Source organism: Streptopelia decaocto (genome assembly GCF_964273445.1).
Source record: "Streptopelia decaocto genome assembly, chromosome: 2".
Lineage (NCBI taxonomy): Eukaryota > Metazoa > Chordata > Aves > Columbiformes > Columbidae > Streptopelia > Streptopelia decaocto.
In genome coordinates this window covers 24,640,773-24,712,861 of record NC_138655.1, presented here as the reverse complement: position 1 = coordinate 24,712,861, position 72,089 = coordinate 24,640,773, and positions in this window count along the sequence as shown.

Below are 72,089 nucleotides of genomic sequence, written 5' to 3'. Positions count from 1 at the left end.
AGATGGGAAGTACAGGGCTGGTGTCTGGAGTAACAGTCCTGTCAGGGTGTGTTTCCCAGAACAAAGATCTGACAAGGCTACGATGGGGCTTTCCAACCCAGGAAACTAGGCAGGGCTTGTGTGAGGGCTGCACTGTGGGGGCATTCTCCTCCTGCACCCCTACACACACACATGTGGCCCCAGGGAGACTGAAGCAGGTGTGAAGGGGCAGGGGAGCATTCACTCTGGGACCAGCTCTAATCTGTAAGAAGGAAAGTTCAGTATTTGGGACCAGCTCTAGACTAGTGTAGCCACAACAGGCAAAACTTGCCTTGATGTTTTCACACTTTTTTCCCTCGGGCCTTCATGGTCCTGAAGCAGCAATGAAAATTGATGGGGATGGAGAAGGAAACAGCCCCACGACCTCATGAGGGAAAACGGCACATTGGTATCAGTCTCTGGGCTTCACAGTTTTGCTCTGCACTGCATAGCAGACAACCTGCAGTTTCTGCACCTGGGGAGTCCTCTCGCTTGAAAGCAGAGCAGCACTGAGGTCCCTCCGAGTGCAGTGGGAGAGCTCTCCTTCAGCAGCAATCTGCCCTGCCTGTGCCAGAAGGACCAGGGGCAGCTGTGCTGGTGGCCCGAGGCACGAGAGGTCAGAGGGATGCACAGTCATCATTGTGCAGAGAGAGAGGTCTTGGTTGGTGGGGCAGAGCTCAGGCTCATTCACCACTTACTGCCTCTTGACAAGTTCCTCAGCTCAGCAGTGCCCCCGCAGCATCCTGTCTGCACATTTCTAGTGCCCAGCTAATGTGAAGTAATTCAAGTGGTTTCTGCTCACACTCAGAGAGCTCTTGTAAGCAGTCACCTCTCCTTCCCTTTGCCCTGGGTTAGCATCACATCTGTCAGCAGTTCCTGCCATTCAGCTGATGCGTGGTGACTCACTAATCTCTGACTCTTGGGTGACTCCAGCAGTTTCAGTGCAAGGACATTCATTCTGCTCCAGGATCCCTGTGGCAGAGCGGTGGGAGGGGGCAGCAAGTCAGACCTTAAATACAAGCACTTCCATTAACTTATACCTAAAGATACGAATATGCATTTATTTGTATGCTGTATTTATACATTGTGCATATGTTTATATATGCTTACATATAAACACACACACTGTGTATAGATATGTATGTCTGTGTGTGTGTGTGTATGTATGTGTGTATGCTTATGTATAAATATATATGTACACCCGAACAGCACATGAACTAGGGGTTCGCATTCAGAGTATTTGGATTCAGAGCATTCATGCTGGGGTTTGAGTTAGACGGAGACTTACAGTTCCTGACTAACCCTTTGCCACAGGAATGAGAGTGGTATTTGGCTAGAACTACTAGGGTTAAATAAGCTGACAGCTCCTCTGAGAAAATCTCAGGCTCAAGAAAGTCAAAAGGGGGTGGAGGTATAGAGGGGAAGATATATGAATGATTAAAGTATCTAAAAGGAAATCAGTAATTTTTAAACGCCAGAGCTGGAAGCAATTAGCAGTTGGCTGGCAACTCACAAGAATCAATAAAAGAAGGATGTGATTTCTAATAATTCAAAAATAAAATCTGCTGATAAGTTAAGAAGGACCTATAAGGGGAAAAAAGGTGAATAGGAAATGAAATCTGTTAACAATTATTGTCAGTGCCAACACTGCCTTGGAAGAGTCACGTTTGTTCTACCACCTCCACCCAGCCAATTATAACAATATGTATTCATCAGGCTCCCATGACATGAGCACCCACCAATCCCACTAGTGCTAAGGAGCTGCTGGCATTTGTTTTTATTTTAATTTATCACTCAGCTGTTTCGAATCACATAAAGCTAAAACTTGGCTTACAAGTTGTCAGTTCCAATGCTAATCTTTTGTGCTTACTGCATGTGTGCGTGTGTGTGTGATATGTGTATTTTCTGAATTATAAAACTGCCATGGAAATTTCCCAGTCTGGGTATGAAATCTCCTCTCTGGCTCTTGCTATAAAGATTGGTCATATTAAAGTTACTGACATATGTTTACATCCCAAACAGGAGCCTACCAGATGATGCAAACTAGCGAGATCTTGTTCATCATCCCTTTACGCAAGTTTAACAAGCGAACCCAGAATCGTAGATCAGATTGTATGTCTGTCGGGTCATCCTATGCAAAGTGATGATAATCACTTGATTTTCTTAATTTCTCTAACCAGGTGATAAACTGCACAGGCGTGTGATCAATCACAATTTTTTTTCACCTTTTGAACTCTTCACTTGTCCTTTGCCCACTAATGCATTTCTGCTGGGACCGCTTCTGTCATTACAAACTTATGAGCAGTGCTCAAACAGACAATGCTCAAAAAAACCCTTGTCACAGATGGTTTCCTTCTTTCTGTTGTAAACATGGAGTTTCCCTTTTTATCCTCCTCCTTCAGATTACACTAGTCCAGAACGAGACCAGCAACAGGTACAGGATGTTGTAGCTGGGGGTCTGTCTCATCAGCCAGAGCTGGACATGCCCATTTGAGGTCCTTGGTTTGGGGTTACAGTTATTCTGGTTGCAGTTATACTAAAGCAACAGACATGAATCTTGCTCCTGCAAGTTTCTAGCAAGCAAGAAACTCAGGCCAGCATCAGAAATTTATTTTAGGATGGCTGGAAAAACTATTTTTTAATTTCAAGGCCACTGTATAGTTCTTAAAGGCTTCTGGAATTCCTGGACATAAAGGATATCAATAAAAATGTATAAATGGTAAATATCTTTCTCCAGGACATGGTAGAAACAAGATATATGGTGTCTTGCTCTGGTATAAATATCATGTTAAAAAAAAATCACTCATGTCTTCAGTACTTCAGAAGAATTTTGCTGGTTTTGGCCCCAATCCTGTAATATGCTCTGTATGGGCAAGAAGTCCTTCCTCATGGACTAAATGAAAGATTGAGGCTGTATTTGGACTGCAGAGTTGAAAGCATTCAACTGCTTCTCAGCACTGATGAGTTGCTTTTCATTTACATCTAACCTAACTGAGCAAGTTCCCCTGTAACTGATGTACTGGGAACCTGCATCCTCTTTGGTCTAAGATACAAACGTCCCTCACTGGGGTCCCACAGCTTGGGGCAGAACCAGGGATGAACTGTGAATCCCCGGTTTCATTCTTCCAGTGTCATACCCTGAATCATTTGCAACCTGCCCAACTTGAGGCTCTTTATCTCTTGATAGTGATATGACAAGGGAATCACTGCAATAACATGAACTTGCAACAAATAATTGTATGCTCTGCTAGGAGGATAAGGAGTAATAACAGTACTCTGGGTGCCAGGGGCGTTGCAAGTGGTGGGTATGGATTAGGTCCTGACCCCAGCTGGAGACATGTCTGAAAAGGCAACTTGTGCACAGTTCACATGCTCTTGAAGCAACTGCACATAAATCGCTGCTGTACAAGTGCTCAGAAGACTTTCCATGATCTGAACCTACACTACGGTGCAGCAGACCCAATTTTTTTCACATCCTCGGGTGTACAGACATTCTGCCCATCTCATGTCCAGCTGAATTCGATTTCTTAAATAAGCTGATAAAACCAAGCATTTATTCTCATAGAACCAAGGTATTTATTTTGGGGAATCAGTCTATACTGATCTTGCACAGCAAAATCATGCAAAGGCTTTGGAAAGGTTTTTGAAAGAGCCACAGACCAATTTTTCCCTCAGTAGCCCAACAAACAAAAAAACCTAAAGTAAATCACACCAAAGATTTATCTGCCTCGTTTTCCTCCACACTCCTAAACAGTCTATGGAGTTAGATTCAAGAGTTTATTCTGGCATGTGGCTTCTCCTTTGAACCCTGGGCTGCAGTTTTCTGTCTCCCTCAGCTGTTACCACAGTTAAACCAGATCTTTCATGATGAATGGCTTCAGCCTTATCAGTCATTGTCACACACTGACATCCTTGTCCTTCTGTTCTCCACTCTCAAGCCATTTTCCTACAAATATCCTGGAGGATGGTGGTTGCACCTTGCATTCATCCAGTTCATTTTCCCATGTGCCTTCTGTCTGAATGGTGGCAATTTATTCCCACAGATTCTGGGCTCAGAGGGGTATGCCACAGGCAGTCCTAGCAGGATAAGGCTGATTCTACCAAACTCTTGTCATACAAGAGAGCAACATTTTTGTAAGTTGACCTCTTACTCATGAGAGTTTATACATGCAGGCTCCCAGGCAGAACAGTACCAATTCTCATTGCACTTCAGGAAAATTTGCACGAGGCTGCAGAGTTACATTATTTTCCTACCTACTTATAGACTGGAGCAGATTAAGGGGAATACATGCATCGACCTATAAAGGTTTTGTTTAGCTCTGATTTATTAGAGGTCACACAGCATGAAATGATTAAAAAAATAGCTCATGTCTGATAAGTGTATTTGGATTCTTGGAGGTACATTAACCTAGCTGGATAGACATAATTTCTTTGGATTTCAGGAATGCATTTAGCACTGTACCACACATCGGTGCAATCTCAGCAAGTCAGAAAACATTAGAGGGATGGGAAGCCAGGAACTGTCAAAGGGAACAGTTCATCAGAGGGTCGAGGCACCAAGAACCTGTAGAATACAAGCAAAAGTGTGAGTTATTTACACATTTCATTTCTTTAAACTATGCAAATGTTCAAAACCCACCTATTGCTCAAGATTGGAAAGTAAGCTTTGCAAACTTGGAACAAGAAGAGATTTTGTGTATGTTTGCATTGTACGGGATAATGTGCTGCCTGATCCCCAGGTAAGTAACTTGTGTCACCTGAGCTTGTCAGAGCATCAGGGGGACTGCAGAGGCTTCTGGCTTCCCCCCATGCTCCTCCTGCCAGCACTGGGGCAAGCAAGGAGCTGCGATACACCAGCTGAGTGGTGTCTCTCTCCCACGCTTCAGAGGGGAAGTATCAGATTGCCAGGCACAGTTTGGGCAACACTCCACTCCTGGGATAGTGCAGCCACATACTGTCCTTATTTGGGCTGGATTGCAGGGTTTTGAGCCAGTCCTTGGACTTTTTTGCCTTTTAACAAGTTCATTTTGACAAGATACTTTTTTTTCCCCTGTAAGGAAAAACCCCACAAATATTTTTAGAGCTGGTCAAATTATTTGTTATGAACAGATTGTCCAATGAATTTTGGTCTTTTTCTGAACATGAGTCATTCACAAACTTATTTCAGTGGATGTATTTGTTATTCATAAATACTGAAGGAATAGTTTATGCAAGGGAACCTCAGTCTCTAGGTTATTCCAGAACTGCTTGGTTTTTTATTAGTGTCTGCATTTCCTGGTCCCAGATTGTTTATCTAGGCTATTAAGCACCATATCTTCACTGTAAATAGTAATAAAGGACTTTAAAAATGTGAACAGCAGTTAACACAGTTTGTAGAAACAGAAAATCAAAATGAACAACTATTTGCAGTAAAAGCATGTTAACATTTGACTTCAGATGTTTTTTGCAGATGCGGCTGTGGTCATTGAAACCATTGCAAACACAGAGCAATATCATTCAAGTCATCATATCAGGAAAAAATGACCAGTATATCCAGGCACAAAAAGATTGGGTCACATATGAAGCAAAAGACCGGCATACCCAAAGTTTCTCCAGGACAGGGGAGCTGAACTCCGTCATTATACATGGTCTCTCTCTAAGTATCTTTGTTCAGGTTAAAGTTTTCTAGATTAGCAGAGTTTACTTCTTTCTTCTAGCTAGACAGCTTAGTCTGAACCAGTTGGCACTTGCTTCTTGCATAGGTTAATAGATCGGATCATCAGTTAGGGTTAGGGTATGATTTACATTCTGAACATCTAGGTCTGGTAAACCAAGTTAGCTGCTGGACCATGGCAAGTTCTCAAACTTAGGATGAAGATGAGGCAACTAGTGATATCAATACAGAGATTGCGAGCAGCCCTGATGAGAATAATTTGACAATACGAGTGGATGAAAAGCTGGACATGAGCTGGCAATGTGTACTTTGAGACCAGAAAGCCAACCGTATCCTAGGCTGCATCAAAAGGAGCATGATCAGCAGGTCGAGAGAGGTGATTCTGTCCCTCTACTCTACTCTGGTGAGAACCCACCTGGAGTCCTGTGTCCAGCTCTGGAGCCCTCAGTACAAGAAAGACATGGACCAGTTGGAGAGGGTCCAGAAAAGATCACAAAAACTATCAGAGCAACGGAACAGCTCTGCTGTGAGGACAGGGTGAGAGAGTTGGGGCTGTTCAGCGTGGAGAAAAGAAGGTTCTGGGAAGACTTTATTGTGACCTTTCAGTACTTAGAGGGAGATTATAAGAAAGATGAGGACAAACTTTTTAGCAGGGCCTGTTTTGATAGGACAAAGGGTTTCAAACTAAAAGAGGGGAGATTCAGACTAAATGTAAGAGGCCAATTTTTATGATGAGGGTGGTGAGACACTGGTACAGGTTGCCCAGAGAGGTGGTAGATGTGCCATCCCTGGAGACATTGAAGGCCAGACTGGACAGGGCTCTGAGCAACCTGATCTAGTTGAAGACGTCCCTGCTAATTGCAGGGAGGTTGGACTAGATGACCTTCAAAGGTGTCTTCCAACCCAAAACATTCTATGACTCTATGACTCTATGATTCTATCATTCTATGATTCTATCATTCTACGATTCTATGATTCTATGATTCTACGTCAGCAGGGCCAAATGCATGTATTTTTACAAAGTGTTGGTGGGTTATAGTTAGAGCTACTATTTGGGGCACTGGCAGCCATGGACGCCAATTTTATGTGCCAGAGCCTACATATACATGTGAAATACAGCAGTGACCCTATCTCTGTAGCCCATACTGCTGAAAACGCCTGTCCCCACCCTCAGCACATGTCAGTGATCCCAACCTACCTCTGTCAACAGAGACCTGGTAGAGACTAGGGCCTTTTGCAGCAAATACGTCTTTGGTACCTGGTGTCTCAGATTGTATTTTGATTCCTAAAACTGACCTTAACCATCCCAGCAAGCCCTACAAACCCAGTGAACCGCACTGACCACGTTAGACTCTGGGTCTGGCATGAAGTTTGTGAACACCATACAATTAGAAATTATTTCAGCTTTTCAGATCCTCCTTTCATAAAGCCTGCACACAAACTACTGCATTACCCACTTCCAGTTAACAAGTCATTCACAGTACCCCCTTTTGAAACTCACTTCATTGTACCTCAGTGGAGTAGGAGAGATCCGTCTACATATATAGCCATACTGACAGTATCCTCCAGCAACACTTCAGTACCAATACTGGCAAAATGATTTCAAGTTATTATCTTTGAAAGCTACCCTCAAGCATGAACAAGGCATAGCTTCTAAGTGCTGATTAAGTTACCTCCTGTGTTTACTCTTCCCAACTGTTTTTCTTTGCTTGTTTATAACCATATATTCTATATAGTTTAAAAATCTGAAAGAAAAAGAATCCCTTAAAAACCTAAAAACTTCCCAAAAAAGATACCTGAAACCATATATTCTATACAGTTTAAAAAAAAAAAAAAAAAAAGAAAGAAAAAAAGAGACTAGATCTACATGTTTGTTTGTTTATTTGCTTTTTTAATCCTAAAGAATTGTATAATAATTTATGGCTTGAATTCCATTGATTAAACCTGACTTACTACAATAATTTATACATGGTCTGTTAATTCTTTCCAAGGAGTTATGTGCAGAGGATTTCAGCTAGAATGCAGTTGGTTTGGGTGTTCTCACCTCTTGTGCCTATATTCAACCAGGCCTAATATTTCCCTCTCATGATTAAATACAATTTTCTTAGTAGCTTACAGAAGGCAAAGGCTAAAGAGAGGTAGAAGGGGTGTGACTTCATAATTTGGAGAAACAGCCAGGAAACAAGATTTGATGAAGAAAAATACATTGGCGATTGGTTTAATCTTTAGGCCACCTAGTAGGCATCAGAAACTGAAAGCGTTAATCAACGTGCCCTGAATTTTCCAATTAGAGAATGATCGTGTATGAATTATGATCAAACTTCAAGAGCATTATAACATTATTGATGCCCTCCTAATAGTGCCCTTAAGGCACACGGTCTTGCCCTAATCAATTCAAGGAAACATAGTGAGAAACCAAGCTGAAAGACTTTAGAAATATGGATGGTTGGTAAAAGAGCTCACCAAAATTCTTCATTATGTCAATTCTCCTCCTATTCAGAGTCTGCCAAATCACTTCTCACCTCCTCTGGGACCTGGGAGTCAGCACTGCAACTACTGGAAAAGGCAGTTTGTTGCAACATTTGGGCCCATATGAAGCTTTGCATTCCAGAAAACCTTAAATTTCCTCCTTTTGCAAGACTTATTGCCATATTGTTCAGCCCAGATGACTGATAACATTCAACATTACTCTTAATTCCAGGTCATTACTTGTTTTCTATTTCCTTGTTTTCCTCCTCCACGCTGAGGCCTGCAGCAGGCTACCTGTGACAGCTCCTGGAAGCGAGCCCTTGTTCACTAAATGTGTTATGTTCTTTTTCAGACAAATTATTCCTAGCACGTATCGTCTCCTATCACTGTGAAACAGCTTTTTGCTAGAAACCGTGCAGTAAAGCAGACCTGTAGTGTTTCAGCTTACATGTTGGCATTTAATCATGTATCAGATACAAATGCCATGTACCACATCAGCTAATGTTTCATCCTGCCAGAAATACACTGCCCGACATCTCTTAACCAAGCTCATAGATACTCAATATTTACCATTTTGTGTCTCACTTTAACAGGTACCAGTAACAGTCAGATCTTCAGTACTCCTTTGGCAATGTCATTTGTGTATATCGTAAGTGGGCAGATGCCAGAACAAAGATAGGTGTACAAGTCAAATTACCTGACATACCCACAGCTTCTGACATGCTTATCTTATGACATATTTGTAGGTCTGAAATTCTGCTGAACCCACCGCTACACCAAATAAATCTTCAGCGCTGCTAGCAATATCATTACTATGGCACACAGATCTTGCTTAATATGTCTAGAAATTTCTGTCTGACTGCTTTAAGGAAGGGTTTGGATGTTTTCCAGGTGACCTGTGTACATGCATATAAATGTATATGTCTCTTTGAAGAGTACCTTAGACCGTGAAGCTGACCAGAGAATCTGTGAAAATGTTAAATTTATTAAGAGTGGGTTGACTGCTCTCTTTAGCTATGGGAGACTTTTATGAATGATTCTTCAAATCTCACTGCTGGTTGGATTCCAGATATTATATGTAACTATGTATGGTTATAATAATACAGGATTTGCTGTAGGAGATATCAGGGGGGTTGCATATGATTGCACACACATGTGTCAAGTCTGCAGTGGTATGGAGGGCTACAGTCAGGTCTGAACTAGATCTCAGCCACATTAGCTGTAAACCTGCCACTTCACAGATTGAAGGCAAAATGCAGCAGACTGGGAGATAGTTTTCAGTGCTTGTGTCATACGTCCTTGATGCTTTTGTCCTTTCAATAATCTTAATGTACTTTAAAGTACTGAAATGTACTAAATCTCTTCAGAGATTTTATTTCAGGGTTTTATAAGCAGACTAGCGTCAGTAGTCCCAGAGTATATCCCTCTGAAAGCAACGTGCAGAAGTCTTCCCAAGAATACAACCATTGTGCAACAGTCCGGAAGGGAAGCAAGGTACCAGGTTAAATGCGCCAGGTCATGTTAAAGCCTAAAGATTGTCATATACACCTGTGAATTCTGGAGACCTAAGTAGAAAGTACCAGAATCTCCTCTGCCCAAGATGTTGCTGCTAACACCTGATTGTGCAAAGTCACATAACCACAAAGGTTAAGAAAAAAAATCCTAATATTTTCTAATTTTTGTTATATACATGAACATCTAATGCCTGGGTGTACTGTGGCAGGGCTTGAATCAGAACTGTATATTTATAATTTTTATTTATTAAAGCAAGATGCTATAATAAAAATACATTTCTTGGTCATGAAGTACTTTATTTTATTTAAGGATTACAGGGGTTCTTTTAGCTTATATTCCAACTAACTATAATATTTAGGCATTTCTCATTTCTTCCTATCTACTTGTCTTAATAAAATTGTGAAATAATTGCAGTAATTTCTCAAAGAAACACTTGAAAATCATTGTATCACCAAGCAGAAGTTAAAAACATTTTGGTATTGTGAGGTAGTGAAATGGTCTAGTGAAGTCTTGTGAAAGGTTAGTTTTAAATCCCAGAATAATGGGCAATGACTACCTAATTAACTGGAGCAGAATAGAAAGAATGCAACAACAACTTTAATTGTTTAAGTTATTAGAAAGTCAAAATGCAAAAATAAATAAATAAAATCTGATTTTAGATTTTTTTCCACTAGGAAATGAAACAAAATTTATCTTTGCTGTCAATAAAGAGACAATCTGAGGATCATTCTGCACCTAGTTATACTAGGTGCCTCACTTGTGTTAGTTCTGATCTTCAAAATAGTAATGACAAGAGGCAAAAGACTGCTTCTGTTTCATGTTATGGGAAAAATTCCAAATTCAAGATTCAGAAGATTTTGTTGCCTAACACCCTGATTCATACAACAGAAAACCTCCAACAGATGCTCTTGGTGAATGCTCTGCAATTCCTCCTAGTCCTGATTTGAAGTATGCCTAGCTTGCAAGCTTTGAGTGCCGTACACAAATTTCTGAAGAGCTGAATATGGAAAGATACTCTACAGCTTAAACAAAAAAGTTTAATTAATTGTGCTCACATAGTGTAAATCTTAGGTAACAGCTTCACCAGCCTTTTCAAATAATTTAAGAAGACAAATAAGAGGAAAAAAAAATGTCAGAAAGATTTTAACGAACATTTTTCTTATGAAATTACTAAATATATGTTATCTTACTGCATAGTTTGGAGCTTTCTGACTTCAAAGACAGTGTGTTTTTTGCGTTTTCTCTTGAGAAGCTGCTGCTGTCTCATACCCATCACGCAAAGTGGAGCTGTTCATACTTTGCTTCAGACTCCTTTTTTTATTATTATTTTTCCACCTTTTTTTTTCCCCCTGTAGTTTTTGGGCACCCTGAATACACCATCTGCAGAAAGCAAAGTGAGCAAATTTTTGGTTCTTCTTTTCCTGACTTGAATTCCCTGGACCTAATGTTTCTAGTGGAAAAATGAAAAGTCAAAAGCATACACTTTTTCTTACACAAGATTTTACTTTAAGCGGGGAGTGAACCAGGGTTAACCTTTGCACTGGAGTTTTGTTTGCACTTTCTGGGGAGAGGATGATATATCAGCAGTGTGTCTCCAGAAAGGTGCCAATGGAGAGATGGAGAGCCTCCATCTCTTGGACTGGAGTGAGCATGTCAGAACAATGACAGTGTGTGGTCTGTGGTCTCCCTCCTACTGGCAAGTACTAGGAAGACTGGGCTGAGCTCAAATGCCTTTTAAATAAGCTGTCACATAACTTGAAGGGACTTCATGTACACTGGAGGACAGGACTGGCATTCCAGAAGAACTGGAGATTTAGTCTGAAAAAAAGCAGGATGGTATCAAACATGTAGTATTTTAAGACACTTTAAACAGGTAATATCATAAGATGCTCTCATGATGTAAGACTAACGAACTGCTAAAATACCTCTGCGGAACAACTTGTTTGACACTTCTTCTGTAGAAAAGGTCCTCTGGCTGCAGTGGATCACAGGCTCCTTGCCAGGACATCATTCACTGAACGTGTGCGTCGAGTTCTGACGATCCAGTGCTGCACCCAGACGTACAAATAGTGACCACCGGTATCACACTGCCTTTACCATACTTACTACCAGACCAAGTCCTCTTTCTGCTCCTCTCAATTTTGGCAAAGCCTCTGCTGGATTGCTGCTTCAAGGTAGATGTGAATCAACCAGAAACTCTTCCTCCAGATAATGATCAGATCTGGAAAACAGGACAGGAAAGATTCAGTAAGTTGGAGGAAAACTTGAGACTAAAATATAATAGCAACTATCAAAGATAAAAAAGGCTTCTGCTGACTACACGAGAATCATTTCTTCTTTCTGTCTGTTCTGTTGTGGTTGGGACAAGAAGTAATGGGATTAAATTGTGGCAAGAAAAGTTTTGGTTAGAGAGAAGAACAAAATGTTTCTGTCAGCAAGGCAGTGAAGCCCTGTAACAGATTTCTTGGGACTGCTACAGAATGTCCCTTGCTGGGGGAGATTTAAAGATATGCCAAACCAACATCTACCAGGATGACAAAGGTATGTAGTTCTTCCTGTGTTGGAGCTTTGGACTGGAGTACATCCCCTCTGGAATACTTTTCCAGGCATCTGAGTCTATCCAGGAGGACAGAAACCTCCATGTGCATACATATTTGTATGGGCTTTCCATCTGTTTCCTGTGGGAACTGTGACACTGACAGAGACCACATCTCTGTGCACTGCATAGGACACTCATACCGGTCAGACTGGCCTCGGCCCCTCTAGCCCTTCTCCCAGACCTGTGTCTCAGTATTGCTCTACACAAACACCTCCACTGTGGCATTTCCATTGGAAGCAGAGAGCCCCAGGGCTGAACACACAGCAGAAGAAGCCAAGGAGTTGCCCTCACTTGCTCCCTCTCTGCAGCAGATGGACAATCCCTCTCCTGACCAACAGCATGGCCCTGGTATGCAAGATGGTACATGACACGACCCAGCCTCCCCTTCAAGAAGGATGCGGTCTGAGCCTTGGCTTCCTCCTCCTGCAGACAAAATTAAACCTTGGGCTCCCACCTGTTGGATGCACTCTCTAAATTGTGTCCTAGATCACCAGTCCATTTTTGCACTTGGTGAGTTGAATGGAATCAGATATGGACTATGACATTGGTTATTACATATTAATACATTAATATGCATTAACACCACATATGAGATCTGAAAGTGACTTTCTTTCTTAGAATACTCTTCTATCAAGTAAACCTGTATCACTTCCCACCTGCATGAAAATAAATCTTCAAAAGGTTTCCCAAGTTCCCTTTCTATCCCTAAATTAAGCACACTGTGGCAAGGGGTAGAGGTCTGGCTTTGGTGCCTGCAGTTTCTCTTCTCCCCAGGCAGCCTGGGTTCTGCATGACCTAGCCTTGAAGATTTGTGGGCAAGCAGCTTATATGTCTAAATAATGTATGGATCAGTGAACAGGGCCTTTCATGTAGAGTCTGTGTTGCAGGTAACAGTAGCAGTCTAACGCAGGCATTCAGGAATTCTGGGTTTGCTCATGTCTGCTGCTTTGCTTCTTGCCTTTATGTAATTGTGTGGGATTTTCCTTGGCAGAGAGAGCTGTGTTAGAGATGATGTATTAACAATGATGCAACTTCTTCAGTCATCTGAAAAAAATCCCTGCAATTCTTGCCCTTATCTAGTATAGCACATGGTACACTTCAGCGAGGAGCTCCTGGAAGAGGAGCTGGGAGTGTTTGTAGCTGGGTGATGATGTGTTTCCAAGGGCAAGTGTCCGAGGTTAGGTGTTCTTCCTCCCCCCAACTGCACAGAGCTGTGCCAAAGATGCCCCTTAATTCTGGCCTCAGGTCAAGATGCCACTTAAATACATGCCTCAGTGTAATAAAATAATTGGATTTTGTCCCAAATCTGGATGGGATTGTCATTCAATGGTAAAAACGTGGTCATTATATCAAGTAAATTTATCTGGGAAGAAAGTTTATTTGGGAAGATTGTCCAGTCCTTGCATATGTCCACATATTTTACTGTGGACATATTTCCTGGACCCAACAGTTTCTTCAGTCAAGCTCCACTTCACTTCAGAAGTTAGTAACTATTAAAACCATCTACCTTACCCCAGCCTTTTTCACGAAGCAATGAATTCCCAGGGCTATTTCTTCTCTCACTTTCTGTTCTGACAACATGATTTATGCCGATATTTTTACAATAAATAAGGCAAGGGTCCAAATCCCATCCACTACTCCAAACATTAAGTGGTGCGAGTACAGGGGGAAATTAACTAATGAGATGAGTAAACACACCCCAGTGATGATACTCATGATGTTTTTGCAAAGACAAAACATGACTCTTGAGAGAACAACTGCATATCTGAGGTTAAAGAGTATTGATTTAAAAGACTCTTTTGAAACCAGGCAATGCTTACTGAAAATATGGGATGTGATTCTGTAACAAAGGTGATACAGGATCATATTCTTCAAGTCCAAGAAAAGTAGAGATGACAAAAATATGTATATTTTTAGAATAATCAACGGTCTTCATTCTTCTCTGTAACTATGATCATTTAAATAAATCGGGTAAATTAGAAATGCTTTATTTGTACTGTTAAATACTGGAAAGTGAGACACAGAAGAGAATGCAAGGGCAGAATAATAGAAAACCTTTTGGAAATCTACATGCGAACACATGTAAGGTTTTTGCTGACTTCAGGTCAGCTGGTCAAAATCAGCCTTGCTATAAGGAAGCACAGAAGGAGAAGGGCATGTGTTTGTGAGTATATAATATGATCACCAACATTTTTTCATCTGAGAAATATGAAACTGAAACAAATGACAACCTCCTGACAACAGATTCCTCATATCATATTTGCAGCATTATCAATGAAGAGGGGTTAAGAATGTTAATACATAACAGAAAGGACAAAGTAGGTAGTGAAACTTGTTTAGTGTACCAATCAGGAGCAAACGTAATAGTTGGCTTAGTTTTAAACCCAGACATTCAGAAACATGAATCATGACAATTTTACCAATGAACATAAAATACCCTTTCATGGTAAATGAAAATATTAATAACACCTGAATGCAGTAACACAGTCTATCCTCTTGATTCATAAGTTTTACCATATAATTTGAACTTGCCTCTGGATGTACAAAGGCAGTGTCATTGAGCTGGCCAGGGTGGGAGCAACAAGGGGCAGAGCCTCAGGGTTACAGGAGAGAAATGTACTTCCAGGGGGCTACAGGTTATTCCAGTGAAAGAGTCTGAGGATCATCTCCTAAATATTACACTGCATTTAAAACACAGATAGATCTTCCACCAGTATGCTTTGCACAAGCTCCTCACTGGTTCTGAAATGATTTATGGGTATGGGTTAATGATAATATCTTCTCCAAAGATGGCAGGAACCAGTGGATAAATTTCAGTGGATCCACTCACCTCTGGTTCAGTTTTGCTGTCTGGACCAAAGGCTCCTGTATCCCAGGAGATCCTGCTGCCTTTACAGTCACGTCTGTTTTCATCTCTTCCTTGAAGGGCAAAGTCTGCTCCAGGACTGATTTAGGCTTTTGGTGGCTCAGAGATAACAAAGGGTGGTCTGGTCAAATGCCTCCACCTGAGAGTTTAAGAGACTGGAGGAATCACTGTTAAAAGGATGTTGTGTCTGGTTGGTTTAAGAGATGCTCAGAGAAGGTATAGAAAGGCTAGACTCCAAATACCTAGACAAAGACCAATGACTTGCATGCTCCCTCCTTTTGTTGACTTGTGTGTGTGGCAGGTGTACTTCCCTCCTTTTCCCCTCTCCCTTGAAAACACCAGAAACTTCTAGACCGAAGGACCACTAGGGTCATGTATATGCCCCTTGGTCAACAGACATGGCCCTTGACCAATGAAAAGACTCAGCTAAGAGAAGCTTCTAGACCACTGATCATAGATGACTGCAGCTCAGATTCAGCTAAGGTATAGGACCCCGCTGGAGACCCCAATGGAGCTGGTGTCCTCGCAGCAGCAGGTCTGCAGTCAAAGACCCTCCTGCTTAGATCCAGACACTTGTCTAAGGAAACTTCCTCAAGGACTGAGAGCCTTGCCTATTGGTGAGTGATTATATCTTTTGGCTTACCCTTCAGAGTCCTTATTTTCTGTGAGTGAGGGAATGCACATTTTGAATCACCATTCTAAAGTTTTGGGTCTCCCCTCAGTCAGAATTGACTGTGTAGTATTTGAATACCCAACTGCTATCCAAATCTGTCTTTTATACTGTTGTCAAGAGTGCTGAATGATTTCAGATAAACCCTATTTCTAGTTAGTTCTCTGCTAGACAATTCTGGCTAGAATAAAGGATGTTTTGAACTTATCACCTGCCTAAATTTACTGTGACAGTGTGTACGAGCTGTAGCATTGAACACAGATAGAAAACAGTAGCTTCCACAGCCTTTTGTAGGGTAGGTCTGTATAACACAGATGCCATACCTGGGACATCAATGGGCTGTAGACTAACACACTTCTCTGCACCTACCAGCACATCTGGAATGTATAAAGTTCTGTGGTTTGTGGCAGCTCTTTAAAACATACCTCTTAAATTAGAAAAAGTAAAAAATTAGTAACAATTTATTGCATGTAAGGTTTAAAGAGGATGGCATTACTGACTTAACCCAAAGACTTTTCACAGTAAAATGGCAAAGCATTTTGCAACATTTCATTGTACTCATTGTTCTGTCTTCTGTATTCTTTTTTTTTTAAGTAAACGAACCAATTCAAGCTCTTGTAATGTATTTATTGTGATTGATAATCAATACAAGATGACATTTTCAATGAGGTAACAGCACTTTCCATCTGGTGGGAGGAGAGAAAATACATTGTTTGACTAAAATATATCTTGTAGTACCTCCCGTAGACATGTACCCAGTAAAACAGGAGAAAACACTTCCTAATGGAAATAAGAGCAGAATTCTGGGTAGAAGTGATTTCAAGTGCACACACCTCCAGCAAACATGTTCCTGATTTATAGAATATAGACCACATTTATTAATATTGGCAAGTGCAATAAATTGTGAGGGATTTCATGCCGATTTGTTAAATGTAACATATTTAAAATAGTGCTTAATGATACTTTTATTTGTGCAAGGCTGAGTGAAATGGAGATCTGGTTCTCTTTTGGGCTGTGGCAGTCACAGCAAGAGTCAGAGGCAGGCATGCAAATCAACAGCAAAGAAACCACCGATGGGGTACTTTCCTGCCTGAAGATGAGAATCTGTTCATGCTTATAAGAGTCAAATTAAAGTAATTAAAGCACATTGAAGCCTGGCCACAAGCACAGCTGCACCATGAGTGTATTTTTGGGTTCTTGTTTACAGTTCAGAAATTATCCGGTGATATGCGGGAGGTCTTACTGTAATCTGAGCTCGAGGTTCCTTGGTCTGAGCCAGACTGGGCAGCATCAAAACTAAAGAGAAAAAACTAATGAGTTTTTGTTTTGTTTTGTTTTGTTTTTGTTTCATTTGGAAAGCTGTGGAGATACTGGTGTTGTGGAAGGAGTGCTGCTTTTCAGTATTTAGGATCCAGATATTAAGGAGAAGTTGTTAGGAATGTTTAATTTTTTTATTTATTTTTTAGTTTAAGAGATATTCAAGCAGCAGTTTGACTGTATTGGGGTAAATCCAGTGCTGGGTGGAGAGGAAATTCCAGTGTTTTGGTGTCAATATGAATGGAAACCAAAGTAGATCAGACCTAGGTTACGGGAAACGTTTTGCAATGACCACAACCAGAAGACCATGCTTTGTTTTCATGTCAAGTACTGTTGCAGACTATGTCTTGATGGCATTTCCAAGCAGGACTGACAGTGGTGGACTTCTGCCAACACAGCAGTTAGAAATGACCCCTTGGTTCAATGATAAAACTGTGAAGCTGCAGTCACATCCTGTTGCCATGGAACCAGGTTTGTCCTTCTTATTTGAACACAGCTGTAGCTAGTATCTATAATGCAAATTAAATGCTATTTAGGAGGCTGGAGATCTGATTAGTGTTGAGCATTGAGATTTATTGTTTCCAGATTGGTGGAGACTTTTCTTTTATAGTTTTAACAATTTAGTGTAATTGAGAGAAAACATCAAGTGGAGAGTTTAGTGTTTAAAAATGTTGGAATGGAACAAGTAACGAAAGTCAGATTTACTTGGGCAAGCCTGACTTTGCAAGTTCCCCTCCTTTTCAGCTGTTTTTGCAGGGTGACTGTGACAGCTCACATTTTCTTCAGGGTATTTCAGGGTGCAGCTCTTTGCAGCACGACTCATGAACAGGAACACATGGGTCTGGCTCTTGAGCCACTGACCCAGACCTGGGCTGTCCTGGTGTCAGGCCCGCCTTCAGAACTCTCCTCTCATCCAGCTGTGGGCAAGCCATGAGAGGTAGGAATCATCTCACCCACTTTTACTCATCTAGAAGGTAGCCACAGGTACCTTCTCAACTGGAATACAGTTTAGGGTCCAGTCTCAACTGGACACTAAAAAGAGACAGGTACCTCCATGGAGAGACTTGTGCTATCCTCAAGTAGCAGTCTGAGACAGGTGCCATTAAACACTCTTGGGACATCTGTCAAATGAGCCAAGTCTGGCTTGCACTAGATTTTACTCTTTGACATAGTAAAAGACCAAGCCTGAAAGTCTTGATTTTCCCATATGAAACAAGAAGACAAATTGCCTCCTACACAAGTTAATCCACTCTTCAATACAAAGTATCTTGCTTTTAATTTTGCAGCATTTGTCCCAAAGGGCTATCATAGCTTGGACCTCTGGGCAAGATAAGCAAGTGTGAATGCAGATAGTGAGAAGAAAATTATTTGCTGAAAGTAAATTGCTTGGGTGAAAGGCACAGAAAATCAGGTGGCAGCTGCCGAATCTGTGTTGAGAACGCAAAGGCTTTGCTGAGGAGCTGGAAAAAAATCCTGCCGCACTCGTGGTCACCGCATGGTGTTTAGGCGATGGACTGAGCCACATTCCCCCAACACACACTGAGGGTGCTAGTAGGAACAGTGGGAGATGGGCTCTAGTGTGGATGTCCGGATGATTCAGAGAGAGATCCTGCTGAGTGTTTTTCCAGCACTCAAACCCTCTGTGCATCAGCTGAGGGTAACATGTCCTGAGGAGGTAGAAGCCAGCAAACAGACATGCAAGGAAGAAAAGCTATTATATATTCCAAAACAAACAATAAACAGAGCTTCCTACTGCAGCCAGAAAGGATAAGTGAATAATAGCGGATTCCCTTCTTCCTGTGATCTGTGTTTGGTTATTTGGATAAGATGAAAAAGAGATGAAAATATTAAAGAAGGCCAGTTTGGATGAAAATAAATCTGCAAATCTACTTCCTCTGGATACACTGGAGATGAAATATAGTTGCAAAATGTGTATTTTTGTGATTCATTCCTTGCCCTCCTTGAAAATAATTTAGAAAGAAAATGTGTTGTAATTTCTAAAGCAGAAGACACAAGTGAAAGATGTTTATAAAATATTACCGTGTTGATTTTTTCCACAGCAACTTTGGGCTGCAGCGGTCAACGATATTCTATAAATATTTGTTTGTCGGTTTAACATCTTTGGCTAATTTGCAGCCTTGTCTGATAGGAGAGAATGAGGAGTCTCAGAAGGTTCTCTGGCACCATTTTCTGAGGGAATAAAACCCTTTGTTCTGTCAGGGATTATTCATTAGCAGATTTGAATGGCTGACTGGTGTTTACTGGCTAAAGACTTGAGAAGATGTTATTGTGGGGCTGGGGTCTTGAGTGAGAGTGCAGAAGAACTTGGGCAGAGATGAGGTGGCCTAGAGTTGGGCACAGGCCTTCATGATACTGTGTCTTGGTTTGCATGTGCGTAGCTGTGACCAGCTTTGCCAAAATATTTGCTCATGGGTATACCAGAGGTAACACACCCACACTGTGCAAGCCAAATGCCACCGAGTTGCTGCCTCCATCCCTCATGGCTGAGGTGCAGCTGTGATGATTTGACTATTTGCTCTTTTCCAGGGTAAATTGCCATCTTCTAAAGTAACACGCATCTGCCCATTTCTGCTTTGGGTGACTGAGACTTCAAAACGAAGCACAGAGCACACAGCCTGGCACAAAGTACTCTATATGAGTACCTACATGTGGGAGCACACACATGCACATCCTCAACAACTGTTCCCTGCATGTACATGCAGAGAAACCCTTTGGCATGAGTGTTTGTGAAAGCAAACAAAAAGGCTAAATCACACTTAAGCAAAGTGCCTTTAAGTGCGGTGACAGAACTGGAAGGGACCTTATTGTGTTACTAAGTTGAGCCTCCTCAAGGTCACTGGCAGCTACTTGTTATAATTCCTTTCTTAGCTTATGAAGATCAGTTTTGAAAGGCTACATTTGTAATCCTCCACTATGCCTGCTAGAAGTGCTTTCTAGATCCTCTTCTGTTCGTACCACTTGCAATGGTCACAAATTCTCTCCAGGATTTTTCGAGTTCTGCTGAGCAGTTATTTGAAAGATAGTTACTTTAAATATGTTTTTTTACTTCATTGGATTATATTTCCTCCTGTTCTTCATGCAAGACTCCCCACTGATTTTGGCTTTGCTACTGTTGTGAAGGCAACAGTATTGAGTATTTTAGGCTAGAAATAATCTTTCCACTTTTTAGTAATTCCTTTCCACTGCAGAAGAGATGGCTCCTGTTGTTGTATTGGCTAGCAGCCATGCCAGCTGTATTTTCCTCTGGAACCAAAACCACAGAAAAGCTCCTACCTCTGCAAATAAACTTTCTCTACTTGTTTGCTAGCAGGGGAGATGTTTTTCACCATCAGAAATTGAAATGATTGCTTAAAATGGCTGTGATGCAAGTAGTGAGGATGGCTCTCAGGAAGGTCTGGAGTGAGGCTGGGGATGGTAAAGTCCTTTTGGGCCTGCTGCTTGGAAGGGGCTGCATCCCTTGTACCATCTCACATTCCTGTAAACCTAGAAACAATGCTTCTTAAATAGTACTATTGCTGCAAACTGAATTTAGCTTAAACTCGTACGCAGATTTCATTAGTTGGTCTATCTAAGATGATCTGTTGGTAAATATTTCACGAACTAGATCATAGTGGAAAGAAAACTAAAGGCTTATTTGACTGTATAAAGCTGCCTAATTTTCCATCATTTAATGAGTATCTTCTTTATCTCACAACTCATGTTATTCATCAAGAAATTCATGACATTATTTACTGGAAAGTAATGGCACCATTTACCAGAAAGCTAGTTTAATCTGCTACTCATTGTTTTCATCCGTTATTTAAAATTGAGCTTTCATCTTTAGCATTGTGCCTTTCATGAAGCCTTGCCAGAGGAACGAGAAATCTATCTGATCAGACAGCTGTGAGGCATCTGACATAAGGAAAGGGTGGTGGTATCATCACCATCACATTCAGTGATAAATGAGCCCTTTTCACAAAACCGCAGAGCTAGTACTGTTTGCATGAAGCCAACAGCTTACAAATGAATGAGGGAGGCTGGTGTCCTGGCTTGGAGTTCATTTAGGAAACAGTTTACTGTGTATCAGAAAAGGGTGATAGGATGACATTCACAGACAGTGCAATAAACTCACACAAATTTGAAATTTGTCCTGGAGGGCTTGGATGTGATTGCAGGTAGGTACTGCCTTGGAGAATCTGGGCATTTGGGGAAATATCCACCTCCCTGGATGAGCCCAAGTCAATGGACCAAACTTTCCACTGCCCTTCTGTGAAGCAAAGGGGAGCAGAGAAAGTAGGAGAAACTACCAAATCAGCAGGGCAGCAGCTTACATATTCATCCAAATAAGCAGGGCTGTTAGCTTGTTGGCCCTATTGCCTGAATGATTACACACAGTGGAGGAGGGTGAGAAGGCAGGTTTTACTTTCTGTCTCTACTACAGGTAAATTCATGAACAAAAGTTGCTGTGTGGCACAACGTAACCCTGAGCCTTGACTGATAAATTGCCCCAGAAGCAAAGCCTGAGCAGGAGGAGAAAAGGTAATGCTGCAAAAGGGTCAATCCCAGCCCCGCTGAAGTCAGGGAAAGGCTTGGGGTTTCCAGGCTGTGGATCCACCTCTGGGTCAGCAAATGTTCCTTAAATTATACAACAACCTTGGCAGCTGCCTTATTAGCCCTGTTAAGAGAAAACTTCATGGCTTTTACATTTTCTGTTGTTTTAGCTCTTGTCTGAGCTAAACTAAATTTCAAGCCATTTTTATTTCAGGCAAGAGTTTCAATATTTCTGCAAATGGAGGAGTGTACTTGTTCCAGCCATTGGGAAAACAAAAGCTTGGGTTTAGCAGCAACTGCAAAAAAAATCCAAAACTCAAAAGGTAAAAAAAAAAATAGCAGTAAATGTCAATTGAGGCATTAATACTTTGAAAGGTATTCATATATAAACTCAGGATTTGGCATGTCACCTGTCCTATAGACAGATGCCACATCTACTCAGATGCAGTAAGCATACAAAATACCCGGGTCATTCATTGCCTGTTTTATATTGGAGAAAAGATCTCAAGATTATATTGCTGATGCAAATCAGAAAATACTAGTTTAATATCAGGTACAATCATTTTAATATAGTTGTAACCTGTAGAGCCACATCCAGCTGTGAGGTAAGGAGAGGTTGTGGCAGCTGCATGGTCACTGCCCACTTACACCCCACAGAACGTGTATTGCAACAAGCAGGCACTTCCAGGCTGGGGAGGAATAATCTTATTTAGCCCTTTCCAAGCTGATGTTATAGATAATTTCCCTGTAATTAGAAACAGAATCAGTCCTATACCCAAACTGTGTATTTCAGCTGACCCCAAGAGTTTATGAAGACACCTGCTGTCTCAGCTGTAAAAGTCTTCTAGTATTTCTTTCTGGATAAACAATAGCAATTAAATATTTAGAATGGTACAAAGTCACATTTTTTCAGAAATTGTATGCATTTATTATTAATATTTCAATTTTTGTTACAAGCCCAAGTAAATATTTAATTAGATCATAAGTGCACACCTCAGAACTTGATATTTTAGTTTTCATTGGGAAACACAAAATCATTATTTTTACAACTGACCAGAGAGATATAGTATGATTATTACTGTTCAGGGAGTGTTTTTTGTAATGTAGATTTCCATACTGAAATCACCGTAGCTATTTTTTGGATGCATTTTCAGCCTTTTAATTGAAGCAGAGGTGGATTCTGGTTAGCTTTGTGTGGTATAAAGCACTTGTAATATAAACAATATGCACACACAACATATCATAGAATGTGTGAAAATTTCGGAGGACTTTTAATATTTTGAACTAGGTTGACCATGTGAACTGCATGCATGACTAAGGGCTGTTTGTGCTTCGCACTCCACATACTGCAAGAACCTTTAATTAAAATATTTGCTTCATCTATTCCAGTTTGTACTCTCAAATTTTATGTGCAAATACAATCCAATTAAACAGTTCCCAATAAAAGAATAAGTCAACATGGCATATACATTCATCAGGGCATATATTTTAAAATAACATAAGCCTCTTAAAAAGTGTTGTTTTCATTAAACAGTCATCCTTTCTGGATTTGGACTCGTTCACTGGGTGGTTAATGCTTTAGTGCCTTTCTCTATGTAGAAATATAATATTGTCTACAGATATATTAACAAATATTGCTCTACTGTGTCATAATTTTCCAGGTCATCAGGACAATTTTCCTATCCTGTGGGTGACAGAACACTACTGCTACTGCATCAGTGTGGGATGCCAGTCGACAGAGACTCTGTAAGTTATCTCTGGAGACAGAGGCAATCAGGGCCAATTCAGACTGCCTTGATAAGACTCTGACTCACCCTCTGCATAGCTTACTTTGAATAACCTTAGACCCAGGAAATAAAAGACAAATCCACAAAGGTAAAAGACATCTCTCCGTGAGGAAAAGATCTTGTTCAATCCAAACACATTGCATCTTATGGTGGCAAATGACTTAACCGATGCAGCAAACAAAAAAAATCAATAAAGTTCAATAAAGATCAAAGATCAACAGATCCTAAAGATCAAAGAAAAAAATCCCGAAAACATCTAAAGTAAAAGCCAAGTCCTTGTTCACTTTGAGAATTCTGCCAGTTTTGAATACAACCACCAGCACCGAGTTTGGGACTAGAAAGTGGCAATACTTTGACATTTTTTATCAGGTACTCAAGTACAGGAGGCCAGTGGTGTGATTTGCCTCTCTGAAATATGAGGCTATTTACCTAGGGCAGGTATTACACCTTTTGCTGTGGCTGGTGATGCCGGCAAGCAAGTATTTTTCAACCCAAAATCTACATGTGAGTGAAAGCAGTGACTGCCAGGAAGAACTGGGATGGTTCCGGCTGCATGTGTGCCTGAGCCTTCAGAGATGCCTTCTCTGGAGCTTTCAGTCCAACCAGCTGCTTGCTTGAGTACGGCTACTTGAAAGCAATTCACATTAATTCTGTTTGAGAAGCATGCATTATCCCTGGTGCTAGGCAGAATAACATGTTCCTTACAGTCCTCCAGGACATGGATCCAAGTGGAAATTGGCTCGACATTCCTTCAGATCACATAATGAATAATGTTTTGAAATTGTATCTAAAACCAAGCAAAACTACTCTGAGGGTGGGAGTACTTACAGACTCATACTATAATATATTAATTACATTCATTTGTCATCACTTGAACCTAAATACCCTTGGACATCATTAAAGTGCCAGAATCCCATTCCCCTCCCACAGCCGAATGTCCAGAAATAATCTGTTTAAAAGAAAATGAAGTGGGAGACTTTTGGAGTCCCACAAGATCCTGGGGCAATAAAGACAAAGAGGGGGAGACTGCAGTAGGACTTGGATGCAAGAAACGGCTGCAATACTGCAGAAGTAGGAGCAGCAAAGTTAGTGCTTAGATGCACTGTTAGTGCCTTCAGGAAAGCAGTGGCAGTCAGTGCCATGGGACCATCAGTGCTGAACTTTTGCCTGGCACCATTCACGGGACAACAGGTTCTTGCAATGCTAAAACTGCTGCACAGAGCACACACACAAGATTCCTCATCAGCTTTTATTCAAGTCATTTATCCACAGATGCACTGTCTATGTCAATTCTTTCTCAGATCCAGGTATTTTCCAGTTTTGGCCCTGCACAAGTGTCCAATACTGGGCTAAATTTTGTATGTAGCACTGGGGAACCTACCCTGCCGCTGCCCTTTAGCGTGTGGAGAAATGCCCACCAGACACATCAAGGGATGAAATGTGGGCAAACTACTGCTTTGCCACTTAGCAAGTAAGCCCTTTCCACAGATTTATTTGGAAACTCTCTGCCCGTGTTGGTGTGAAAGGGTTGTGGGTACAAACAAAGGATCTGGCTGTGTGCATGTACATTTGTTTTTCTCTCCTCACTCCTGTCCCTGGCGCTGAAACCCAGCACACTGCTGGCAGAACCCCGCACAGGCTGGTTTGGGTGGGAGGTTGCCTCATTCTCAGTGACATCGCCCTCCTCTTGCAGACCACCTTGCTCTCCAACACCTCCAAAAAGATTCCCGGGGCAGATCCCTTCTCATGCCTCTATGACTGCAGCCTGGCAAATTCATGTTCATCCCTAAGTCCAAGGGTGTAACACCTGCCAAATCTTCTAAGCAGTATTTGTGTCTTTAACATTGGTCTCAGGCACACAGATAGAGCTGGAAGAACAAAACTCCTGCAGTCCTGTGGGTTTTCTGTAGGAGTTCAGCAAGGCTTTGCAGAAAGGACAGCTCTGATAAGGACCTTTGCACACTGCTGTCTCTTGCACACATTTGAACGTGCTGTACGGACATGAGTCTCAGGCTTACAGAGAAGCACCTTCCCAGCTTTTTTGTACCTGTCCCTCTTTGTTCAGTCAAGTATTCAGCAAGAGTCTTGCATAAATAGATCTGTTCACCATCATGTTGTTTAGCTCGTATTTTACTTATTCTATATTCATGTTGCATCATCTTAATTGTTCTATAATATTGTAAAAATTGGCCAGTATAATCAGCAATACTGGATTGCATTAAGCAAAGTCTTTTTGAAACATATTGAAATATTAGTTCCATATGATAAAATCCATAAAATCCAATCTAGATGCCAATGAGATTAGGAAAATGGGCTCTTTTCCACTTTACCTAAATACTGGAAAGAAATACAAGTTATTAGCTTTATATCAAACTAATGATCCCTTGAGTCTCTGGTGAAGGATTTAGAAAGTGGGTAAAAATGAATAAGTAGTATATAAGATACACAGTCTCACCTCCCACCCTCACACACTCCTGATTACACAAACATACTCTCTGAAGAGCACTGAAACCTTCTGAGGTCAAGGCACAGAAAGATGCCATGGAACACACTGGGTGCATTAACAGCGCATCTGTTCATCACAGTCCCTGCAAAGTTTGCACTGGCATCCCCAGCCTGGAGTGCTCACAGCTTCAGGAGCTTCTCAGCTACACATTTTCTGAAATTCCAAATATTCACCAAGGAGAGGGGTTGGAGGCAATGCATAGGGGAAGAGTGGAAAGAAAAAAACCCCTTATTCCTAATGCAACTGTTCCTGGTGAGATGAAATGCACCCAGCCAAAACAGACCTAGAAGGCACAGGTATTGTGTGACACTCTCATTGCTCCTGATTCTCCCATAGGGATAGGAGAAGAACAGATTAATGCCTCCCACACATCCAGACCAAGCAGCAGATCTGGCTGGAAGGATTAAAAAGCATATGAGATACAGTGACAAGCACCCTGCTCATTGACACATTCCTGTACCTCCCAAGGTGGCATAATGAACCCTACTAACCAGACTTCTTAATTTCTCTCACTCCTGGGCAAACACTTCTCTTAGCCATTACATAAGTACACAATAAGATTAATAATTGAGGACTTCTTTTATGAATTATGATTGCTGAGCATTTCAGCTCTGGAACCCAAGGACCTTTCTGCATCTCCCCTCTGAAGGAGACAAAACTGATATTTTTCCAAAAAATGTTGAAGCTGGCTTGTCCAACAAGAGAATTCCACTATTGGTTTTGTTGAAAAAGTGAGATATTAATAGGTTTGGGTTTATAAATATAGAACTGTACAAGCAGCTTCCTCCTAGTGAAAGAGTGGGACTGAGAAAATTCAGCCGGCGAACAAAAGTTTTAAAAGGGAAGGTGGGCTAAAATTTTGACTACTTGCAACACAGATTTGTTGAGAAATGTAAATTTCAGGAAACCAATTTTTAAAATGAATTTTTTTTTTCACTTCATTCAAAATAAATTATGCAGAAGAGAAATTGATCCCAGCACCATCTCTCCAAGCTGTCTTGGCTCTCCCACAATGACAGGAGAAAAAGCTATTTTTGTCCTCAGTCTGCAGAAATGAGTCAGTGCATTCAAGGAATAGCTCTGATGAGGAAGCCTGGACCAGTTTTATGCTGTTACTTCTGAAGACAGAAGTGATCATTACTCAGAAATCACTGTTATTCAGATATTGAGTAACTGAGATTATGGGTTCATCTTGAAAGAAAATTCAGTTAGGAGGAATTAAATGCCACTTTTTCCATTCTGTGCCATTTAGAGCAAATTGTGCAGTGTAAATGTTCCATCTTCGAGGGATTCTCAGGTTCTAGAATGCATTCAGGACCAGCTTCAATATTGACTCATAGGCTGATTTTTAAGAAGTGTAAATACATATCAAATAGATGTCAAGCCCCTCCATTTTAGCAAACATAATTTCCTTTTAGATGAGAAATATACTTAGTGTTGCTAGCCCAGCTGTGCTCTCAGAATAGAATATGAGCTGCATATAGATAATTCCATGAAAACACTAGTGGAAATTCAAATACTTATCTAATCTTTACGTCTGGTAACCTACACTACATTACTGATTGTTGGTACCAGTGAAGCATAGTATGGCTTTTACTTCCAAAGGAAATTAAGCCAAGAAAAAGAGTGCCATTTAGTTCAGAGGAAAGATGTTCATACATTTTTATACTTTAAATTACTCCATTTGAGAGCTTGGAAAATTAAAAGGGCACTCAGCCAAAAATAGCTCAGTGTAATTCTACTGAATGCAGGCTAAATAAGGATCAGCCTTATCTAACTTCTCAGAGGTACATTAACCAGAGACACTGTATAGAGTTCCAAAACTATCATATACCTAAAAGGGATTAGGGGATAACTGAAGTGAAGAAAACCAATTTATTCATAATGTGAAATGAGAGGTCATAGAAACTAGAGCAAGATAGTTCCAAGAGAGAGAGCAAGAGTAAAACAAGAGCAGAGTCCATTTGTTTAAAGAGGGATGAAATAGCTTTATGTTGAATCACTGGACAAAATGCTCTGGTTTAAGCTGAAACTATTTCCAGGTGTATAATTTACATAGGGAAAGGAAATTCTAATAATTTGGTTTTAGTAAGGGGGGGAAAACAAACAAACCAACCCACAAACCACCAAAAACCACCTCTAATCTATTTCCTTACAGCTAATAACCTGCCAAGAGGGGCAGCCAGACATTAGAGGTTTGTGTGTGTGTTCTCCCAGAGCAAGGATGGAGAATTCATCTGGGACTGGAGCCCAGCAGTTTGCCCCCCCACTTGCCCATTTCATTCCCACCCCGGTGCCTCTGAATTGTTCTCCTTCCTTTTACCTGCAATCTCAGCCCCTGTATGAGCTGATTGTTTGCCATCACTTGCCATAGGCTTCATAACTTTACTGATTCTTTATTAGAGTTTCCTCTTCCAGACAGATGACAACAAGGTATTTTGCTGAGCCATGTACAATTCAGCTTTTGCATGCTTGAGATTTTCCACAAAAAACAGCAGTTTACTTAATGCTTTTGTGTCTACTGATTCAAGGTTCAATTTCCACTTGGAGAAAATGGTTACTTTGATATTGACAATGACAACATACTACTGTTCTTATCTTTTTTCTGTGAAAGCCATTCTTGCCCCCAAAGGAGCAAGATTTCACTTACGTGGGCTTTTAGGCTGACCCATCCCCAGAAGAGAAAATGATCTGGTTTAACTCATAAAGAAATAATTAGGGAGGCATTTGCTTAGTTCCAACAAAATAGGGAAGCAAGGGAAGTGCAACAAGCATCACATTTCTTAATGCATATACACCACACTGCTAAGGGTTTTTTTTGTGAAAGGTCAAATATCAAAAGGTAAAAGGATATTCTGTGGCCAAAAATGTTTATTTTACAGACAAAAAGGGTAAAAATGAAGATTCAGAAACACTTTTAAGAGGCATTACTCTACAAAATATGACTCCCAAGTATTGATGATGGTTTATGTAGAAACAGTACAAAATCAGTAGGTTTATCTCTTCAACCCTTTCTCCAGTGTTTTCCCCCATCCCTCTACCACTGTGTGTTCACTAAGTGCTCAGAAAATTTACAAAATGGCAGTTCTGTAAACTCAAAAAAATTGAAAATGGTTCCTACATTTTTCTCATGTATCAAGAAAATAAATCACATGTTTTCTAGTGATCAGAAATACAGCAAGAGTTGCACACATAACAGGGATTTTATTTAGAAAAAAAAAAAAAAAGTTTTTTAAGCAGACACACTTTTGTTATTTAGTCTGATCCATGTATGCATGTCTGAGTATTTCAAAGTATCATTTCAGAAAGTAACAAAACTCTGGATACAAAAAAGTGTATCCGTTATTAAGAGGCTTTTAAAAAAAGACTTGAAGAGTAGAAAGCTCCATCATGTGCCTAGGTCCTCTTTAAAAAAAAAGGTCACTTTTTAACTGTTCAATGTGTTTAGACTCAGTTTCCAGCAAATGGATTGTTTGGTATGAAAAATCACATTGGCACTGGGCAGTTACAAAACGTGTAGATTCTATGATTAATCATGCCATGATCACATTTCATCTTCTATCTACAGCTTATATGCAGTCATTTACCATTTACCTGATCCTTATTTTTTTTTTCACTGTATCAGTGAAATATAATTGGTTATTCTTTAACATCAGGTAGCATAAAATACAAACTATAAAGAGGAACAAGTTTTTCTCCTTGGAAAGAATGTGAGATCTTCTCTTCTGAACAGAATAGGAGGTTTGCCACTCATTTCAATGAGGCAAGATTTAAATACAAGGTTTTTTATACATAAGCCAGAAGAGCAAGACTGGGCTGCAGAGGAGAGCTCTATGAGTAAGGCTGGGCAAACATTTGCTGGGATCAAACCGTTACAGAATTTTGCAAACTGTAGCAAACTGCATAACTGTGTATTGCTTCTTATTGAAAGCCTTGGTGATCTTTGTTAACAGGATGCAACTGAGTCACAGCAGTTGTCCTGGTTTTGTTAAAAACAAGTTTATCTTTTAGTGAATTTGCCTGTCAGCTAAAGCCTTCATGTTAGCTGCGTTTTCCCGGAGAACCAGATACATGTTTTGGTAAACATAGCAATGGAATGCGAGGTTATTGATAAGCATGGATGCACCTCTCGTGAGAGAGGCAACGAGAAGCAGGTGACCAAGAAACTGACCAACTGATTATAACATCCCACTCACGTGAATACTTCATATAAAAGTGGGAGATCACGAGGATCTCACCTCTTTTTTACCTTATGGCCATCATTAGGAGAGGACCTTGCAAGTCGTCCCTGCGAACTGAGGCTGAGTGACAGACTGAATCCAGCTCCAGTTGGCTGCAGAGTCCAGTCCAGGACTCTGGGTGCCAGCTCTATAGTTGCTGGAACTTTCAAGATCGGTTTTGTATATTTTGTATTATTTTCTCTATTCTTATTAGTAGCATTAGAAAAACATTTTTGATTTTTCCAACTCTCTTCTCTCTGTCCTTCTTTTCCTCCCGATCGCCTGTACTTAGTGGGAAGGGGGGAGACGGAGGGGCAAAACGGGGGAAGTGGGGGGGAGAGGAGGTTAACAATACATCTGCCAGGGTTTTATTGTCACCCCGCAATCAAAACCCTCAACAGCAGTGAAGAAATAACTTTAGTTTTTGGTGACTCCAAGTTCAACAGAAGACCAGTGAAGTAAGTGTGAAAGCACCTGCAACCCTTTGGGACTATGGTGCTATGATACACCCAAAAGGCTTAGGAAGCACTTGGAGTTTTGATGCCAATGATGATACAAACAGGCTTTGCTTGCTGAGAAGTCATCTGAACACAAGATAGGTAGACCTGATTGGCTTCCCATGGTTCTTCAACATATGACTAGAATTGTTCACAGTGCTGTCAAAAAACCCTGAGTTTTTAATTAGACAGTGGAATATATAAGGAGGAGGTTACTTCTTCTGGAACAGTGATAACCAGTAATACTGAATATGCAATTACTCAAGATTTTTCCTGTGCCAAATCTGCCTTCTCTTGGTTCAAGCCATCTGGGTAACCTTGAGATCACCACAACATCCTCAATGCGTTTTACTAGATCATGAAACCTAACTTCTCCATTAATTGTAATTTTCATCGAAAGAAAACTGAAATAATGTTCTTTCCCCAAATGTTTTATGATTCTTTTCTAGTCCAAAGGAGCTTGAACCGAGTTGGGTGAATAATGCCCATTTGGCCTAGAGAGTGATATAGTCAACCAAGGAGGAGAGGAAATGAGCAGAAATCATGGAGCCAGCTCTTGCCAAACCAGAGTGAAGCACACGGCAGGGAGGAGGACAGAAGTTGACAAAATTAATTGAAAAGAAAAAGTAGTCATCTGAGATTAACTTTAAATGGTTACCTTGACTTCAAAAAAAAAGTTCTACTTCTTTTTAAAATTGCAAAACCTGTTTTTAAAACCCTATAAAACCTTCTTCAAAGGTGATGTTTCAAATAGAAAATATCGTGCTGAACCCAAATGTTTCACTCCACAAATATGACAACCAAATAAAACATTGTGATGTTCTCATACCCACTCTTCTATCTTTTTTTTTTTTTTTTTTTTTTATCCAACAGGAACCATTCACAACCAAATTCACAAATAGCCGAGTACCTTCCGAATTTACTCTTTGTCAAAAAATTGCTTCATTTTAACCCTAAATATTCTGGTGTCATGTGACAGGGAAGGAGGGAAAGCGAGTGCCAGTGAATAACCTGCTTTTGCTGTTCCAGGGCCTGTGAAAGCGAGGTCTTTTCTCACTCTGTATAAGTAGGCTTTGACCCCTCCTGGGAGGCTGGACTTTGCAGGGGTTCTTTAGTTTATTGGTTGTGATCAGACTTCTGGCTGATTAGGATTTGAATGCAACTTGCTGTCACCACTCACTAGCTACATCATTTACGGTGCAGATGTATGACAGTCCAAGAATATTCCTTCCTGGCACTCCTGAATTTACACAGGGTTTTTTGTTCAGGGGAATAAAGTTTCCTCCTCCTTTGGTGTCAGATCTCATATGGAGCAGCTGCTTTGACAGAAACAGCCTCCTAGGTGACAGAGCAGGAGAGTGGTTGGGAATTCCAGGGTGGAAAGAAGAGGGAACATCAACCTTGGCCATGTAGGATCACAGTGTCAGGGGATGGAGAAGACTTGCCAGTCCATCAATACAGCCCTTCACAAGGGCAAGACAAAGTTGTGTGCGCAGCACCTTGTCAAATCTCATGTCCCATTCTGCAGCTCTAAGCAGGGGAGAAAAGAGCCCTATTCTGCATGCCTGGCTGCAAGAAGCTGTATTCCCCTCTGGGCTTCATACACCTGTGATAATGTCTCACGTATTTTACCCATCTGGTACCAGATCAAAACAAAGATGTTCTAGCCTCACTGGCTTGGCATCCAGCATCTGATGAGAGACCAAGGGTCTCAGATGCAGAGGTAAGTGGAAGGAAATGATGGGAAAATGAGATAAACGTGCAGAAACAGCTCCTTGCTATGCACATCTCCATTTGAAATATCGGGTTGGATTTCAATCTCTAATTAATAATTTTCTGTGTCTTCAGTTTGAAATTGTCCTTGTAGAGGAGTATATGATAGTTCTTAAAACATATCCCAGATCACAAATAACTATGTTTCAGGTACACAACCTGCTTCTCAGATATCATTATATTAAATAAGTACTCCAAGAAAGTATAGAAAGGTGTTCAGACAACTGGCCTATCTGATAACCTGTGCAAAGGGAAGGACTGTCCTCTGCTCTCAGCCAAGGGGGTGGAAAGGGGGGTAGGACAGAGAAGGAAAAGCCCTCTCCATACCAGTGGGAAAGGCTCTGTTTACAGACTTGTTCTTATGGTATTTGTGTGTCAGGATAACATGTACTGCTGTTGAAGTGAAGAAGCTTTTGACAGGTAGGCTGCAGGCTATGCCTGTGAAAGTGTGGTATCATGTATCTGTTCAGCACTGCAGTTAACACCGACTGTGACAAAAGCCGGACTGAATCCTTGGCATCCAGGTGAGTCGAGGCATTCCCTTCCCTTTTAAACTGGCAAACAGATCAGGTACCAGCACAGACCTACAAGACAAATTATCTCTTCCACTCTTCAGTCACAACATGAAGTTCTGCTTTGGCATCTAATGGAGCCAGAGCTCAGGCACTCCTCTGCCTCCACCTTGGCTCTGAGCTATCCATCGCCAGGACTGCTCAGGGATTTTTATGGAATAGCTTAAAATCTCCAGTGTCAGAAAGGCGATGGGGAAGGGAAAGTGGTAAATTAGATATGATGAACTGGCAGTCATCACGAAGGATGATGGTCTCTAAAAGCTAGTTGTTTTTCACTATTAAAGAGGTTTCACTGGATGGCGATGTTTTCAGTAGAGTCAAAGTCTATAAATTTCTCTTGAAATAGATTCAATTTTGAAAATATGTCGATTTCTGAAATTGTAATAGTGGAACATATAATACAATCTCAGCTGATACAATTTTAGGGTAGTAGTGTTTGTCATTGATCCATCTATCTCGACAGAGTATTTTTTTCCAGTATTTTGAGGCTTCACACAAGAAAGAAAACCACATATTTGCCTCTAAATTGGAAAGACATTGGTTTAATGGATAGACTGTTGGATGGATAAGGAATTGGCTGGATGACCTCTTTCAAAGACTTACAGTTCAACAGCTCAATGTCCAAATGGAGATTGGTCACAAGTGGTGTTCCTCAGGGGTCTGTGCTGAGACCAATAGAATTTAATATCTTAATCAATGACATAGACAGTGGGATTGAGTGCATCCCCAGCAAGCTTGCAGATGACACCAAGCTGAGTGGTGCAGTTGATACACTTGAGGGATAGGATGCCATCCAGAGGGATCTTGACAGGCTTGAGAAGTGGGTACATGTGAACCTTATGAGGTTCAACAAGGCCAAGTACAAGGTCCTGCACCTGGGTTGGGGTAACCCTGAGTATCAATGCAGGCAGGAAGATGAAGGGATTGAGAGCAACCCTGCAGAGAAGAATTTGGAGGTACTGGTGGATGAAAGATTGGACATGAGCCGGCAATGTGCGCTTGCAGTCCAGATGACCAATTGTATCTTGAGCTGCATCGAAAGTAGTGAGACCAGCAGATCAAGGGATGTGATTCTGCCCCTCTGCTCCACTCTGGTAAGACCCCATCTGCAGTCCTGTGTCCAACTCTGGAGCCCTCAGTACAGGAAAGACATGGACCTGTTAGAAAGAGTCCAGAGGAGGACCACCAAGATGATCATAGGGATGGAACAGCTCTCCTGTGAGAACAGGCTGAGAGAGTTGGAGCTGTTCAGCCTGGAAATAGAAGGCTCTGTGGAGACCTTATTGTGGCCTTTCAATATATAAAGGGGGTTTATAAGAGAGACTGAGAAAAACTTTTTAACAAAGCCTGTAGTGACAGGACAGGGAACAATGGTTTTAAACTGAATGAGGCTAAAATTAAATTGGATATAAGAAAGGTTTTGTTTTGTTTTGTTTTTTTTACAATGGGTGCGGTGAGACACTGAAACAGGTCACCCAGAGAAATTGTACATGTCCCACTATTAGAAGAGTTCAAGGTCAGGCTGAACTGGGCTTTGATCAACCTGATCTAGTGAAAGATGTCCCTGCCCACTGTTCTGTCATTCTATGAATCTATGATTCTATATTTCAGTAGGATGATGGGCCAAAATTTGTCAGCTGCTGTGTAGCCCTAGAAATGCCTGAAGTTTGTATATGCCCTACTTGGAAAACCTCACATTCTCTAGATGCCAAAACATCCATTCCTATGAGTGCCCAGGGCTGCCTGCCTTTGGCAGATCTGAGTTGATTATATGTAAATACCACCCCTCAGTACCTGGGATGGTTCAAGACACTTGACCATATCTTAATGCTTGTTGACTGGGACAAAATCCTCAGAAGGGAGGACTCCCACTTCAAGCATAGGAAAAGGAGCCACTGGCCTGGTGGGACTCTGGCCTGGTGAGAAGGGAACCCACCCAGGCTGTGGAAGAGCTGCAGTGGGTAAGATCAAGGCATGTCCAAGAGGTGTGGGAACTAGGGAGAGACATGCACTTCTGAGCTTCAGGACCATGTCCTCAGATCCACTGGGAACATTATAGAGTCAGAGAAGAAACATGATTCTGCAGCAGCGGTCTACTGTTTAGGGCATTTTCTGCAAAAACAAGGGAAAAGCATGTTATAAACCATGCCAAAAACTGCTTATGTGAAACAAAACACAGACTGCATGCCTCAGTAGTGGTGTGGCATGGCCCAGGTGTGGCATTGACAGGAGAAATGCACCCCTGCCAGCTCCAAAACAAAGGTTGTAACACCTTCCTGCAGGAGACCCAGGATGGCAGCTAATTCCTCCTTACAGCTGCATGAAAGGGCCAGATTTGTAGCACACCTCTGCCCTTCGTGTTTCCTGTTGGCCAACTCCTGGCAGTGATTTGCTGACATTTTAAAGCTGTTCCCTAAGCAGCAGTCCTGGATGACACTGTGTGACAGGCAGCTGTACACAGAGCTAGACGGGCTGCATTTCAGGCTGCAAGTCAAGGATATGAACCATCATGTTGTGGAAAGAAGTCAGCAGCAGTATTAACTGATGGATTCCTCAAACATCCGATCCTCTAAACTCACCAACACTGCCAGCTAAGGTATTAGGCTTAATGGACTGATTATGAGACTTAATATTAACAGTGCTGCAGGCTTTTTTTGTTTGACAGCTAATATGCTTGAAAATCACTGTGCTTGTATTGAAAATGTTAGTGCATAAGTGATCTGGTGGACAACTGACTCTGTCCCTCCACAACTGATCTCTACGGATATAAGTTTATACAGATCTAACCTTCCTTTTAAAATACTTTGCCTAAAGTTATAAACTGCCCAAACCATACTGTCCTTACACCATTATTAGCTGTAAGGATTCTGTTTCAATATATAACCACCGTAAGCTATGTACACTCATGTGAAGTGTTCCCTGCAGGCATTGTTGGGAGATTAGTCACTTTCATGGACAGTTGTTTTATAAGCCCAAATGTCAAATATTGGTCTTGGATTTTTCTAACAAATTCAGAAAATCACAAATCTTTATCAAGTTATGGTTTGTACTAAATCTCAAGTGGTTTAATCAAGAGGCCTTCATAGACTCAGCCACAAGCCACTTCAGGCCACAATTCTGGAGCTGGAGCTGTGGTTGTGGTCAGTGCGAAATGGAGTATCAATTAAACTGAAGTTGCCACAGGCAGGCATATGCTCAGAGAAAGTGGGAGAGGAGAAAACTGGCTGAGCAGGCCTCTGTTGCTCTCAGGGACTTCCCAGCTATAGCAAGTGGGGCAGCAAGCAACTCCCTCCCTCTGGTTTATTGAAAGGAAATCAGATGGACAATCTCCTTCAAGGTAATGTACACAGCTAATTCAAGAATCATAGAGTAGTTTGGGTTGGAAGGGACCTTCAAAGGTCATCTAGTCCAACCTCCCTGCCATGAGCAGTGACATCTTCAACCAGATCAGGTTGCTCAGAGCCCTGTCCAGCCTGGCCTTGAGTGTTTCCACGGATGGGGCATCTGCCACCTCTCTGGGCAACCTGCTCCAGTGTCTCACCACCCTCATTGTAAAAAACTTCCTCCCCATATCTAGTCTGAATCTCCCCTATTTTAGTTTAAAACCATTACACCTTGTCTTTCTGTAACAGGCCATGCTAAAAAGCCTGACTCTATATTTCTCATGAGCCCTCTTTAAGTATTGAAAGGCTGCAATAAGGTCTCTGCAGAGCCTTCTCTTCTCCAGGCTGAACAACCCCAACTCTCTCAGGCTGTCCCCATAGGAGAGCTATTCCAGCCCTCTGGTCATTTTTGTGGCCTCCTCTGGACCTTCTCCATCAGGTTGATGTCTTTGCTGCAATGAAGACTCCAGAGTTGGATATGGGACTCCAGGTGGGGTCTCACCAGAGCAGAGCAGGAGGGGTAGAATCATCTCCCTTGACCTGCTGGTTACGCTGCTTGTGGTGCAACTCAAGATACAAGTACCCCAAATTCCTTCTCTGCAGGGATGCTCTCAGTCCCCCTCAATACCAGGGGTTGCCTCGACCCAGGTATAGGACCTTGCACTTGGCCTTGTTGAACCTTCTGAGGTTCGCATAGGCCCACTTCTCAAGCCTGTCCAGGTCCCTCTGGATGGCATCCTGTCCCTCAGACATGTCAGCTGCACCAATCAGTTTGGTGTCATCCACAAACTTACTGAGGGTACACTCGATCCCACTGTCTATGTTGTTGATGAAGACATTAAACAGTACTGATCCCAGTACAGGCCCCTGAGGGACACTCCTTGTTACTGGTGTTCATCCAGACATTGTGCCATTGACCACTATTCTCTGGGTGTGACCATCCAGACAGTTCCTCACCCACTGAACAGTCCACCCATCAAATCCATACTTCTCCAATTTAGAGAGAAGGTTGACTTTGTAAAACAAGCTGCAGCAGAAATTCGGTGGGGATGGTCGTATATTGTAAAGCTTTAGGAACGTGTTCTGGAGACTGGGCTTCGAGTTGTGCACTCTCAACCTAGCTCCTGAAAATGCAATATTCTATGCAGAAATACCAAAGGAAGGAGGTATTTTCCACAAATGCCTAAGCTCTGAAATCAAGAATGGTATAAGAACCTCAGCCTTTGCTTAGAGAAAACACATAGCATCAAAATGGCAGAAAAATAACTTAAAAAGTGAATCATCAAAGCCTACACACCAGAAAACCAAACAAAATAATTTTATTTTTTTATTTTTTTTTAAATCAGACCAGTTTCATAACTGTTTGAGTTATTTCCCTTGGCAAGGCTGTAACACTGTTTACCCATGAGTATGCAACCCCTCAGCTCATCTGCAGACTTCCAGCTAAGGATATATCCTGTGGACAGTGCTGAGGATGCAGGGATCAGATCCCTGGTTGCTGGAGGGGGTGAATCAGCCAGTACTGCTGCAGCCAACTATGCAAGGGCTCCCTGAGATGAGGAGGTGCACCAAGCCCAGCCTCATCCAGTAGCACAAATTTTGGAGATTGGTTTTCATCTCTCACTTGTCATTCAGTCCTGGATGTTGCCATCCCATTAGGCCTCTGAGGGATGTGCTAGATCTTTTGGGATTCTCTGCCATATGGAGATTTTGATCCATCTCTCCCATGAACAAGAAACCTCCTGAGATAATTAAAAAAGATCTATTATCACTAAAGGCCAGACATGTTTGTAAAGATGAGGGGAACAGGAAGGGACCTGAAACTATAACACTGAGTTTGATTTGTGCACCATAGTGGAAAAAGAAGATTAAAAGGCAATCTACCCCCCTTCAAGGCCCTTTTAACAACTCCTTACTGGGAGCACAGCCACGAGTTCTTTGCTAGTTTATTGAGAACTTACTGTAAGTTCCCTTTCTAAGTCCATTGAGTTTTGTTAATGCTTACTGTGTTACCACAGTGCTCTCCATGGCTTACACAGCTGTCATCCTACATTATGCTGGCTTTTCAAGGATATTGTGATCTTTCTCCACTCTTAATATAACAGTGACATTATATGCAAATGACAGTGACATGTGTTCTGTGTATCTTTACTGTATGCAACCTAGCCAACAGATGTTTTAAACCACAGTATACAACATATATTCAATTCATGCAAAAGAAACCTGCAATCATTCTTGGTGTTGATTCAGAAGTTGCTAGTGTTTGAATTGTGTAATCAGTGTTTCGGAAAGATCTCCCAGTTACTAAATAGCTGATATTACTATGGGAAGTAGGAAATGCCTAGATTACCTTCTTAGAATAGATGGCTAACACTGACAGCACTAAAATAAAGCCCTGTATACCAAGTACCTTGCAGTACACATGATCAACTATTTGTGTAAGTAACCCATATTTGTATCCCAGTTCCAAAATAATGACTACATTTTTTTGCCCTGCAGTTATTATAGGGAGACAAGAAAAGGCACAGAGACCCTCCTTGGAATGCTAAAGAAAGGAATCTAGCCAATGAGAAAGGAAAAACAACTGCTGAATCAAGCAGAGACATTGCCTGCTCCGAAGAAAGAAACCAAAAAACTACAGAGGGTATCTGTAATGGAGAATTTGTGGCCACTTTGGACTTGTGGATGATGTTGACTTAAGAGGCTGCCTCTGCAAGACTACCGAAGCACACCAACAGTCCCTGCTCCCAAATGTCTGTCCAGCAGATGCTGTAACTCTGACAGAGGAAACTCCATACTTCTGCTTTGCTCCATGTAGGTGTGTGTTTATCCCACATAGATCTGGATATGCCTGTCAGAGGATAGACTCTCTTCTTCTGGGTTGCTGACTGTTCAACTGCCCTGCACCCCCCAAGTTATCCTTTTGTTGACACCATCATAATTCAATAGTCTAGGGCCCCTGAAAGCTAACAGAGAGAGGCATCCGTGAACGAAGTGTACTGGATCACCCTGTAAAAGATCTGTTGACTGGACATGTGGTCTGGGCATTAACTTCAGTGCTGAAGTTAGTAACAGGCACAGATTTGCTGTCAAAAAGAAGAGGGCTCTCAGTCCTCCCTTGAGCCGCTCCATTGACCTCCAAGGGCTGGAGTATCCCCACAGGGTCTCTGCCAGACACAGACAAGTGTCTTTGCTGTCATGTGTTGTGTGAAAAGGGGCTGGGATCCAGCTGTTGGTTGGGTGTTGGAGGAGGAGGACCTGCATCAACCCCATAATGCAGAACTTGCATGTGACCAGGAAGGGTTTCAGCCCCTCCACCTGTCATGGCTGCGCAGCACAAGAAAGGTATTCCTTAGAAAAAAGTGTATCCAATAGCATACCCAAGGTTACCCAATATGTATGAGCACAGGATTAACACTTCAGAAGCAACTTTAATTCTAGTGTTTCCTTACTTTCAGGTTCTTGACATTCCAGTTTTGATACTCTTCTAAACTATTTCACTTGCAGTACAGATACAGCGAAGACACGGCTTTTATCCACATGGATGAACAGTGTTCCAGAAAGAATATAAATTTCAGAAAAGTCAAATTAAACAGAGGAAACATCAGGGTTAATTTGATAGAAGAATCAGTCTCAGGGTAGCATGAATTCTAGCTGAATTAATAACAGTTTTGCCTTAGATTGCTTTAACCTGGTAACTATAAGAATTTGATAGCATATAAATTTGTTCATCATTGTCTTTGAAAATGCATTTCTTCACTTCTAATTGAATTCAGTTTTATTGCTGCAAGACAAAAACCTCAACACTTAGCACCAAACAGAATTCATTTTCTAGTAACTCAGAACACTCTCTTTGAAGGTGAACTTGCTTTGCCAAAACTTTGAAGTCTGCCATATGTACCAATCTTGCTGCCAAATACAGTGATGTGATTACAGACACACAGCTTTGGCAAATTTTCACTAAGACTTTGTCTTGATGAGAGATGTCTAAAGCTTGCCAGAAGCATAAAGAAACATGGAGACTGCTAATGGGTTGAGCTCCTAATAGGTCAACTGGGAATTATTTGAGAATACATATTTCCAAAGGAAGAAAAGGGGTTCTTTTCATTTAACCTTAAATACAAGGCGGCAACCCTGACAGAGCATGCTGATCCAGCATAGCTGGACTCTCACATCTTTTCCTGAAGCTGGTTCTTCAGCATCCTCCCATTCCGTTAGCTTAGGGATGTTCCCAGCAGACAGCTGCAACAGCTTACCTGCTTTAGCAGGTAAGTTGGACTAGATGATCTCCAGAGGTCCCTTCCAACTCCAACCATTCTGTGATGATTCTGTGATTCTGTGACAGTGACCGTGTCAGGAAGAACTGCTTCCTAAAGTTCCTCTTCACCAGGTCCCCTGTTGATGTAACAGCTTAGACACTGGCTGTGAAAACATGTTGTCCATGAGTTTGGCTGGTTTTGAAATAGAATTTGCTAATTAACCAAAGTTTACCTGAATAAAATCCAGTTGGTTGGTTGCCTTCAAGCTGCTGCAGGGCAAAGGATAGGCAGACTGTCCTAAGACTGACAATCCCAGTGAAAAAGCAGATACCTTCTCTAGCCATGGCTAGGTCTGCCCAGTTGAACCATGCATGCATCTGAGCCTCAGTGCCAAGGAATCCTGGTGTCTGCTAGTAAACTGCTGCCTGTGCTAGGTCATACACCTGAGTTTGGAGGATACCAGGCTGTAAACAGTGGCTGCAATCTGCCCTGCCTCCATGTTTGGATCTGTAAATGAGACTGATGACACTTCTCAGGATGTAGGTTGCTCAGGGTCCTCAATGCTGGTATGACCTGCTGAGATATTTACACATGTGGTTAATTCTTTCATACTAGGTCACACTTTAATACCAATGTCAATTAAAAAAAAAAAAAAAAAAAAAGCTGTTAACTAGAAATTTTAATTAACCTGCATGGATGCTGAAAGGTGCTACATTGTTTTATTACTGTGCATATGCCTCATGTGAAAGGGAGAAAACTGCTAGACTTTGTGCACAAGGCAAGTGGTTAATCCTGGCCTTCTATTTCTAGTGGCATCTTCTGTCCAGCACAAATATTTCTCTTCTCGGGCTGGCTTATTCACCTTTTCTCTTAATTCCCTGTGGAAGAAGAGCAAAACTTTCTGCCACGAGGTCTGCACTTCTCCTTGGCATTCAAACCAGAGTAGAGGAGGGCATTTCTTCTGCCAATCTCCCCTCCTGCCTGGCAGGAAAATGAGGATGGATCCTGCCATCTGAGAGGCCCTGCAAGTGCAAGCACCAACCTTGCGCAGGAAGTCACCCAAAGTGGCCAGCACATGTGCCAAATGGATGAGGCACAGCTTGAGTCACTGGCCTCAAGCCAAGTATTATTGCTCCAAAACAGGCATATGTCAGCAGTGTTCAAGAAAACCGAACTCCATTCTGACCTGCTTACCTCGGAGCTAACAGTCCTGTTGTGCTGGATTATGGGAATGACTCTGTACGGCAGCTGGAGCCTGTCAGGAATGAAAACTCAGCAGGAATTGCAGGTGCCTGTGCAGAGCTGGGCCAGTTCACAGCAGCCCTGCGGAGCTGCCAGTGGCAGCAAGGGCTGGCTCTAGTAGGAATTGTCACTAATGCAATGTATTTTGCAGCCTCTCTCTCCAGATCTTAAGAGGATAAAGGAAAAGTACAGGACACAGGAAAATCTTACTTTACTGTGTTGACTGGTTGTTTATTTCCAACTAACAGTCACAAAATTTTCTGTATTTTTCCATTGCTACAACTTGAAAAGCTTGGACAGTTCTAGGTATGAGAAGTCAAGGCTATTTCAGTCTCAGGTGGCACAGTAGCAGCACAGTCCTGGGCTTGCCCTCCTTCTCATTTACTAGACATGTGAAGTCAGTGTAAGGCACCTACTAAAGTCTTTTTTGGGGGTGCAACTCCTCTCCTTGAATTCTGCCTTAAGTCCCTTTTAAAGAGAGATTGCCAATAAGTGAATGGGCTTTGCTGCAATACCCAGCCCAGATAGCTTCTAGTTGGTGAAGTCTTCATGAGCAGTTCTCCTGGCACAGGTATCAGTCCCTCCTGTTGCCTTCCAGGGAAGTGTTGGGAGATGCTGCACAGGCTGAGAGACTGAGGGACAAAAGGTACTTCCTGACCTCCTGACTGCTCAATTCTGCCCATGCACCTGATTTCATTTCTGCATCCTGAGACTGAGTAACATCCAGGTGTCGGACTGATACAGAGGTGGGACACAGCCAAGATCTACCTGGTCTACCAGTTTAGATAAGGCCTAGCTTATTTTGAGGAGCAGAAGTCAGATGTGATACATACAGTTTTCAAGGATAAGCAGCACAGTTAAGGAGGGCATGTGAGCTTCTCCCCAGGCACAGATTTACCAATAAGACCATTTACACTGAGCGCTTTATCTGTCATAAGGCTGCAACAAAAAGCAGCACCAGAAGCAGAAACTGAATTTTTATGTTGCTGCTCTTCTCTTTCTCCTTTTGGGTGGTTTTTGGGGGCTTTTTATGTCTTCAAGGAAATAAGACTGAATAAAAAAAAATAGGTTCCACTCTTGCCAGCTAACTTTTCTCTTGGAATTCTCTTTTCAAAAGCCATCTAAATTACTCTCAAGCCAGGAGCTTTCCCAGACATACTTTAGAGCTAAAAGGACAGGGAACAGTTCTTCCATTGAAAGCCTTATTTAGTCATTTACATGTGAATTTTTAAATTGTTTTCCTTTCTTTTTCTATAGCATTAGCAAGAAATAGTTCACAGTGCTCGCTATGGTGAAAGCAGACTGGCAATGGTTTGACACATAATCCAAGGTCATTTTTAACTGTCTGACGCTGTTTTAACCATCTGACACTCAGCTGTTCAAAATGTGCAGCACGATCAAGTATTGTGTGGCAATGAACTCTGGAGTTTTGCGTCATACTGGGAAAATTCATGAAAGCAGATTTTTTCAGTAACAGTTCTTCATATCAGACTGGGAGAGAAAACAGGAGGGGAAGATGATAAAAGCAGAAACCATGATCCAGCTCAGGTTAGCTCACCCCAGCCCCTCCTGTTTCCCAAAACACTATCTGAAAAGTGGGAGGCAGCTGAAGAGCTCCATGTTTCAGACATTACTCCTCCTCTTCTCCTTCCCAACTGACTCCAGTCAGGGTGAGGGCAAGTTCAGGAGGGCCGGGAGCACTGAAGGCAAACTTCAGCAGGGTCTCTGGGACATTTCTGGGCTACCTAATCTTTGCAGAGTGCTAAGAGGACAGATCAGAGCCTGTGCTCCCATAGCACATATTGTGACCCATCCTCCATGCTGGACTGGTATTTGGCTGTGGGGCCAATAAAACCCAAAACCCTTAATCTAAGAATGAGGTAGAGGCATTAAGCTGACACCTGAAGAGCAACACAATGCAAGGTGGTTCCCAGAAGACATTTCCAAACTAATTTTCAGTCAGCTGAGCCTCAAAAAATGCGCTGTGTTTCTTTCTGTACATCCAGTCATTTAAAATATTATAATAGGAGAAACTTTTGGATTACAGCTCCTTTTGGAAGCAAATCAAACCTCTTTGCTATTTAAAAATAAATTTTGAATTGTTTCAAAGACATTAATAATATTATGTCCAGTGGAGATGTACTACACTTTTCAAGATGCCTAGTTTGTACTGACAACTGTTCAAATATATTTATGTTGTACCACCAAAAACTCAGTAGTTTCAACTTTCAAGAGGATGTTTTTTAAACATCTTGGGTAAATGGAGAATTTGACTTTCTGCCCGGGACAGCCTGAGAGCTGCTTCTTACAAAAAAAAAAAAAAGGGAGAAAAAAAGCAACTAATAGGATAATAAATCCCCACATTTTTCTCTAAACAAGAGTTGTTTTAGTTAAACTAGCATTCACTTCATTTATAATAGCGCCCTACGTTTCTTTAGGCTATTGTATTTAATAAAAAACTCTGGACCCATCCATCATTATGCACACTTTACTGATTTCACTTTAAACATCACTGACTAAAACTTCCATTTATCAAGCCTGTTTTGCCTAGCAGTTGCAGGCTAATTTATTTTCGCTTTGAAAGATTTGTTATCTTTGCATTGCAGTGAACACAACGTTCATCAGAGATTTGCACTGTGGAGAACAAGCCCTGGTGAAGTCAGTGTGTCCATCCACCATACCTGAACACAGATTGCCATCTCTTAGGAACCACCAAAGGTGAAGGAGGTAACCGGGGTGGGCATGGGGCTGGAGGACAGATGATGCTTTGTGCTGTACTGTGCTGCACCTCTGTCCCCTCAGCTGGGGACAGAGGTAGGGTATGGCTGCAACAGGAGACAGGTATGCACAGGGAGGGACAGGAGAGTCTCACATCTGGCACACAAGGTTTGTAAGGGAGAAAACCAAGGACAGTAAGTATCACAGGTTTGTAGTACATTTTTAACCTTGCCAGTCCCATGCAAAAAGAAATTCTAAATACAAAAATAAAAGCCAAACTTGGCTGACCAGGCCAGCAATGTTTTGCTGACCTCAGAGATCTTTTGGGCTCCTTCTAGGCCTAAAGACACTCCACTGCCCCTATATGCATATGTGGTGTCATCCATCGCTTCTGCCTCTACAACATGGTTTCTACAGGAGCAGATAACATAAGCTCTAATGAGAAAACACATTAAAAGAAGAAAATTAAGAAAACTTCCTCCAGGTTTTTCCATCCAAAGTAGGACCCAAGCCAGAAAGAAATCCCTGCTTTGGCAGCCCAGCAAGCAAAGCCCTGTGCTCCCTTCTCCCCACCACTCTGAGAAAAAGGCAAATGATGACCAAAACCATGGCAATACTGGGGTGGATGTAGGAGCAGGAATGGGGAGTAGGCTGTGCTACTAAAGTGAGTAAGGGTTAACTTGCTTTTCCCTCGTATACTGAAGAGGCTGTGATGTACATGTTCAGCCTTTATCAATCCACCCAGCAGTGTCTTGTTGTGGTGCCTTTGCAAGTCACCTACTGCAGGCTGAAAAACTTCAGTAATTTCATTTGACCCATCACTGTAAAAAGAGGCTATGTTTTGCATAAAGACAGCATTGACTGGTTTATAACTCTGCATCACCTCAAAATTATTATTTCTCATAGGTTTTTACCCCCACAAACATTTGAATTAGATTGAATAAAACATTAAAAACATCCTCTGAAATACACAGGATGGGCTCATATAAGAGGAAACCAGCTGAACATCAATCAGGCTCTGCAGCTCTGCTCTGTGGCTGGGTTGCTGCATGTGATGGGGAGGATGGGGGTTGCCAGAAATCTTTTGTTAAAAACAGTAATTCTTAGCAACACCAGAAGCCACTTATCAGGTTTCAAATGCACCACATTCCTCCAGAAGCTTGTTTTTATTTTATTTTCTTTCATAAATTTCCAAGCTGCCACTTGTTTATACACTGAATGTCAAAAGGTAATTACGAATATCCTGTAAGTCCTAAGAAAAACCTGGCCAGTCTTGCAGCACTGATGTTTTCTCCTGGTTACTAGAGTGGGGATTCCCCTGCACAACCCCTGGTTTTGACAGTGTCCCCGACCAAAGGCCAGGCACGTCACTTAACCTTACTGTTCATCCATCTGTACGACAGTGACTCTAACACAAGCATAGCTCTCAGATCTGTACTGCAGATCAGTAACAGATGATTTGGAAAGCATATCAGAGGTAGAAGAATAGCAGAGAACCTCAAGCCAAACACCAGCTATTTTTGCAGAGTTCTAATTTTGCCTGTGCTTGGGGCAGGTCTGAGGACAGAGATGTCTTTTGTGAGCCAGCATGAAAGAAGTGAATAGGAGAATCACAGAATGGTTTGGGTTGGAAAGGACTTTTGAAAGTCATCTAGTGCAACCCCTTGCAAGGGACATCTTCAACTAGATCAGGTTGCTCAGAGTTCCTTCCAGCCTGACTGTCTCCAACAGGTCCATGTCTTTCCTGTACTGAGGGCTCCAGAGCTGGATGTAGAACTCCAGGTGAGATCTCACCAGAGCAGAGCAGAGGAGCAGAATCACCTCCCTTGACCTGTTGGCCATTCTCATTTTGATGCAGCCCAGGATGCAGTTGGCTTTCTGGGCTGTGAGCACACATTGCTGGCTCATGTCCAGATCTTTCATCCACCAGTACCCCCAAGTCCTTCTCAGTCTGGCTGCTCTCAATCCCTTCATCCCTCAGCCTGCATTGATACTGGGAGTTGCCCCAACAAAGGTGCAGGACCTTGCACGTGGCCTTGTTGAACCTCATGAGGTTCCATGGGTTGACTTCTGGAGCCTGTCCAGGTCCCTCTGGATGTCATACTGTCCCACGGGTGTGTCAATCACACCACTCAGCTCCATGTCATCTGCAAAGCTGCTGAGGGTGCACTTGATTCCACTGTCTATGTCATTGATTAAGATATTACGCAGTATTGGTACAAATATGGTCTCCTGAGGAATATCACTTGTCACCAGTCTCCACCTGAACATGGGTTGTTGACCACTACCTTTTGGATGTGACCATCCAATCAATTCCTTATCCACTGAACAGTCTACCCATTAAATCCATAACTCTTCAATTCAGAGAGAAGGATGTTGTGGGGGACCATGTCAAAGACCTTATAGAAGTCCAGGTAGATTACAACTGTAGCTCTTCCTTTGTCCACTGATGTCACGACTCCAACATAGAAGGCCACAAGGTTGGTCAGGCAGGCCTTGCCCTTGGTGAAGCCATGCTGGCTGTCTTGAAACACTTTACTGTCCTCCATGTACCTTAGCACAGCTTCTAGGAGTATCTGTTCCACGATCTTCCCAGGCACAGAGGTGATGCTGACAGGTTGGTAGTTTCCAGGGCCCCCCTTTCTACCCTTTTTAAAAATGGGTGTGATGTTTCCTTTTTTCCAGTCAACGGGGACTTCACCTGACTGCCATGACTTTTCAAATATCATGAAGAGTGGCTTAGCAAGTACATCAGCCAATTCCCTCAGGACTCTGGGATGCATCTCATCAGATTCCATAGACTTATGTATATTCAGGTTCCCCAGGTGGTCTCAAACCTGATCTTCTCTTGCAACAGGAGGGACTTGGCTCCCGCAATCCCTGCCTTGAGGTCCGTCCACTCAAGAGGTGTAGGAAGAGAGTGTGCCAGTGAAGATGGTGGTTGTATTTGCCAGTCATGTTCCTCAGCGGAGTACATGTTCTTTGACCTTCTTTTTGTGGTTGACGCACATGTAGAAGCTCTTCTTGTTATTCTTTACATCCCTTGCCAAGTTCAGCTCCAGCTGCACCTTGGCCTTCCTGACCCCATCTCTGCACAACCAGGCAGTGTCCCTATACTCTTCCCAGGATACCCATCCCTGCTTCCACCACCTGTGCATTTCTTTCTTGCCCTTCAGTTTGACTCATCCATGACAGTTTCTTGCCATCCTTTCCTGATTTCTTACACCTGGGCATCAAGAGCTCTTGTGCCAGCTCTGTTCTGCTCCCTTGTCCCTGAGAGCAGTTTCCAATGGGGATCTTATTGACTAACTCCTTGAACAGATTTCCTAAAATTGGCTTTCCTAAAATTCAGGGTACTGACTTTACTCTTCACCTGTCTCACATCCCTCAGGACTGTGAACTCCATGAACATGTGATCACTGCAGCCCAGACTGTCTCCAGTCTTGATGTCACTGATTAGCTCACTTGCATTGGTGACCAGTATCACATCCCCCCTGGTAGGGCTGTCTATTACCTGGCTTAAGCAGTTATTCTCAATTCACTCCAGGAGTTTCCTGGATTGCCAACAGCTCACCGTGCTACTTTTCTGGCAGCTGTTGGGGTGGTTAAAGGCCTCCAGCAGGAGAAGGGCCTGGAAGCGCAGTGCCTTCTGTAGCTGGCATAAGAAGGCTTCATCAATAGTCTCTCCCTGACTGGGCAGCCTATAGTAGACACCAACCACAAGGTTTCCTTTGTTGCCTTGATCTCTGATTCTTAGCCATAAACTTTCAACCTGCTTGTGGCTGTTCTTCAGAGACAGCTCGTCACACTCCATCCCTCTCTTGATGTAGACAGCAACCCCTCCATCCCTCCCTCCTTGCCTGTTCCTTCTGAATAGTCAGCAGCCATCGATCACCTCACTCTAGTCACGGGAATCATCCCACCAAGTTTCACTTATGGCAACTAGGTCATAGCTTTCTAGCAGCATGGTGCCTTCCAACTCCTCCCATTTGTTGCCCATGCTGTGTGCATTGGCATACAGGCACTTCAGCTGGGCTATTGGCTGTGTCACCATATGAGGTGCAATATGGAGGAAGGTCAGTCTCCTTGGCCCAGTGCTTTGGGGCTTTAGTAATTTTTGATGGCTCATAGAATCATATAATTGTTTTGATTGGAAAAGACCTTTAAGATCATCTAGTTCCATCATTAACCTCACACCGCCAAGTACACTTCTAGACCATGTCCCTAAGAAAGCACCCTTGTCATGGGTGCTTTCTGACACAGGGAGGGAAAAGGTAAACAAACAGGTTAACAAATGACTGTCTTCGGAGGATGTTGCCTAATACTTTTTTCCACCTAGTATTTTTCCTGGGAAGTTTTCTCTGTGAAGGAAGGAAAGCACACAACACTTGCTGGATTTGAACAACCCAGCAGTTTGTGGTGCAGGTTGTTATGCAGCCTCTGGTTAGCAGATTCTCACAGACAGATGCACAGGACTGTAATACGTGAGTATTCAGAAGAAAAAACAACAGCTCTATTCCAATGAAAAGAGTCTTTTCCCCTTCCCAGTCAGCAAATGCAATATGCACAGAAATTGCTTAATACTGGATTTACTCCTATTTTTCTAGCACAGGAGTAAATCCAGTATTAAGCAGTTGGGTTTATCCCAAGTATCCATATCAGTGTGTAATTTTTCATTTTTTTCAAATCCCCCCAATTTGGTGGCCCTGTGACAAGGAGATCTAAAGCTTAAAAATGCACAGAATTAAAAAGCAAATATTTAGCTGGCTTGGTTTTCAATATGATGTGAAAGTGCACAACTATTGGTTTAACTTTTGGCAAGTTTCATGGAGAATCCTTTTCTGTTTCGCTCAGTGACAAAAAAGATAAACAAGGGTACAGGACTTGTCTTTTTTTTTTTTTTTCCCATCATCATTTTCTTCTCTAGCAGGTCCCATTTTATTCTCTCTTTTTAATAATCAAAAAGCCACAAACCTTTAAAATCTCTCCATTTCTTATGTTTTCCTTATTCTTTTTGATTATGCCAGCCAACTAGCAGAAGAAGGGGTGACCAGAAGCAAATGTGAAATCCTACAGTCTTGGTTTAGTTATGTTCTAATACTTCACCATTATTTTCTGTTACTTTCCCTTTGTGTCCTACATTTTGTTTGGACTCCCCACCTCTGCTGACGCTAAACAGAGGTGTTCATTGAGCTGTCCACAATGGCGCTAGGTTGTTGGGGTTTTGGTGGGGTTTGTTTGTTTGTTTGTTTGTTTTTGTTTGTTTGGCTTGGTTTTTGTTTTGTTTTGGGTTTGGGTTTTTGTTTTTGTTTGTTTTGGTTTTTTTAGTGGTTGCACTTTATTTAGGACCTTGTCATAGGTCTGAAAGGTGTAAGGTATTTGCCTCCAGCATGTGTTGCTCTGCCTCTGTCTGCCTAGAGTTTCATATCCCAGTGAACTGACCAGTGGTTGGGCATTGTGGGTGCTCCCCAAATACCAGCCAACCTATATACAACAACTGTCAGTTGCCAAGTTCATCCTTTCACATTTCCCTTTTTTCCATGGCATTAATGAGTCTGATAAATTGTATCAGCACAGTTTGGCAAAGTGGTTAAATGTGTGCTTGTTTGCTGTGTGCAGAGGGATGCTTGAGTTCATGTCTGGCTCTGGGCCAATTCATACAGTGGGACTTAAAGTTAAGCATGTGCTTAAGTGTTCTGCTGAACAGAAATGAGGTGGGCCTCAACATCACAAACTCTTTTGGCTGTCCTTCATCATGACATGTTAAAAAATCTGTTTGTTTCATTGCCTCATATGCACTGACATAGCAGTATCTGTGTTTTAACAGTAAAACTGTTAAATTTCCATAACAATGGCTTGTATGGGAAGTCTCCAACAACCTGCTCACAGGAGACTTCATCTAATCTTTCTTTTTTTCTTATATATTTTTTTTCTAATCTTTATTTTGTCAAAGAAATACAGAGCATTCAGAAAGGTGAGCACATGTGAAGCAACAAGAAATAAACTTGAACAACTGAGAACAGAAGTTTGTTATTCAAAACACTCATATTTTAGAGGCTTTTTAAAAAGAGTTCATTACAGTTTCTAATGAAGGAATTGTAAAATTGATATTGGTGTTTCAACTCCAAAAAAGCAGTGCGCTTTTCTGGTAGAACTTCTGAACCTGCCAAGGCAACCCCAGCTCTGCCAGAGCAGACTCAGCTGATAAGCCACAGCCCTTTCTAAGGTAAAATAACCAAAGAGATCGGAAAATAACCTCTTCAAGAGGGCTCTTTCTATGTGTCTTTACATTTTATAAAGCCCTGTAATAGCCTAACTCCAATTTCTGTTTATTACTTTGCCAACCAGTGTACTTACTATTATGAAGTTCATTGATTTTTATTACTTTCTCCCAGCATATCTGTTAGGAGATTTTTTTATTTCTTAAAAGACACTAGCATGAAGGCAATGCTGTTGAGTTCTTTCTCTCAAGAGTGCCCGACTCTGTGGTTCCTACACACACAAACACTCCTAGTTAGTTCCACACAGGAAGCTGGTAACACCAGACTCATCAGTGCCTGAGGTCAGTAGCTCATGTAAGTCTTCTCTGCTAGATACATATTGTCTGGGTTTTACCCTGTGGTAGAATGACAGCAATGAAAGAAAATGCTTGTATGCTTTTAGCTAAATCCAATGATGAGCCTTTCAGTCAAGCCTGGAAGAACTCTAGCTGGATTTTTTATTGTATGTCTGACTTGGTTAGTTACACGGTCGTGACCACAAAACAGAAATGGAGATATGCTGGATATTGATTTTGCATAGGGAAGTTCCTCCTGAAATCCGAAGAGTCATATCAAGGGGAGCTGCTCAGAAAAGAGAGGTTTCTACATCTGGCAATATTGGATTTCATGTCTGCGAAGCAAAAATGATATTATGCACATAACAAAACATAAACACGTTGTAAAATGCATTCAGCCCAGATTCCAAACACATTGAACACTGCATGATTTAATGATGGATAAAGTCAGAAAAATATCCCAGTGGGGGGAACTATAGACTCCAAAATGACAGCTGCTATCATTCCAAAACAAGTAATTGTTTATAAATGAATATTTTTCATGATAAATTATTGAATTACATGGAAATCAAATGACTGCCTGCTGCCAAATTTGTTTTCAGTTTCACAAGGCAGAATGGAATGTGCTGCAGACGGTGAGTGAAATTAAAAGCTGCTGGTCTTTCCCCACAAAGGACTGATATTTTCCCTTAGACATTCACCATATCTCATAAACCTACAAAATATTGGTCCTGGGGAAAGCCTATCTAGCTTGACATCCAAAATATTTTAGATATATAGATTTCAGAGAATCTCTGCCTAATATGAGCCAGTTGTAGCGTACGTTGTTTCATATTCATCTTATGTTGATTTCTAGTTCAAACCCACAGAGCCCCAGTATCTGTGAAAACCACTAGCACTTTCAAGGGACACTTTCAAGATATTTTAACAATTACATTTTTCCTTTTTATTCTCCCTTCTTTGCATTTGAATCAGTTGAAAATAGACTTTTCTTTCTATGTTTTGGTCTTGTTTGAGTTGACACATCCTTGACTTCTCCACATGTTTTGAACAGGGATGAAAATAACCTAAAATGGCTGTTTCAGCTGAACCACATCTTGAAGCCTTTGGTGCATTAAAGCTTCCAACACACCTAAGCTGAGTGTTCTAGGAACAAGATGGTCAAGACCAGACAGTCCAGCTAATCTTTAGCACCATTTTCAATCTGCAAAGTCCTTCCCTCAGTCAGCTGGTTTATGCATGGGGACCAGTTAACATTTGTGGCACAAGTTCACTGGTGGGAGTAAAATTATCTGTCTTGTCCCAAAGAGCCACTGGGGCAGTTGAATGAAGTCCAGTAATTGCAGCCTGGGCATCCGATCTGAATTTTAAAAGGCAGCAGAGCTGTATCACATTTCTTTACATAGCCTCATGTAGCTTCCTGACTGATGCAGCATCTGGATCTCCATTGCATCCTACTGCCAGGTAAGCCAAGTGCCAATAAAGTCATGAGCACATCCCTGATTTCCCAGCACAGAAACATAACTGGTGCCCATCCCAGAGTGGGCAGTTGCAGGGGTAAAGCTTTATCAACAAGAAAGGATGCAATCATAATTCCTCTGTTAAAGCCTCTCAGTTGCTCCCAGCCTGTGGCTCAGACCACCTGAACTGGAAATGGTAACTTTGTGTTAAAAAATCCTTGATTAGCTTTTCTGTCTCTTACTCTTCTAACAATTTTTTAACCCGTTGATATTTCTGGCCACTGTAGCATCTTATGGAAACAAGACCATTGGTTTAACTACACATTGTGTAAAGAAAAGGACACTGTTTACTTTAAACCTGGAAGCAGATGTCAATGATTACATATAAATATGTGTGCATGATTTTCTATATATATTTGTACATATACACACATACTCTCAGAGTTTGTGTATCATATGTCATTTAAAGGTTGGCTTGTTTGTCTGTGGCATTGTCAGAAAAATAACTGCCAAATTTAATCAAATTAAGGCAGTTTTAAGAAGAAAAGCTGCTTTGTTGTTTCCCCCATCTGACCTTTGCTTTCATGCCCTTCCATACATTAAACGTTAGATTCGCTTCCCTCTACTGTATTTGAAAGCAGTCTAAATCACTGTGGTTTCTACAGCAGACAGCAAGATGAAGAATGGAAAACCAGGTCAAATAGTAATGGGAAATTAATGGAATACCAACAAGCCTATTACAAGGAGATCAAAAATCTCCATCTCTGACATCTGACTGGCTGTCACAGAAGCAGCAATCAAATGTTTGGAGGCTTTCAGATGTGTATGAGGGTGGGTGCAGAATCCCTCTTGCTTTAAAGACCAAAAGCTGAGGTTTATTGGCCAGTTGTCTCTCTTTCCTCTTTCTCCTTTTTCTTCTTTTTTTTTCCCTCTTTTTTTTTTTTTTTTTTTCATGTTAAATTGCATTGAAGATCGCTTTCTAGAGCATGGTCATGCCGTAAGTGAATTCTGGTGGTTTTATGTTAGACACCAGTGATACAAATCTCATCACAATTCAAGCATTCAGCACTTCAATAGTTTTTGCTCAGTGAAAGCTTGTATGTGATGACCCCGCCTGTCACTTGCTTCTGGATATGGCATTCAGCTTCTTTTGATGTTATGGGTGGGGTTTGTTTGTTTGTTTGTTTTGTTGTGTTTTCTTTTGGTTTTGTTTTTGTTTGTTTGTTTGTTTTCTCAGAGCCATTTGGACAGATCACCTTGTGATGAGCTTCAGATTTAGGCGAATGTGCTGGGTTTCACTCATAAAGAAAGGCAGTGGGCCCCAAGCAAGCAGATTTCTACCAGGCTCGACTGTGGTACAGGGCTGGATAAAGAGGTCTTAGTTTCTTTACCAAGAAGAGAAGTGAAGCACAGAACTGGAATGAGGCTTTTAGTCCTTTTGACTGGTAGATAGGACCCTCACAAAGCCTAGTCAAGGTTATTCACCTTGTATTACACAAAAACAAAGAACAACCTCAGATCCAGAAATAATTGGTCCCAAAGATAATATTAAAACAAGTGATGACTAGAAGGAAGTCCTGTTATTAAATTGCAGCAGGCCAAGGGCTATAAAAGTTTGACATTTAGCATTCAGATGCTTTCACCTTTCCACGACTATGCATGGCCCACTCAAACCTGTGGAATGTTAATTTGTGTCTCATCAATACTAATGGACCAGGAATTATGACATGTTTTATGTTATCATTCATTTAAAACAGATAGTTTAGATTTCAGCCACAAGCTAAAGTTTATATATATTATATTTATTGCAAACAACAGTGAACACTTAAGAGCCATTATTTTAAATCTAAATGACACTGTGTTTAGTATCCATTTCCTCCAGCTCTGAAATGTGCAGCCTGTGGAGTCTGTCATCTTTCCCTGGAGTTCTCCTGGATGCGAAGTGACAACTCCTCACAAGTTACCAGAAACAGGAGAAAATGCGGAGCCCCACTGCAATGAGCTGTTTCACATGACAAGAATTTAGAATGAGCATCTGAGAGAAGAAAAGCAATTGAGCTTGAGAGGGGAATATCATGCAGTAAATTGTTAGCTATTTTCAGCGTTGATGAAACAGGGTGGAGAGGACGGCACTTAAACAAAAAACACAGGAGAAAAGAGATTGAATCAGTGAGTGAGACTCAATCAAAATTGAAGGTTTTTTTTCTGAAAATCTTGCCAATGTCCATTTTATAGGCAATATTGCATCTGCAGACACAGCATGGGCAAGGAGCAGTGGATGACTGTGGCAGCAGAGGGAAGGGGCTGTGGTTCCTTCCCTGCTCCCACCAGCATCCATGGCTAATCTCCAGTGCTGCTGTTTCCCCAGCCTCTCCCATGCCATGGCTGAGTACCTGCAAGCGTGGAGGAAACCAAACCATCTCACCCCCATGTGCAGACAGAGAACCATTTTTGTAGCCCTTGCACAGCCACACCAGCCAGGGCCACCATCAGCCTCCACAAGTGAAGGCATGAAATGGGACATCACGTCCCCATCCTGTCCTCTTGCTGCTATCTGCTTTTCCAATAAAAGAAGATCTCAATAAAAACTTCCAGTTTACTTGCTCCTCTTCCATTCTTGCCAAAACCCAGCCAGGCTGTCCTCCACAGCCCATACCTTCTCCTCAAGGGCCATGGGTGCTAACAGGGTGTGTTACCTACCTCCACCTCGCAAATGCCTCACCAGTGAAACCAAAACATACCATTCTCAATTATTCTTGTTTGAAGGACTTCTTTGAAGGAAGGCGGTAGTGGGTTGCCCCCACCAGCATGGTGGAGCTGTTGTGCTAGGCAAGTTGCAGCAGTCCTTGCCCCCTCAGTGTTCACGACATGAAGAAGTGTAAATGAACTGCAATACAATAGGTCTCAGTATGCCGCTTCAAGTTGAAATAAAGAAAGCAATTTAGAGAGTTCTCAGGTGCTTCATGTTTTCATTTTCGGCTTTCTACACAAATAAAAAGGCTTAAACTATTAGTTGGCCTCCACTTGGAGTATAATTTTGACATTCGGAAATCTGATTTTGTGATCAGAAACACATGTTGAAGAGCATTTAGAAGTCAGCAAAGACTCCAAGCATGATTTTATTGGGAGCTTGGGTATGCCCTTCAGAGTAATTGGGATGTGGAATGTGGAAGTAGTTTTTACAGGAAAATAGGGATAAGGCCTCCTGTAGCCAGCCTCAGGCAACAGAGTAAAATATCAAGAAGAATTCACGTTCAACTTGATAGTAAGGTTTCTGAGCATGTTAATTACATGAAGTCTCACGTCCCCAGCCCTGTTGTTTTAAACATTTTAGGGCATTAAAATTGCATAATATAAACTTAATTTCCCCTCCTTCCAGATGCCTATACTCATTTGATTTTCCTAGCTGTTAGCTTTAAGTTTTCTATGAACATGGAAACCTACTCTTTCAGCAGTGCTGTTGTATTTTTCACCTTCATTCTTCCTTAGTACTTATTTCAGGTGCTAACTGGCTCCCACAGTTTTTAAAAATTAATTCTTCTAATGGGGCAGCTTCACTGTTTATCCTCTGCTGAGGCACATTTTTCCACAGCCTGGCTTTGAAGGAAAAATGATGGAAAAATGGCATCCATTTGGTCCTGAGGATCCGAGACTTCCCTGCTAGCACGGAGGAGATTGAGGGAATGAGGTACAGCCAGAGGAAACCTCATAAATCACATTCCATCTTTCTGCTCTTTAAAGCATTAGTTTAACTGGGAGTAAGTTGCTAGAATCCCTTTGGGGATGGAAGAGTGCACACCTCCTTCCAATGATGGAGGCCCATGCAGTGGCTCAGGTGTGGACTGGGAGACGATGACTTGCCAAGGGCGATTAGGTCAATGGGACACAGGTATACATATCTACGGGCAGAAAGCTCCCATAAAAATGGGAGAACTGGAGCTATGCTGTGGTTGTATATCCACTGTGAAAGAGTTCTGCAGCTGGGGGGGAAGCACCAAGGTGCCCTGCACTCAGCCCATTCACTCTGATGTTTCTCCAGAATGTGGACAGGAAGAATATCCTGAAGATCAACATCTGCAGGTTCAGGGCTGATTTCAAAGGCAGCAGCTGAAAAGTCCTGCTGCCAGTTTATGGCCAGGAAAACCTTTTATGCATGGAACGGTTTTGGAGACAAAGAAAAACCTTTCACTGGCAAAACCCATATCTCCTTTGTTAAGTTAAAATATATTGTTTAGAGACTATAAGACCATATTCTCTTATCTCTTGACTAGTCTAGAGTGCCTTGGTTCTCTCACAGGAATTAGGCTATGGTAGTGATGAACTAGCCAGGATGTCCATACTGGGTTTTATTGGAATAGAGTTAATTTTCCTCATTATAGCATGTATGGGGCGATGTTTTGGATTTGTGATGAAAACAGTAGTGATAACACAGTTATGTTTTCATTATTGCTGAAAAGTGCTTGCACAGTATCAAGGTGTTTCTTGTTTCTCACACTGCCCTGACAGCTCATAGGCTGGGGGTCCACAAGAAGTTGGGAGGAGACACAGCTGGGACAGCTGACCCAAACTCACCCAAGGTATATCCTAAACCATGTGATGTTTTGCTTAGCAACAAAACTGAGAGAAGTGAGGCTGACCAGGGAGGTCACCATTGCCTGGGGACTGGCTGGGCATCAGCTGATGGTGAAAAATAGTTTTCTTTTGCATCAGCCATTTTTCTTGGTTTTGGTGTTTTACTGGTTTTTGGTTTGGTTGACTGATTGGTTGGATTCTTCTCTCTCTCTCTTTCTTAGTTTTCTTCTGCCATTTTCTTTTTAACTATTAAACTCTCTTTATCTCAGCCCATGAGTTTTCTCACTTTTACCCCTTCTGATTCTCCCCCTATTCCACTGTTGGGGGAGTGAGCAAGTGTCTGTGTGGTGTTCAAGTACCTACCAGGGTTGAACTATGGCAATCCCCAAACTTAGAACTATATTAATAGAAGAAGCCAGAAGCTTGACTACGAACCACGTGTTTAGTTATCTGCAAACTTCAGTTGTTACCATTATTCCTAGTGCACATTTGGTCTATGCTACCCTGTTTTAGTGAGAAAGCATTTTTCTGTACAGATGTGAGCCATTCCACATGGGCTGACCTCAGAAGCAGAACCAGGTCCCTGAGTTGTGTTATTTGTTTCAATAGTTTTAGATACAGATTTGGTCCCAGATTCATTCCCATCCCAGAGTGGTGGGATCTCAAAAACTCAATTGTCACCTCCAGCCTGTGAATGCTTCTGGAGCTCACTTTTCCCTTAGCTCTCCAAGGACCCGAGAAAAGAAACACTCAATAACTGAAATCAAGGGTCTCTCTTTCCTCCCAGTTCTGTACTTTGTGCAGACAGCCTGGCCAAAGTTTCCTTCTGAGTGTCACACACGGCCTAACACGAACCGAACTCTACACTGAACTATCATCTGTCTATCCATAACTCTTGATGGCTCCTGTGCAGGCTCAGGGCCTGAAGTGCCCATGGTGTGGCACTGATCTATTGTAGGGCAAAAGTATTTTAGAATATTAGACCTATATGCCTCTCCCAAGTTCATAATCTTAATTGTAAGAACAGCCCTGTTTTCTTCATTTCTGAGCCAGCCCATACTGGAAGAACTACACCAGAGTTTTCATGGGGTAAGTTCTAGGAGCTTTTCAGGCATGTTTCAGTTGAGATGTAGACACAGTTTTCTTCTGAATGCTAATATGGGTAAGGTAGCTACATGGGAGGCCCTGTTCTTCTCCCAATGAAGTCAAGGCTAAAATCTTCTGTAATACATAAGGATGCAGGTTTGATTTATGTTATATTTGGAAAGGCTGTGAAAGCAAGGCAGTGAAGTGATCTGTCTCATTTAAGAATTAGTTCAGTAACAAAACCCAGTCTCAGCCCCCTGGATTTCAAAGGTTTTCAGTCCCCTCCTCAAATGAGCTTAGACTTTAATGGCCAGTCTGAAAGTGGTATGGGCTCACATGGATAACTTTTTCCAAGCCTAGGTAAACTCTTCAAAGCAAACTCAGCAGCAAGAGTTCACACTTGCAGCCTTCAAAAGGGTCCTGAGTTCAGCTGTAAGGTATGGAAAATCAGACTTGTTGGTGAAATGAAATATAATGGGTTAATACAGTTAACGATAGTGTTGTAATTAGAGAGGAGTGGGGAGTTTCTCACACAGTACATAGTACTACAGACATGACCTGTTTAGCATTTTTAAACCCATAAATCTACTTAGTCTCAGAGAAAGGTAGGAGAAAATTTCTTCCACTGTGGTGATGTTTCATATACTGGATTAGGGAAGCCAAACCCCACCTATATTTGGTGCTGTTGGGGGTGGTAATAGGCAGCAAGAAGGGCTTCTGAAGACACATCCGCAGCAAAAGCAAAACTAGGGAAAAGGTGTATTCACTGCAGAATGGGGTAGGGTACCTGGTGACAAAGAACATGGAGAAGGCTGGTGTGTTCAACGCTTTCTTCACCTTAGTCTTTACTGGTAAGACCACCCTCCTGAAATCTCATGTTCTCAAGACCAGTGTGAAAGTCTGGAGCAAGGAAAACCTACCCTCAGTGAAGGACAATCAAGTTAAGGAACACTGAAGGACAATCAAGTTAAGGAACACTTTTTTCTTAAAACTGAACATAGACAGGTCCATGAGATCTGATGGGATGCATCTGAATGGTGAGAGACCTGGCTGATGTCTCAATTACGTTTGAAAGGCCATGGCATACAGAGGAGATTCCTGAAGAGTGGAAGGAAGCAATTGTCACTCCTGTTTTCAAGAAGGGCAAGAAGGGGGATCTGAGGAAGCACAGACCAGTCAACCTCACTTCAGTCACTGGTAGTGATGGAGCAACTAATCCTGGAAACCATGTTAAACATATAAAAGACAAGAAGGTGATTTGCAGTCATCAACATACATATTTAAAATCCTTCCCGACTGACCCAACAGCCTTTTTTGATGAGATGACTGGTTCAGTGGACAAGAGAACTATAGTTGTTTTGCAAAACTCCCTCTTGTAACATCGCTATGGACAAAGAGATTAAGTGTGAGCTAGATAAATGGAGGTTATTGAAAATCTATTTGAACTGTTGGGTTCAAAGTGTTGTGGTTAGCAACATGAAGTCCAGCTGGAGGCCAGTCACTAGTGGTGTACTCTGAGATGGATACTGGGTCTTGCACTGTTAAATATTTTCATTAAATACAAGGGTGATGGGGAAGAGTGGACCTGCAGAAAATTTTCAGATGATACAAAACCAGGAAGAATGACTGATGAACCAAAGGGTCGCGCTGGCATCCAGAGGGATTTGGACAGGCTGGAAAATTGGGACAACAGGCTTCTCAACAAGTTCAAAAAGGTAAAATGCAAAGTCCTGTACCCAGGAGGGATTAACTCACATGCCCCAGGACACACTAGAGCTCAGCCCACTGGAAAGCAGCTTTGTAGAAAAAGCCCGGAGGGTCTGCATGGACACCAAGTTGATCTTTAGCCAGCAATGTACCCTTGTGACAAAAAAAAGCCCAACAACCTCCTGAGTGCCATTAGAAAGCATATAGCCAGCAGGTTGAAGAAGCTGATCCTTCCTCTCTGCTCAGCACTGGTGAGACACATCTGGGTGTTGTGCCCAGGTCTGAGGTCACTAGTCAAAGAGAGACATGGACATACAGGAGCACATCCACTAAGGAATTTAAGAGGCTGAGAGAGCTGGGACTGTTTACCTCAGAGAAGAGAAGGCCCAAGGGGAATCTCACCAAACTGCATAAATACACATCAGGAGTGAGTAAAGAAAATTGTGCCAGACTCTTCTTGCTGGTACTCAGTGACAGGACATGAGGCAATGGGCATAAACTGAAATACAGGAAATTCCATTTGAACATAAGAGAATAATTTATTTACTGTGAGGGTGACTGAACACTGGAAGAGGTTGCCCAGAGAGTTTATGGGGTCTCTGTCCTTAGAGATATTCAAAACCAAGGTGGACACAACCCTGAGCAACCTGCTATAGCTGACCCTGCTTTGAACACAAGGTTGGACTAGATAATCTCTAGAGGTTCCTTTCAACCTCAGCTATTTTGTGAAAAGAGTGATAAGAGGACCAGATCCTTGAGGATATCATAGCAGAGTGCAGGTGCAACTAGAGTCCTGTCACATCCACACAGCTCTGAAGGTCCCTTTTGGACTGCTACAGTCATCTGTGTGCCATTCAGCATAGCCATATTAGACTTGGGATGAGAACTGACAATCAAACTGAGAAATGTATAGTTTCCATTCTTGGAAGGGTTCAGCTGCCTCAGACTGGACAAAGCCCTGAGCAATCTGGTCTGACCTCAGAGCTGACCCTGCTTTGAGCAAGAAGTTGGACTGGAGACCTCCTGAGGTCCCTTCCGGCCAGAGTTACCCTGTAGTCCTATGAACATGTCCCTCTCACATTTCCCCATGATGCTGGATGAATTACAGAGCTACCCAGATCAGCCCAGCAGCATCCCCAGCTGATCCCCTGAGAAGTCAGAGGAACATTCAAGGACCATGACACTGGCACTTGCTTCCCGGTTTTCCTCTGGGCTTTGGGGTGTGCTGGCAGTGGCAGGGACAGTCACCCTTTGGGGAGCAAGACTGAAGGTCCAAGTCCTAAACATTTCTGTATTTTTTAGGGGCACTGTTCATTTCAGACTTCTAATTACTCGCTGGATTTGTGTTGCTCACCAAAGTGTGGGTGTGTACGTAAGCCCCCGCCACAGGTCTGAGCATGGTGCTGCCCATCAGGCTCTGTCTCAAGGAATGTTTCTCCAAAGTGGTTGTCTCCTGCTGGCTTGTCTGGGCCTGCAGAGCGAGTCCTGCTGACCTGCTAGTACTCACAAAGGCCACCCTGTGATTATTTTTTGTCTGGGAAAGTGACTTCCATTGTCTCAGCTTATTTATTTATTTCTTCCAAGTGAGTGTTTCGATTTCAGTGCTGGTCAGGAGTCAGAAAGGAAGCATTTTCATTTTTCCCACCAAAAATCTTGGCCTGTATTCCCTGGTGGAAGACAGCAGCCGGCTTTCTGAAGATAAAATCCATTTAAAATTAGCTAAAGTTATGTGCATCCTTCTCACCCCACAGCCTGCTCCACTCTTTTACACAAGCAGATAGTGTTATGTGTTTAGAACAAGCCTCAGTAAAAGGTTATATTGATATCATCACCATTCTTCTTCCTAGGACTTCACCAGGAGCCAGAGCTTATGTATTCTTTCCCCATTCAAAACTCCTCCTAAACCTTCAAGAGTTTTGTGTGAATAAAATCAAGTCTTAAAGATTCATAAGAAAGTAGTTTTGTTTCCACATGCTTGTGTGTGTGTGTAATCAGATCTTTTAAAATTGGTTTGAGATACTGGACAAAATGTTCCTCACTAATAACTGGTCTTACACAGCAGAGGTTTCTTTTGAAGTACCAAGCATGGATACATGATCCTATTTAATGACAGCACTTTAAATTGCAGGCTGGTTAATTCTATGTGAATTCCTCTCATCTGTTTCATATTTCTTGTACACATTACTGTAAAACAAGCTGTACCCATTTCTGTCAGCGAAACCACTGTTCTAATCTACCATTTTTCTCAGGATCTGATAAAAATGGTTAACTTTACCTCAAGAGAAAAACCTACAGGCAAACATGTCACACATAGCACAGTTTGACTAAGAACAGATACATGCCACTGGTCATAAAGGGTAAACACTTAAGACATTTAAACCAGCTGAGCAGTACTAAATGGAAGGCAGTGGTCATCTGGCTTTTGAATCATCTAATTGACATGTCAGAAAATAAGCATTTTATTGACAGAAGGTGATTGCAGAGAAAAATCATTTTTCATTTAAATAGCCAGATACTTCCCGTCCTCCTTCCCTTTGTATTTGCAGTGTGGGGGAACATTTTGTTACAAAAGCAAAACCACAGTGCCCAGATCATTTGTTACATTATTTTTGCCCACACAGCTACCTCTTGATAGTGATTTTCTTGACTGCAGTCATCTGCATGGAATAGTTTCCAAATTATGTTTGCTCTCGACGATTCTAACTTTAATTTAGATGCTTCTTGAACTACATTAGGATATGACTATCCCTGCAGAATTCACTCAGATCTTATGCAATGCTATTCTAATTACTAAGCAAAGAAATCAGCCCAGTCTTACCACAGCAAGAACCAGGAGTAATTGCACTGGAGATGCCCTTCCAGGTTCTCTTCAGTACCAGTTGCAGCTGGGTGATGGGGAGGAGTTCAAAGCCGTAACTCTGTGGTTCTTATGAAACCTCAGTGCCAAAAGCAGTTTCAGGAATCTGAGTTTTGGTTTGAGCCAGGTTAGAAGGTGGAAGATACAGATACCCAAGAGCTGCTAGCAGCCCTGCCAGGGTCTTCTGCAAGGACCAGCTGCCAGTGCTGAGGACACATGCCGACACTGCAGCATCACAAGCTCTCCCTCTGCCAGAAAGCCACTTGGCTTGATCTTTAGCCAGATTACCCTGAGGACAGGAAGGGATGAGTGTGAAGTGGGAAAAGCTGTCACTGCAGGTTGTAGCGTTTGTCCCAAGACATGGTTTCATGCCACATCACCTTGGACATTTAACCTTGTATCTGCTCAAAGGGAAAAAGACAACCCACCAGAGACCATTAGGCAGGAGAATCTGGTCCACAGGACCCTGCTGAGAGGCAGGCGACCCTGCTGCTGTCTGCCACTGCACTGCCTCCTCAATCACAGGTCAACAGGTTTGCCAGATGTAGTCCCTGTTGATTGCCACATCGCTATGGGTGTCCATGCAGATGTCCATGTCACATGGTCTACCTCCATCCATGGTGGTGACAAGCATCCCTTGGAGGAGAGCTAGATCCAGGATGAGCCAGACAGTTTTTTTGTGTCTCAGGAGTGTTCAGTGTCTCTCCCAAGGTGTGTCCAGCTGCACATATGAAGAAGGCTGAAGGTGAGGACATGGCATGAGAGTGATCTCAGAGAGGTACATCTCAGCTTCACCTGGGTGGAGGATGTCTGGGTCCCCTGAGGCAGGTCAGCCCTCAGCTGCCTGGCTGCAGGCCTCTGTGCAGCTCCTCTTCCCCAAAACAGTACAGCTCCAGGTATTCATAAGCCCCTGTGTTTATGAGGTCAAAGGCACAGAAATTGCAGTTAATACTGCCTGGGACAACACTGTTCAGTGCAGACAGCCTGGAGAGCCACTCTCTACAGAGGTAAAACACTGCCCCCTCCTACTCTGAGACTAATTTTGCAGATCTTGATCTGCACAGGGTCTTTCCAGAACAGTACTATTAAGAGTCCCTGCTGATAATGAAAGGTGAACTATAATTTATCCTTCATACCTAGTCATGATGGCCCAACACGATACTTCTGCTTTTGGAAGAAACAACAACAATCAGCTAAAACAATTTGCTGCAGCATACCACCAGCCCTTTCATTCATGTGCTTCCCAGATTACATTTGTGACATTCCTAATCTTTCTTGCCCTTGAAGCTGCTAAGGGATCAAATCAACTTTGTTTTATTTTACTTTTACACACAAGAAAAATAAAAGAATTGAAGCCTACTCACGTTTATAAAGCCCTAACTCACCCTTCAACTCTATCGGATATGTTCCCTTTGGCTATTTTAATACTGAAATGTGAGATTTTTACATGTCTGGTACCACTGGTCCCACATGCTTTGTTTAAAAGATGAAGAGGAGTTGTTAGAGCTTTCACCATTTTCATTGCTAGGCCTGTTTTATAATGCGCTGACTCAGAAAGGCACTTAAGTATGTGCTCAGTGGGAATCAAGTGAGACAGTAGCCATGCTGGCTTCAGCATAGCAACTTATTTTTAGGATTAGGGTACTGAGCATGATTTTTATTTTCAGAAGAAACATCCAATAATAGAAATGGCTGTTGTTTTTCTATTCCCTTAAAATTTGTCTAGCAAAAGTAGAAACGCGATGAGTAGTTGAGCCAATTTCTATTTTAAGAAGCACTTACGGAGGTTTTTCAGCTAGACAAAATACAAGGTTCAAGTCAGAGACAAATGGATATGGACAGAGAAATACACAATCATTGCTGAGGTAAAATGTTACCATAATAATTAAAGGAAGAGCCCTTTAAAACATCACCCTACTACTCATTACTAATATTCATTTTAATGAATAGAACACAGTTCTGCTAGGTGATTTACTCAGCAAATATCTAGATGATCGCTTTGTCCCGAGAGTTTTGATTCTACACACTCTCAACGTTTCCTCTGGAAACAATATATTTTCTGAACTGGATGGGGAGTTAGACCATTCATCCTCTTTCCACTCAACCATAATTCTTCTCCAAAATATGTTATAGCCACTTATAAAGAGAAACTCAAAAAACAGGTATGTTGGACTGTCACCATAGTTATTTGTGTCCTGGAACAGGATCTCTCCTCAGGGCACTTCCTATGCAAATAGACATCTGAATGAGCCCGGGGGGCTATAACGAGAGCTCTCAGAACAAAGATAAGTTGATTATGTGTTCCAGATTTGAAACCCCCCAATGACATCACGCCCCCACTTCCCAAGATCATTTGGTGTAACATCTGTGTGTAATGCTAGTGCGGTCTTGATAGTCACTGGAGCAAAATCTCAAGTAACATCTGTGGCCTCATTAAGAACCAGGCCTGTTTGCCTTCCTTTAAAAACTACTTTTGACTTGTGTCACCCGCTGATTTGTGACTTGTGTCTGTACTTGTTCCATTCCCAGGGTTTTCAGCAAGCTGAAAAGTGTTCACCATCACTCAGCCCCATAGATTCCTGTCCCATCTCTGATCTTGTCTGACTTGAGCAAAACTACGAAGAAATGTTTACTGACCCAAATCCAAAAGTGTGTGATTTCTACAGTTGTTCTAGAATATCCCTACTTGTATTTCAGTCCCTTATGTAGCAGGGAAAAACAGCCTGGGCAGTGTTTTCCTGGAACTAATTATAACAAATTCTCAGAGGCATCTGGGGATCTAATTCCCATTGATTTCCTGGGATGTCTAAAGCACTTTGTGAGTGTAAGTCTCTCAATCTAAGGATGAACATCTACTCTCAGATTACTAGTCGGGGGAGACATGTCCAACAGGAACCATAGGTTCTGCTCGCTTATGAACTGGCAAGCGTCAAGGCATCTCATTCAGTTTCACTCATTACTTTCAAATAAATCACACTTTTCTCTAATAGGTGGCTCAGTTCAAAGAGGTCTTGTGTCCAAACTTCCAAATGGCTCATCCTTACATTGTCTCCTATAATATTCTACTGCATTTTCAGAAGACAGAGCTAGATGATTATGAGCCCATGTCATGGACCTATCCACTCTCTTGACACATTTGCCTTCCCCACCATAGGCAACATACATCTCCAGCCCTCTCCCTAGTGTTATGTCCTACACACCAGCCACACATAGAATACGAAAACCCAAGCTCATTATTAATTTTCCAGTATCTTCCCTCCCCCTGTTGCATCTGAGAACTGTTGGAGGTCCCAGAGTGGCCCATGCTTGGGGACCTGGGGTAAAAATAAATGCTGGTTGGGGACCTCCAGGGTGCCCAGCACCAGCTCCCCAGGTCTCACCAGAAAAAAAAAAAAAAAAAGACATCTTAAATTTCTCTGCCTACACAGGCTTCTGAAATATCAGGGTTAGACGTTGTGACTTCTCAAAGCATAACTTCAGTGTACAGCTAGGAAGTGTTTTGTGTCAAATACTATATGGTAGAGCAGGATAGTATATTCGTGCATGTCATATAAACACAGGCTTGGGCGCAGATCCCTTATCTGAAGTATAATCATGTAGAGAGAGGAAATTATTTTTTCCAGAAGAATTGAAATAGACTAAAACCAGGCATGTTTTCACCTGCCCTCACATTCAGGCACTTATGTTATCAGTTAGCCACTGTTTCTGGCAGTTTATTTGAATCTCTCAGAGTATTTAAAACTACAGCTCACACACCACTGTACAGGGTCATGGGCAGCCCTGCCCCAAACTCCCTGGAAAGCAGATGGGGACACTGAGGTCCCTGAAAATAGGGTAAAAGACTCAAGTGAGAGATGCAGCTGAGTGGAGATGAGTCCTCCTCATACTTTTGGTGTCAGCAAAAGGGAAACCAAGGCAGTGCATGGGGAAGGGAGGAGGTATCGGTACTGCAGCAGTCAAGAAGAAATCTCCACCTCCTTCTTCCTTTCTGCTCTCTCCCAAGGAAATCTGAGCCTGTATCACAGGCCTGGCATGAAACCTGGGCCTGATTTTCAGTCTGTTAATACGTAACAAAGCTCTCTTAATGCCTCTCTGAAATCAAACAAGATGGTCGTTTAGACCTGTCAGAAGTGACCTTCAGTGCAAGCAGGGAAAACCTTTTAAAAACTACACACTGTGTGTTGTACATCCATATACATAGCTCACGGTCCAGTGCTCACCCTTGAGAAAGAAGCTCTGCAAAAAATGAAATATTCTCTCAAACAGATAGTCCGCCTCCACTATAGCTGATCATATGAAGTCCTGGAACCAAGTAGCAGGCACGACAGAATTATAGTGGTAGATTTAGTCTTGTTGGTGAAAAAATCCATAAAAGACAGAATATAGCATCAGTGGTAAATCCAAATTATTTAGAAATAAGCTATTTCAAATCTCTTTGTGAGGAACAACTCCACAAACATTTCATTATTGCTGTTCTAACCTGGGTAATTGCAATGAGCTTTGTCAGTATATCAACAGCAGACTTCTCCCTGTTTTCTTATAGCTCAGTATTAGTTCAGAGAGTCTATGGAAGGGGAAGACTTGCTCCAGCATGGATCTTGTACTGAGTCCCCCCACAAGTCACACAGCAGTGGGCGTTTGTGTGGCAGGCACCTGGCAGCTGAACCCAACTCCCTGCAGCCAGAACCTCGGAGAATGGGTCAGCTTGGGGTTTGCTTTTGTAAAAAAAAAAAAAAAAAATAGAACGAGGAGCCAAATTAAGCAAAACAAGCAGGAGCTTTGTAATTTCTGGGAAAAGTCCCATTAGAGGTTTTTTCCCACTTTTTGTGGAGCTAGTGCAGAATTCTCACTTCGTGTAATGAGTTATGAACTACACCAGTTTGGCACAGTGCTGCAGAATCAGATAACTTTTAACTTTTGAAGTGACTACTGACTAATTTCTAAAACTGTCCACTTGGAGCATGTGATAAGCACGTAGAGAGGAGCTCTTCTTTCCAGGCCTGTGGAAATGTTTACTCTCCATCTTCTGCCTAAAATAAAAATTATGAGGCAAGTTCCTGGCTGCTGAAGTTCAGTGTGACTCCTTTGAATTTTTTGGCATTTTTCCACCTTCTGCCAGCTGAGAACCTGGACACCCTCAGCTTTTCAGCAAAGCCACCAGTGCAAGGAGGAGAACAGAAGTTGAAAGAACATGATATCAGCTGCAAACGTTTCTGCACTGCTCTCATTAAAATGTGAACTGCCCCGAAGAGATGAAAAGCAGGCTGTTACTCATGGCCCCAGGCTGCAAATAACGGTGTGTGACCACAAGAGTCCACACAGGAAAACTCAATCCCAAAATCTGGGGCTGATACTGCAATTAATAAATAAATACAATTACAGTATATGGTTGGTCAAATTACAGTTCCAGCATAAGAGATACCAGTATTATGAAATTCTTTTCAAAGTTCCAGTAACTACATATTTGTATATACAGATGAATCTACCTGTGTGGAGTTTAGATAAATAAATACCTAGCATTTACAGTCATTAAACCCCAAACAATTTAGACCTGATATTTCCAGGGAATAACAGAGTTTCTGTTAAAATGATGTATTTTCTCACCTGTGGGATAGATGGAAACTTAAATTCTATGCCTATGCAATATACAGAGATATAGACACATGTGTGTGTTTATCACACTTCATCTTCTTAAGACGTATTGTTTTATATATTGTACAAAGTTACACAGTAACTATACATGAAAGGAACATAATGCTGCAAAGCTAATGAGTTAAATGTTAAGAAATGCTAGAATTAAGGGCACACTTGTAACAAATAATTGCCCAGCACAAAAAAAAATCGTTATTTCAGATATTCATTGCACTTTGGAACAAAACAAAAGAAAGAAAGAAAGAAAGAAAGAAAGAAAGAAAGAAAGAAAGAAAGAAAGAAAGAAAGAAAGAAAGAAAGAAAGAAAGAAAGAAAGAAAGAAAGAAAGAAAGAAAGAAAGAAAGAAAGAAAGAAAGAAAGAAAGAAAGAAAGAAAGAAAGAAAGAAAGAAAGAAAGAAAGAAAGAAAGAAAGAAAGAAAGAAAGAAAGAAAGAAAATTCCTATCACTGTAATTCCCTGCACGCTGTGAATTCTGGATTTTCATCAGCTTTTGCCAGAGGTTTCATTTGCCACAGGAGAGCATGCAAAAGCAAAAGCCAAAAGTCTAGAGAAAACAGGTGCTCTAGTGTGCAGGAGACACTTCACTCTCACCATCCTTCTTGCCTTCTCAGGCCCAATCTGACCCAGCCCCTGCATCCCGAACAACCACCAGAAGGAATTCTGTCCACCTGCTCTTTCCCATGCTCCAACACCATTATGTTCCTCCCTACCCATTTTGCACCCACCCTGCTCCTGCTGGGCCATTAACTGGGAGGCACTGGGAGCACCAGAGATTCTCTCTCCACTTTCCATGCCGTGCCTGGGGTAACAGCGAGCACCAGGACCTGAAGAAGCCATCGCAGGAAAAGCCCTGCTCAGTCCCTGCCTGCTCAAGCTGAGTCATGCTCAGGGCAGGCAGAACATTTGAGATAACAGCTGCCAGTCTTTAGGCAAACCCTACAGAGATATGGTAAATTGAACTTTTTCAAGAGCTCACAGCTTCATCAAATTTGACTAACTTTTCATAGGAGCAGGAAAAAACATATTCTGAGCCCTTAAGTAATTTTCAGACACAAGGACCAAACACAATTATGCTAGAATCCCTCCAGGAGAGGGCTATAAACCTTCTCTTGATTTAAACATGAGCAAAGGCTGTTCTTTTTCTTTCATACTCTCTTCTTGATAGAAAAGTCCAGATCACTTAATTTGAATATTTTCCTGGCTAATTCAACGTGGCATGGGAATTTCAGCCCAAACATTTAGATTCAGTTAAGTTATAAGTGTGTGGAAGATGAACTTGTATGGGAAGACTTTAAGTGGAAACTGCACTTACCAACCCTTCCTAGAAAAACCTATAAAATGTCCCCCACTACTACCTGACGGAAAGAGATCCAGAAATCATTTAAGAATAAATTTGTAACAAAATGTGTGATATGTATAAATAATAAAAACAAACAAACAAACAAAAACTTAAGAAGAAGAAGTCATAATGTCTGGAGATTGTAGGAAGGGCCCTAGTCTCTGCATGAAGGAGGCATCTCACCATACTTGTGCAAGTGTTCTTGAGTCACTCCTTGTGCTGCATCCATCAGTCTTCAGCCAAGACCTGAGGCACCAGTTTCTCCTTCCCACCTGGGGTCTCAGCAGCTCTTTTCATCCAGCAGCATGACCCCCTGCTCTATGTGCTCCACATGGTTCCTATCTTTCCATGCCACCCACCCAGCCCATCTCCCCCTCCTTGACAGAAGGTGAGTTGCTGTCAGTTAAAAGGCAAAGAGAGCTGAGAATGAAAAAGATCCTCTTTTCTCTATCACAGTATCTCAGTGTAGCAGTGGCAAATGTGGAAATACGAATGTCCTCTCCCAAAAGCTGCAAATATTATGGGGCTCCCAGGGGATGGTGTGAGTGTAAGGAGATTAAACCTTGCCTTGTAGGCATGACCAGGCTATGCGTATCTAGCTATGGTGCACCTTAGTGGAAAAGAAAGTTGAAGAAAGAAGTATTTGAATTTTTCAGTCCAGGCAAACTTAACACAGTGCTCTCTGACTTTGTGCCTCAGGTATTCTAGCAACCCCAAGCAGGTGCCCATGGGAAGGGGGCATTTATTCAGGTGACAACAACCCTGGGAGACATCACCAAGGTCTTTAGGAAAGAGCCTTGAATATTCGGCTGATGGACTTTGTTGTAGCGTCGTACACTGAAGTCAGCGCACCAGTATCTGATTAAGTGCAGCAAGGAGACAAGATCTTGCCTCAGGAATTATAGGCTAATGGTGGTGATGGGATTGGCTTCCATCTTACATCGTAAAAAAGAGGATCAAGTGAAGAGGAGTCATTATGCTCCCTGAGTATGAAAAGCAAACTCAGCCTCCAGTAGTAGCAGGGTGAGAGCAGGGAAACAGCAGGGACGGGTCATCATGGAGGAGTCATCTTGATGGAAATCCCAGCCTGAACAGTGCATTTGAAAAAAGACAAGGAGGGCTGGATCAGAAACAACAGCTGAAACCTGCAGAATTTAACTACTGGTTTCTACAGGAAGGAGGAAGAGGATGGCTGTGGTTACGGTTTGATGGTCTCGTAACAGCCTGCCACTTTCTCAAATAACACAGAGTGTGCTCCGTCAAGCAGGAGCCACCAAGCACCTGCTTACCCCACACCCCGTATCGGGAGGCTTGGCCGAACATAAACATGCAGGTGAAGAGGTTGAGATGATGAAAGACAATAGACCATTACCAGGGACTTAATGGTGTTGTAAAGGAGATAAATGTCTTTGAAGTAGCACCCTTAAAACAAGTGACCTTTGGGCTGACCTTTCCTTTCAGATTATGGTATGCAGATTGTTTTATACTGGCCAGAGCAAACAAAGCAGGCAGAGCCAGCATCTCAGCCCCTGTGCTTGGGAAGTACTTGGACATCATATCCATCTAGATAGCCTGTTGTTTACTTTAGCTTACCAAAAGTAAAACTCTGCCACAATCACTGCCTTTCAAGATACATCTCTCACACTCTAAATAAAGCAAATTTATTATTCCCACCTGAATTCCATTAATAAGATCAAATCCTGAAGACTGAGAGCCAAGCCCAAATCATCCCTCCAGTGAGCAGAGGCTTTCTCTGTAATAGAAAAGCACTGTTATGATTTTATGTTGCTCGAGCGGGACTGTCTGGAGGACGTACATGCTACCAAGTATTTTATTCACCAGCAAGGGACAAGGCTGAGATGGACCTGGAGGGATCATCACTGGAAACAGCAGAGATGCTGGAAGCACAGCATGCAAGGCTGTGATTAAGGCTACAAGAAGATAAGCAGAGCTTATCCATGTCTCTTTTTCCAGCTGGGAGTATGCCAGCATGAATTAGCACTTTTTTTCTACGTACAATCACAGCATTGATTTATGCTATTTAGATTGCAAGTTCTTCTAGCCACTGTCAGTCTTTCTGTTCTGTGTTTGCATGGTGCCTGGTGTAATGATGCTCCAACCCATGACTGGAGCCAAACACATAATAAATAATGTTAAGAAGAAAGCTGCAAACATTATTTGAAAGGTTGCATTGGCACAGTCTTTCTTCCTTTATACCACTTTGAGAAAAAACAGAAAAATTGAGG